At 44.8% G+C, this 64954-nt stretch overlaps 1 protein-coding gene across 2 annotated transcripts; it reads right to left on the bottom strand.

Moving 5' to 3' along the window:
* Positions 1-27097: 27097 nt before the first annotated feature.
* Positions 27098-59488, bottom strand: XKR9 (XK related 9). Of its 2 annotated transcripts, none has more exons than XM_088471577.1 (4): positions 59380-59488; positions 48546-49009; positions 46941-47044; positions 27098-28059 (listed from the first exon to the last, which is right to left on the bottom strand). In XM_088471577.1, exons 2-4 carry the CDS (start codon positions 48815-48817, stop codon positions 27425-27427), a joined length of 1011 nt encoding a protein of 336 aa, XP_088327703.1. In that variant the 5' UTR covers positions 48818-49009; positions 59380-59488; the 3' UTR covers positions 27098-27424. The 2 variants fall into 2 exon arrangements, with proteins under 2 accessions (XP_088327703.1, XP_088327702.1); XM_088471576.1 differs by having other exon boundaries at positions 46842-47044.
* Positions 59489-64954: the final 5466 nt, after the last annotated feature.

Raw genomic sequence — 64954 nt, forward strand, 5'->3', positions numbered from 1 at the left:
GTTCAGTTATGGTGCGTTGAACGTAGTTGGTCACCATTTCTGATCAGCAGCCATGGGATGAGGGGCAGAGGCACATGTGGGTACATGAGATAGAGGCATATATGGTGTAGGGAGAACAGATATGGAGAGGTGCTAAGCAGAACTGGCAACAGAAATCATGGTACACCCATTTTCTATGGGCCCCCGATCCAAGGGTCCATGGCAAGTACAGGCCAGGCACTTCAGAGTTTGCCTTACCTATATGTGGTCTCTCTGGGATGGGGAACCTCTGAAGAAATTGTTCCTCCCTGGGCAGATGGTGATGTCAGTTGGTATTCACTATTCGTTGTAGGAGACCACATGGTACAGAAGATGCCTGTTTGCATTGAAATATAACCAATGTCAACATCACCTAGCAGAGGTTGAAAAAATATGTGCTGTGCTAATTAAGGATTGAACTCGCAGTGAGTTCAATGTAAGTATCGAATGCATTCATCATGCCTCTATTACTTAATTATCACTTCCGAAAAGCTGCTCTTTCTGATGAGACAGCTTTTTAGAAGTATGAGATACTTTCCCTGCTTCTCCGGAGCTCTGTTAGAATGAGCCAGTGCTGAGTGTGGGGATTCTCCCCTGACCCAAGATAACATTGATCAACCCGGCGGTGGCTCTTGTCACAGTGTCCCCAATGTCCTCTCTCCTCCCCACATTCTCTCTCGATGTTTGCTTTCCCTCCCTGCATCCTTTCCCCCAATGTCTCTTCTCCATCTAGGCATCCTCCCCAGCGATGCCTGCTCTCCCTCCCTGAAACCTCTACCCCGGTGTGTACTCGTTATCCAGGCATCCTCTTTTCAGTGTCTGATCTCCCTCCCTGCATCCTCTTGCCTGGTGTCTGCTCTCTCTCCCCACATCCTCTCCATACTAAAGTATGGAAACTGTGGAAATTATTGTGGAAGAATTGTAACCAGGAGATATCATGCATTACATGAATGATTAATGGGTCTGTAACTTTATTTCTACAAAAGTAGGTTAAAATTTACATTTTCATCAACTTTTGTAGAAATGAAAGTATGATGAATAGACCCCATAGTAACAGAAGTTTTGGTACAGGGCAAAATTTTAACTTCCCTAATCAAACAGCCCTTACAGTATCCCTCCAGCCCTTACAGTGTCCCTTCAGCCCCCACAGTGTCTCCCTAGCCCCCACAGTGTGCCTCTAGCCCCCTTGTGTTTTTCCAGCCCCAGCCCACAGTGTTTCTCCAACTCCTAGTGTTTTCCCAGCCCTCACAGTGTCCCTCCAGCCCCCAGTGTCTCTCCAGCACCTACAGTGTCTCTTCAGTCCCCACAGTGTGTCTCCAGCACCCCTAGTGTCTCTCCAGACCCAGCCCATAGTGTCTCTCCAGCCCCCAGAGTGTGTCTCTTGCCCCTATAGTGTAGTTTCAGTCTCCACAGTCTCTCCAGCCCCAGCCCACAGTGTCTTTCCAGCCCTAGCCCACAGTGTCTCTCTAGTCCCAATCGTGTCTCTCCTGCCCACAGTGTCTCTCCAGCCCCCAAACTTACCTTATGTCTACTGGCTGCCCACCATGGCTCTTTTGCTCTGTCTTTCAGCGAGTCTGAGGCACAGATATGGGAAAGGACTGGTGTACAGATATGGGGAAGTGCAAGTTATAAATGGACAGTGGGACAGACTGCAACTGTTAAGTACTTCTGTGCACCACAGCTAGTACATAGCCTTGTTTTGTGTGGTGCACACTATCCTGGTGCCTGGCCAATAGATGCAGGAGGACCTAGGGATGCCGAGGAAAGAAAGCTGGTCCAGTGGGGGAGTGTGCCTGAGGGGGGACCTGCCTGGGAGAGGGAGGCCCAGGGTAGGTACCTACATCAAAATCTGTCCCTTATGCAGGTGCCGGCTGGCAACTGCTTCTGAGTCACTAGTTCAAAAGCAGTTTGTAATTAGGATCATTGAAGCCATTGGGCCCCTCCAGTATGCCTGGACTTCATACAGTTGTACCACCTGTACCCTACTGATGGCGACTCTGCTTGTACCATACAAGAACAAAACCTTCTCCCAAATAATTACAGGAATTGGTGTGGGAAGCTGACCTAAAATTGATTTTAGGAACAAAGGCCTCGAAATATTTTTTGCTGCAAAGAATCCACATGTTCCATAAGTATAGCAATCAAAGAAAATTCCTTTAAAGTACTCACTAGATGGTAGTATCTGACCACCTACACAGTATCTACCCTTCCAACACCAACCTACGTTGGAGACAATGTGGCCAAATCAGAAATTTTTCAGATCTCTTTCCAAACTTATTCAAAATGTCCAACATAATATTGTAAGCAAATTTCACAATGTATGTGAACCATGGTACTTCTACCATGCCTGTCTTCCACTGATCTGTTTCATTCCCTGACTGACCCGGCCTGCTCCAGCGTTAAGGAAGGATGCCATTTAAGGTAAGACAGCATTCATTTATTTTTCATTGCGTGAGATTGTCATATTGCTGTGCCAGCCTTGAGAAAAGGGTCCTGCGCGATCCTGAAACGTTGTCATTATCGGGCATGCGATAAAGACTAATATTCGACTTATTATTAAGTCCAGGAGTGCCGCTGTTCTTCTGCCAGTTCTATATATATATATATATATTAGGGGTGAGCGGGTTCGGATTTCTGAAATCCGAACCCCCCCGAGCCCCCCCGATCCGAGTCCGATCCGAGTCAGGCTCGACTTTTCCCGCCTGACTCGGATCTGACATCGAGGCAAAACGTCATCATCCCGCCTTCCGAGTCTCGCGGGTTTTGGATCCTATATAAGGTACCCGCGTCGGCGCCATTTTCTCACTCGGCTGTGGACAGTGAAGAGGGAGGGTGGGAGTTAGTGCTGTGTAGTGTAGTGTAGTGTAGTGCTGCTGTTGTCCACTACTTCAAAGTCCATAGGGGCTGGCTGTGTTGTGCTGTGCTGCTGTTGTTAATAGGGGCTGTGTCCACTACTTCAAAGTCCATAGGGGCTGGCTGGACTGTGTTGTGCAGTCAGTTCTCCATAGGGGCTGTGTCCACTCCAAAGTCCTGTGCAGTGTCCCAGTCCTAAAGGGGTGCTGTAGTGTTGTCCAGGGGGTGCTCTGTCCATCAGGGGTGCTCCCCCCAAGTGCTAAAAAAATAATATATTTTCTGTGTTTGTGAATTGTGTGCGCAGTAGCCGCACGTGCATCAACAAAGTAGTGCCAAGCGTGCGCCTGTGTCATAAGTAAAGGGCCGGCTGGCTTGACCGTTAAGGGTGCTGTAACCCCCGAAAGTACACTCCAGTCCAAACCAAAAAAAAAATTATTTTCTGTGTTTGTGAATTGTGTGCGCAGTAGCCGCACGTGCATCAACAAAGTAGTGCCAAGCGTGCGCCTGTGTCATAAGTAAAGGGCCGGCTGGCTTGACCGTTAAGGGTGCTGTAACCCCCGAAAGTACACTCCAGTCCAAACCAAAAAAAAAATTATTTTCTGTGTTTGTGAATTGTGTGCGCAGTAGCCGCACGTGCATCAACAAAGTAGTGCCAAGCGTGCGCCTGTGTCATAAGTAAAGGGCCGGCTGGCTTGACCGTTAAGGGTGCTGTAACCCCCGAAAGTACACTCCAGTCCAAACCTAAAAAAAAATTATTTTCTGTGTTTGTGAATTGTGTGCGCAGTAGCCGCACGTGCATCAACAAAGTAGTGTCAAGCGTGCGCCTGTGTCATAAGTAAAGGGCCGGCTGGCTTGACCGTTAAGGGTGCTGTAACCCCCGAAAGTACACTCCAGTCCAAACCAAAAAAAAAATTATTTTCTGTGTTTGTGAATTGTGTGCGCAGTAGCCGCACGTGCATCAACAAAGTAGTGCCAAGCGTGCGCCTGTGTCATAAGTAAAGGGCCGGCTGGCTTGACCGTTAAGGGTGCTGTAACCCCCGAAAGTACACTCCAGTCCAAACCAAAAAAAAAATTATTTTCTGTGTTTGTGAATTGTGTGCGCAGTAGCCGCACGTGCATCAACAAAGTAGTGCCAAGCGTGCGCCTGTGTCATAAGTAAAGGGCCGGCTGGCTTGACCGTTAAGGGTGCTGTAACCCCCGAAAGTACACTCCAGTCCAAACCAAAAAAAAATTATTTTCTGTGTTTGTGAATTGTGTGCGCAGTAGCCGCACGTGCATCAACAAAGTAGTGCCAAGCGTGCGCCTGTGTCATAAGTAAAGGGCCGGCTGGCTTGACCGTTAAAGGGTGCTGTAACCCCCGAAAGTACACTCCAGTCCAAACCTAAAAAAAAATTATTTTCTGTGTTTGTGAATTGTGTGCGCAGTAGCCGCACGTGCATCAACAAAGTAGTGCCAAGCGTGCGCCTGTGTCATAAGTAAAGGGCCGGCTGGCTTGACCGTTAAAGGGTGCTGTAACCCCCGAAAGTACACTCCAGTCCAAACCAAAAAAAAATTATTTTCTGTGTTTGTGAATTGTGTGCGCAGTAGCCGCACGTGCATCAACAAAGTAGTGCCAAGCGTGCGCCTGTGTCATAAGTAAAGGGCCGGCTGGCTTGACCGTTAAGGGTGCTGTAACCCCCGAAAGTACACTCCAGTCCAAACCTAAAAAAAAATTATTTTCTGTGTTTGTGAATTGTGTGCGCAGTAGCCGCACGTGCATCAACAAAGTAGTGCCAAGCGTGCGCCTGTGTCATAAGTAAAGGGCCGGCTGGCTTGACCGTTAAAGGGTGCTGTAACCCCTGAAAGTACACTCCAGTCCAAACCAAAAAAAAATTATTTTCTGTGTTTGTGAATTGTGTGCGCAGTAGCCGCACGTGCATCAACAAAGTAGTGTCAAGCGTGCGCCTGTGTCATAAGTAAAGGGCCGGCTGGCTTGACCGTTAAGGGTGCTGTAACCCCCGAAAGTACACTCCAGTCCAAACCAAAAAAAAAATTATTTTCTGTGTTTGTGAATTGTGTGCGCAGTAGCCGCACGTGCATCAACAAAGTAGTGCCAAGCGTGCGCCTGTGTCATAAGTAAAGGGCCGGCTGGCTTGACCGTTAAAGGGTGCTGTAACCCCCGAAAGTACACTCCAGTCCAAACCAAAAAAAAATGATTTTCTGTGTTTGTGAATTGTGTGCGCAGTAGCCGCACGTGCATCAACAAAGTAGTGCCAAGCGTGCGCCTGTGTCATAAGTAAAGGGCCGGCTGGCTTGACCGTTAAGGGTGCTGTAACCCCCGAAAGTACACTCCAGTCCAAACCAAAAAAAAATTATTTTCTGTGTTTGTGAATTGTGTGCGCAGTAGCCGCACGTGCATCAACAAAGTAGTGCCAAGCGTGCGCCTGTGTCATAAGTAAAGGGCCGGCTGGCTTGACCGTTAAAGGGTGCTGTAACCCCTGAAAGTACACTCCAGTCCAAACCAAAAAAAAATTATTTTCTGTGTTTGTGAATTGTGTGCGCAGTAGCCGCACGTGCATCAACAAAGTAGTGTCAAGCGTGCGCCTGTGTCATAAGTAAAGGGCCGGCAGGCTTGACCGTTAAGGGTGCTGTAACCCCCGAAAGTACACTCCAGTCCAAACCAAAAAAAAAATTATTTTCTGTGTTTGTGAATTGTGTGCGCAGTAGCCGCACGTGCATCAACAAAGTAGTGCCAAGCGTGCGCCTGTGTCATAAGTAAAGGGCCGGCTGGCTTGACCGTTAAGGGTGCTGTAACCCCCGAAAGTACACTCCAGTCCAAACCAAAAAAAAAATTATTTTCTGTGTTTGTGAATTGTGTGCGCAGTAGCCGCACGTGCATCAACAAAGTAGTGCCAAGCGTGCGCCTGTGTCATAAGTAAAGGGCCGGCTGGCTTGACCGTTAAGGGTGCTGTAACCCCCGAAAGTACACTCCAGTCCAAACCAAAAAAAAATTATTTTCTGTGTTTGTGAATTGTGTGCGCAGTAGCCGCACGTGCATCAACAAAGTAGTGCCAAGCGTGCGCCTGTGTCATAAGTAAAGGGCCGGCTGGCTTGACCGTTAAAGGGTGCTGTAACCCCCAAAGTACACTCCAGTCCAAACCAAAAAAAAATTATTTTCTGTGTTTGTGAATTGTGTGCGCAGTAGCCGCACGTGCATCAACAAAGTAGTGCCAAGAGTGCGCCTGTGTCATAAGTAAAGGGCCGGCTGGCTTGACCGTTAAAGGGTGCTGTAACCCACAAAGTACACTCCAGTCCGAACCAAAAAAAAATTTATTTTCTGTGTTTAGCCGCACGTATATATCAAATCGATATAACATAAATGGAGGACCAAACTTTCTCCGATAAAAATAAAATAGAGAAAGATCAAGAACCACTTCCTCCTAGTGCTGAAGCTGCTGCCACTAGTCATGACATAGACGATAACATGCCATCAACGTCGTCTGCCAAGGCCGATGCCCAATGTCATAGTAGAGGGCACATACAATCCCAAATGGCAAAGTTCAGGAAAATGACCTTGAAAAAGACATTTAAATCAGCTGAAGAGAAACGTAAACTTGCCAATATGCCATTTACGACACGGAGTGGCAAGGAACGGCTAAGGTCGATCCCTAGTATGTTCATGACTAGTGGTTCAGCTTCACATGACGATGGAAGCACTCCTCCCACTAAAAAAATCAAAAGAGTTAAGCTGGCAAAAGCACAGCGAAGAACTGTGCTTTCTAAGAAGATATCACAAATCCCCAAAGAGAGTCCAAGTGTGGTGGTGGTTGCGATGCCTGACCTTCCCAGCACTGGACGGGAAGAGGTGGCTCTTTCCACCATTTGCACGCCCCCTGCAAGTGCTGAAAGGAGCACCCACAGTCCACTTGCTGATATGCAAATTGAAGATGTCACTGTTGAAGTACAACAGGATGAGGATACTGGTGTAGCTGGCGCTGAGGAGGAAGTTGGCGAGGAGGATTCTGATGGTGATGTGGTTTGTTTAAATCAGGCTCCGGGGGAGACAGTTGTTGTCCGTGGGATGAAAAAGCCCATCACGGTCATGCCTGGGCAGAAGACCAAACATTCCACCTCTTTGGTCTGGCAATATTTCTATCCAAATCCGGACAACAACTGTCTTGCCATATGTACCATATGTAAAGGTGAAATAAGTAGGGGTAGGGACGTCAACCACCTAGGAACATCCTCCCTTATACGGCACCTGCAGCGCGTTCATAAAAAGTTACTGTCAAGTTCAGAAACTTTGGCTCAGACCGTAAGCAGTCCAGGGACACCTAAATCCCGTTGTCCTGTTGTATCCAAGCGCCTGCAAACCACACCGTCAACTCCCTCCTCGTCAATTTCCTCCTTAGTCAGGATCGGAAGTAGTCCTGCAGGCCATATCACTGGCATGACTGACTCTCCTATCCGGGATTCCTCCGGAGGATCCTGCATTGCTACGCCTACTGCTGCCGCTGCTGCTGTTGCTGCTGCTGCTGGGAGTCGTTCATCATCCCAGAGAGGAAGTAGGAACACCACTACTTTTACTAAACAATTGACCCTCCAACAGTCCTTAGCGAGGAGGATGAAGTACGACAGCAGTCATCCTGAAGCAAAACGTATAACTGAGGCCTTGACTGCTATGTTGGTGTTAGACGTGCGTCCGGTATCCGCCATTAGTGCAGTGGGATTTAGACAATTGATGGAGGTAGTGTGTCCCCGGTTCCAAATCCCGTCTAGATTCCACTTCACTAGGCAGGCGATACCGAGACTGTACAGAAACGTCAGAAAAAGTGTCCTCAGTGTCCTGAAAAATGCCGTTGTACACAATGTCCACTTAACCACGGACATGTGGACAAGTGGAACAGGGCAGACTAAGGACTATATGACTGTGACAGCCCACTGGGTAGATGTATCACCTTACGCAGCAACAGCAGCAGCGTCACCAGTAGCAGCATCTCAGAAACGCCAGCTCGTTACAAGGCAGGCTACGCTGTGTATCACCGGTTTCAGTAAGAGGCACACCGCCGACAACCTCTTAGAGAAACTGAGGGAAATCATCGCCCAGTGGCTTACCCCACTTAGACTCTCCTGGGGATTTGTGATATCTGACAACGCCACCAATATTGTGCGGGCATTACATCTGGGCAAATTCCAGCACGTCCCATGTTTTGCTCACACAATAAACTTGGTGGTGCAGAATTTTCTGAAAAGCGACAGGGGCGTGCAGGAGACGCTTTGGGTGGCCCGAAAAATTTCTGGCCACTTTCGCCATTCAGCGACTGCGTGCCGAAGACTGGAGCGCCAGCAAACACTCTTGAACCTGCCCCGCCATCACCTGAAGCAAGAGGTTGTGACGCGGTGGAACTCAACCCTCTATATGCTTCAGAGGATGGAGGAGCAGCAAAAGGCCATACAAGCCTATACATCCACCTATGACATAGGCAAAGGAGGGGGTATGCACCTGACTCAAGCGCAGTGGAGAATGATTTCCGTGTTGTGCAAGGTTCTTCAGCCCTTCGAACTTGCCACACGTGAAGTCAGTTCAGACACTGCCAGCTTGAGTCAGGTCATTCCCCTCATCAGGCTTTTGCAGAAGCAGCTGGAGAAAGTGAAGGAGGAGCTAAGACGGAGCGATTCCGCTCGGCATGTGGGACTTGTGGATGAAGCCCTTCATTCGCTTTGCCAGGATTCCAGGGTGGTCAATCTGTTGAAATCAGACCACTACATTTTGGCCACCGTGCTCGATCCTAGGTTTAAAGCCTATGTGGTGTCTCTCTTTCCGGCCGACACAAGCCTGCAGAGGTGCAAAGACCTGCTGGTGAACACACTGTCAGCTGAAGCGGAACGTGACACGTCAACGGCTCCTTCTTCATTTTCTCCCGCAACTGGGGCTGCCAGGAAAAAACTTAGGTATCCTAAGCAACCCGCTGGCGGTGATGCAGGGCAGGCAGGACCAAGTTTGGACATCTGGTCCGGACTGAAGGACCTGGCAACAATTTCTGACATGTCTACTGTCACTGCATATGATACTGTCACCATTGACAGAATGGTGGAGGATTACATCGGTGACAGCATCCAAGTAGGCATGTCAGACAGTCCATACCTGTACTGGCAGGAAAAAGAGGCAATTTGGAGGCCCCTGTACAAACTGGCTCTATTTTACCTGAGTTGCCCCCCCTCCAGTGTGTACTCCGAAAGAGTGTTTAGTGCAGCCGGGAACCTTGTCAGCGAAAGGCGTAGGAGGTTGCTTCCACAGAATGTGGAGAAGATGATGTTCATCAAAATGAATTATCAGCTCTTCCAGGGAGACCAGCCTCCAGAAGGTACAGAGGGACCTGTGGTGGTGGATTCAAGTGGGGACGAGTTAATACTTTGTGAGGATGAGGATGTACACACTGAAGAGGGTGAGGAATCGGTGGATGAGGAGGATGAGGATGACATCTTGCCTCCGTAGAGCCAGTTTGTGCAGGGACACATTAATTGCCAGCTTGTTTTGTGGGGGCCCAAACGAACCAATCATTTCAGCCACAGTTGTGTGGCAGACCCTGGCGCTGAAATGATTGATTTGTTAAAGTGTGCATGTCCTGTTTATACAACATAAGGGTGGGTGGGAGGGCCCAAGGACAATTCCATCTTGCACCTCTTTTTTTCTTTGCATTATGTACAGTTTGGGGCCTAGTTTTTCTAACTGCCATCCTGCCTGCCACTGCAGTGTCACTCCTAGATGGGTCACGTGTTTGTGCCGCCCACTCGTGTCGCTTAGCATAGTCATCCAGCTACCTCGGTGCAACCTTTTGGACATAAAAACACTATTGTGAGGTGTGAGGTGTTCAGAATAGACTGGAAATGAGTGGAAATTAAGGTTATTGAGGTTAATAATAGCATAGGAGCAGAAAAACCTACAAATTCTGTGATTTTAGCTGTTTTTATGCTTTTTTTCAAAAAAATACAGATCCAAAACACAAAACCCAGAACCCAAAACACGGAAGGGTGGTTTTGGCAAAACCAATCCAGATCCAAAACACGAAGAAAGATCCAGATCCAAAACCAAAACACAAAACACGAAAAGTGGCTGGTGAATGGAATTAGTAGTTTTCTTAAAACGCAACCGCAATGCAAATAAAAGATGCAAAAAGGTATGTAAATGCATTGAAATCACATGAAAAATTAATTAGTCTAGTGTCAGTAGATGTGTACCCTAACTCCCATTTTTCTTTCCAAATTATATTTACATTTATTCTATTATAACGTTATGGCTACAATCCATTAACACATAAAATTTAATATTGGGCATTTCAAAGTTTTGTGTTATTTGCAACCATATTTTATTTTAAGATTGACTCCTAATAAATAATAAGAAGAATAAGAAGAATACAAATATAATTATACATTAATGCACTAATAAAAATATTTAACTCTTTATCCATTGGAAAAATGTTGTATTAATTCATTTACAAGGATTAAATGATTTTCTTACACATTATGAAATCAGGATCTGAGTATGCTATGACATGAAATTACAAATTATAAACAAATTAAATAATTGTAAAAAATGAAAGTAAAATTACATCACTTTTAAATAATAAAGTTAGTTTGAAGGGATAAAACCATTTTTGCAGAATAACTCATCTAAACTATTGAATAATGAAAAAAAAAATAATGTGCATAAACTAATATCATTAACAAATTGTAAACTATTTAGGAAAACATTCCTAGCTCGCAATTTATTTATAGATTGAATAAACACTTGCTATGGGCAGTCAGTTATATATTCCAACAGTGACATGTACAGGTTTCTTTGTTGCTTTAAAAAAAAGAAGAAATTATTTTAGAATAAAGCAAATACATGTAATGAAAATGTTTCTAATAACTTAAATTGTGAATCGTAATCTTTAATTTTATACAGCATACTAAACAAAATAAATTGAATTTAACCTTGAATTTTCTTAAGGCCAGTATGTGCAAATCATTAATCAATTAAGTTGCATAAATTCTATAGTGTGCATTCTAATTTTAATGAATTAATGTAAAAGGGACATATTTCTCCAAACCTTTCAAATGACCTTGTGTTTATTTTGGCTAGTAATGTATATTACTGTACCGTCTAAAGGCAGTTTGAGAGACAGCAAATAGACAACCTCCAGCAACTGGATTCCACCGTGCCAAGATATATAGTATATCAAAGGTGTCACATTCCACATTGGTATAACTGTACTTCACTTTTTTGACGACAATAATAATAATAATTATTATTATTATTATTAATAATAATAATAATATGATGATGATGATATTATAGCAATTATAACAATAGGGTTAAAGCTCAAATTTCAATAGAAAATTAAGGGTTTGCTATTTATATTTATTCCCAGTCCTATATTACCAACTTCATCATTGTGCTTTCAGTCATTACTAAATCATTTGACTCGATTAATTCCTGCATCAAGGTACCAAATCACAGCACAATCCTGATTTCAGTTCTAAATTCAGTAAAAGAGACACATTTCCAGAAAATCCAGAAAAGTTCAGGCAGTGAACTGAATTCACATAAATTTCACAGCCGGCAACAAGAACATCTTATTAAATTCACAAATGAAAATACAGCACCTTTAACGGTAGCATAAAGCACATTCTTTGGTGAAATGTCCAAAAATTAAAATATACCAGCATGGAGCATTCTTGTAGCAGTGCCTGACCTTTAAGACACTGTGCTACTTGTACATAAAATGCTGATTTTGAAAACTGTCAGATAAGATATAGAGATGACATAATAGCTGAGAGATATTAAGTAGGCTCCTAGCAAGCTAACATGATCAGATTTCAGTAAAATGGCATGTGAATTCACCAAGGTCTAGTTCTGCTTTTTGTATGCTTCCTTTGTTTCATGATAGATCTATGCAGGCACACTGCCCCCTGCTGTCACACTTTCTTTGCTTTCATTTATTTTGTTCACAGAGTAAAACCATGGTAGTATTATTATATCACATTGGGATTTAGAGCAAACTGATTAACAGTTTGGCCAAAGTTCAAGTGAAATTAAAAGATCGTTGCATCAGTGGACAGATCCTATATGGGTGAGAAAAAAAATCACCATCCAGCTTAATAGGCTTTATATGCTTTAGTTGCAGTGAAAATCAATGAGATGTTCTGTCTACAGTTACATTCCCTTTTGTGCAAAATAGTGTGTATGTCAATTACAGTGTCCTTTGTGATATTATATAGCCACAAATTCTGTATTCATTTCAGTGATTTGCAGGGTCATTTACGATAATGTAAAACAGCGTGCCATAAGCGCAAATGAGGTTTAGTGAAATTGTGTCTATTTTGTTGTGACTGTGACCAATTCTGTATATATTGCTAAAGTTAATGGATTAATTATCATAGGTAATGTCTGTGGGATTGTAACATTTTGCATGTTCTAGTGCAGAGGTTCTCAAACTCAGTCCTCAGGACCCCACACAAGTCATGTTTTCAGGTCACCCAGCAGGTACACAGGTGTAGTCATTACTCACTGACACATTTTAAAAGTTCCACTGGTGGAGCTAATTACTTCATTTGTAATTCTTTGAGGAGACCTGGAAAACATGCACTGTTTGGGGTCCTGAGGACCGAGTTTGAGAACCTGTGTTCTAGTGGGACGACCTGGGCAGATTCAGGTCATTCATAACTATATTTGGGCCAGGCAAACAGGTATGCGTTAGTATAAGTTGACAATGCAAAAACATGGTTTTATTTTGCAAAACTCATGTGTAAGTGTCTCGCGATAGGCAGAGGCCCCTGGTACTGGGCACCTCACTACGTGGGGTGTTTACAAGTAAAGTGCTTATTGAATATGGGACGAAATCTCATATAAGGACAAGGAGATAGAAGCAGCAAGTAATTGTAAGAATTGTACTAAAAAAATAAATATTTATTCAGGAATGAGCTACCTACATTAACCCTTTCAAAACTAAGCAAAATGGAGGGGAAACATTTGACTCTCTATGATCAGCTGATTCAGGGTTTTTTAAATGGCAGAAATAGTGATCTCCAACAAGAGGGTTTCTCCATTGCTACAGAATGACATTTAGGGTCAGATTCAGTTACCCGCGAGCAGTCGCCGGAAAAGCATCTGGCACATTCACGATATGTGGCCTGCTAACTGATTGCTGCTCGCAGCCTATGGAGGTGTAAACAGAAATCAGGCTAGCATGATGGCAACCTGGGGAAAGCATGGTTCCATCTAATAGCTCAGCTTTCGAAACTGTCTATTGAAACTGTAATTTCTACAGTACAGTCTGGAGGAACCACCCAGGAATGAGCATAGCTTATAAATCATGTGCTGTATTAAATGCTCTCTTCTGGGTGAACAGGGTCTCAGAGTAAGCCTGTGTTATTACAAGGTACTACATAGTAAAGCAATATAATTGCAAAATTGATCACTGTGACAAGTTCTCCTTAAAGGGCATAATCATTAATATGCCCCATCTGCGACCCCAATACTTTTGCATCCAACTTCCCGTGAGTTCTATCATCAGATACAATATTACTGGAGCAATTCCAGCTCTGAAAAGCAGTTGTCCCCGGCATCCCTAACACTGGCAGGTAGGTAGTGACGTAACTTTACACTGTCAGGGTCTGACCCAGCAGTGGTAGGACACATGTATGACCTAAATTCACACACTTGCATGGAGAGTGCCAGTACAAGCGGAGGGATCCCATTGGGTCCCTCTTTGCAACTCGGACTTCCTTCCCATAGCAAAGAGTGGGTCTCTGGGAAACAACGTCATGTGGACATGGCGCAGATTCCCTCAGTCAAACTCTGAAAACTTTACGTTTTTAGAGTTTGATGAAAGAAGGTTCCACTCCCCATACAAGACTGCGGACAGTATCGGGGCTGCCAGGTAAACAGGAGATATCAGTGATATCTACTACATTACCTGTGTAATGAATAGCCCCAATACTTGGATTTTACAGATGTAAGTGAAAATGTGTATTTTCATTTACATTAAGTGATGATGAATGAGCCCTTAAGTAATGTTTTTATGTCACTGTCTGGATATGAAACTGTAGTTATACAGTTGAGCATTCTATGCCCTGTAATTCTAATAGTAGCCCTCTAACACCTTGTAGTGCTGTAGATATTATTATGTGGGATAATGCACCCCATACTGTGAAGGGAATGGGATTGAAATGCTAGAGACTGTTTAGCCGCCGGTTCAAATCCCAACAGCATCAGGCTGAGAGGATGAAATCCCAACAGCGTCGGGTAAGTTACCTAACCCTCCCCTCTCCCCCCCTAACCCTCTCTTAGGGGTGCCTCCTGGGGGGTGCCTAACTCTAAGCCCACCCCCGGGGGTGCCTAAACCTAACCCTCCCCCCTAGGGGTGCCTAACCAAATCTCCCCCCCAAACCTAATGATAATCCGGTAGAGCCCTTAATCTTAACCCTCCCCCACCCTGCAGCTAACGCTAAGGGGGCCCCGGACTTACCTTCATTTGGGCTGGCATCCTCCGCGTTCAGGTGTCGGGATTAACATAGACGTCGGTATTTCAACGCCTATGTTAAATTCCTTTCCGGGATTCCGCTGTTGGGATTGCATGGGCGTCGGTCTCATAACTACATCCTCTATGAAGTAGAATAGAAGTCACAGAGGAACTAAAAGCCCATGTCCACAGATCGAGTGCCTTTATAGAGTACGCAGAGCTCTAAGGTGACGTCTAATATCAGGATATCTTAAAGTGCGTGAGTTGCAGTTTTTGAAAAAGAAATTAAACATTTTTGTATTTTTATTGCTATTTTATTAAGTGAGCAGAACTGGGCATAGGATCGGTGCTGGGCCTGTAGGATTAAACTGTAGTTGTAGTTCCATATTAGCTTGGTCACATGGGTTAGGTATGTACTAAAATGGACATCATAGCGAAATAAATTGTTATATGTGATAACTAGTGAAGTCATACAGTATTCACAATGTATCATTATTCAATTAAAACTGATTAAGAAATGCTCCATAAAATATTTCCAGTCTCCTTGGTGTCTCCAGAATTTGTACCACTTGTCTAAGTACGGAATTATGCAGGTCTGTTTAAATTAGATTTTTCGGGCATTCATCACAGGTCAGCCGTGTAACTGTAAGAGGCAGAACTACATTTGATAAACTAATTTCACATAAACAGACCACAAGGGATCTACCCTTAGGCATATAATCTATTGTAAAATGATTAGATTTTTTTATGTGAAAGCTTTGAAGAACAATCTATAGCATATGTATGTAAAATTGCCTTTGGTACATTTGTTAATGTGATTTTGTCTAAATGTGTTTACGAATATTCTCCACTGATGTCTTGTAACTGGAAAAAAGCCTAGGTAGAAACAGGTATGTTTGAAAAGAAACCAAACTGTGCATACCTTAGCTAAACTGAAACTATCATATTTAGCGGCCAATTCATCACTGGGGGCCGGGTGGACCCCGATGATTAAGTATCCAACTCGCCAGGAGTTGCGGTGGTGGATACCTAATTACCGGAGCAATTCATTATTGCTCCGGAGCGGGGACAGCTGATCCGAACAGCAGCTATCTTTGCGATCAGTAGCAGTGATACTTACATTTGCTCATCCGGTCCACTGCGCATGTGTGATCCCTCTTTGCAACCCCAGGCCTACTCCCATAGGAAGGAACTGGGCTCCGGGGATATCAACACCATCTGAAGATGGTACTGATTCCTGCAAACAAAGTTTGCTGAATACTAATTGGCCCAATCGTGCCCCTAATAATGAATGGGCCTGTTACAAACAACATGCAGAAACTAACGAGCCCATAAGTGATGATGAATAGGCCCATTTGGGACAAGCGAGTTTGCTGTGGATCTCTTCATTGGACAATTTGTGACATTTGGTCAAGGGGCATATATAATATTCAGTGCTTTGTCCCCCCAAAATTAAGATTCCATATCGCTGCATATTACAGCAATAAGGAATCTTATTTTGGTGAAATGTATTAAGGTAAAGCACCGATAAGAAATAAAGAAAAGAGTCAAACAACCTCACTTGCGCTCCAATCGTTTTCAACTTCAATTGTGAATAGCAGTATCTCTCCAATAATGGAAGCACTCTCACGTGTAAACAAAACACAAAAACAAAATTCCACAGTAGTGTAATATTGTCAATGATATGATAGTTCAATTCCCATAATGGTGTTTTAGATGGAAATAGGTGCATGAAAGGTCCTCTCCATAGATGAAATTAATTTCTAAGAAGCTCCAGATAAGATCCTCAGATACCGATCAGAACACCAAACTTGTGAATAGTATAGAGTATTGTGGATTCTCACATGAATGCTTACTTCAAATAAGCCGGTGCAAAACATATAGCGGTTTCTTTGATCCCCATGTATCAATACGTGGTGGGGACAGACGGTTTCCAGATAATCTCCAATAAACCAGAAAAGATACAATTGTAGTGTATATTGTAAGAGAATTTATTGGAAAATGAATGATGAATAAAAACAGAGGTTTGCCAATAGCCGTACCATATAGATGGAATAACACTGAAGATGGTACCCGGGTATTCTCAGTATGGTATATGTGTACTGGCTGTTTACCAAACCACTGTGTGACACTCTGTTCTACGCGTTTCAACGCTCTGCGGCGTCTTTTTCAAGTAGATTGTCAATGTGAATGAACTAAAAAATTAATAGAGACTATCAATGTAAGAATCACCATGATGTATAGGAATCGGTATGAAATACAGCCGGCCCTCTGACCAGCAGTTCGAATCCCAGCAGCAGCAGGCCGACGGAAGCAAAGATCCTGGCAGCGGAAGCCCGATAGTGCTGGAAATCCCGAATGTCCGTAGATAAGTAAAAACTAACCTAACCCCCTAACTCTAACCTTCCTTAGGGGTGCCTAACCCTAACCTCCCCCCCAAGTGCCTAAACCTAATCCCGCCTCTAAGTGCCTAACCCTAACCCCCCCCTTCCCTGCTGCCTAAACCTAAGTCCCAACCGGGGGTGCCTAACCCTACGCCTCTCCCTAGCCTAACCCTAACCCTCCCCGGGGGGGTGCCTAACCCTAAGTCCCCCCCGGGTGCCCTAAACTTAACCCTCCCCCCCGAGGCTGTCTGCTCGCGGTGCCCGGGATCCCTCCGATCTGGATGCCGGGCGCCGCTCTCCCGGCATCGGAAAATGACAGGCGTCTAGATATAGATGCCTGTCATTTAACCCACGCCGGGATAAAGCAGTCGGGAAGCCGGCTGTCGGGATTAAGACAGCCGGTTTCCCGATTGCATCCCTGATGTATATATCATCATATGACATAAAATAAAACAGGCTCATATTGGATAAATGCCAGAGTAACTTACCACTCATTATATTAATGTTACTGGATCACTCTATTGAAATTCCAGCACGGCCGCTAGGCTAATGGAAAAACAGCCTGCAATGTTCAAAGTATAGCTAAATAGGCTGTGGTTGCTTAGCAACCTTACCTAGTGGGCCAATGAGGAGCGGCATTCAAAACACATGTAGTGCTGGCACTAAGATCTGGAAGACGCTAGCTCCACGTGCATCTTGGATGATGCCCCCAACATATTACCTCTCAGCTCCAATGTCACGCCCAGCTACGGGCTCTCCTCGAGGCGTCTGCTAGAGCATCACCGCATCATCTCCTAAGGTCTCGGAGGCATCATCACGTGTCAAGCCCGAGTCACATAATCGGGCAATACACTGAACTGTATATATTGTGGAACGCAATTATGCGTTCCACCATCTAGGACTATTATATATAATATACTAGTTTATAAAATAGGTTTAATACCCGATAATCATCTTGTCAAAAATACCATTAAACACCCAATGCATAAAATTAAAACAATAAAATAAATGTAGATGGAAGTAACAATGCATAGAAATACACAATACTTATATGGAACAAAAGGAGATTTAAAGAAACTATCTGACTTCAAAATTATGGTTGAGACCTTTAGGTTTTAAGGTGTTGAGGTCATAGATATACCTCATCTCCGTTGTGGCCAATATAATATCTCTATCCCTGGTTCTCCAATTGATTTTAACTCAAGCAACTCCAGAAAAACTTTTTAACCCCTTCACTGATATATCATGTTTTTCTTTAAAGTGTAATGAGAAGGGTGGTTTTCATTAGCTTTAATAATATTTAGAATATGTACTGCCCATCTGATTTTAACTTGTCTTTTCGTCTTGCCAATATATACAAGATCACATGTATATATGAGGGCATAGATCACATAATCTGTGTTACATGTGATAAAGTCCCTAATCTGGACAATCTGATCTTTTGTGATAAATTCTGTGATTTTAGAATTGGGACTATAACATGACCTACACATTTTGTATTCCCTGCATCTAAAAAAAACTTTATTTCTGGGTAAAAAACGTTTGCCATCCATATGAAGAACACTAGAAACTATTTTATCTTTGATCGTCGGGGCCTTCCTATAAATACATTTTGGCCTAGGGGGTAAAATATTCTTTAAAATATCATCCTTAAGTAAAGTATTCCAGTTTTTCGTAACAATCCCTTCAATTTTCTTATATCTCTGGTTGAATTGAGAGCTGAAACATATTTGAAAATTTGCGTTATCTTTAGTTACACCAGTATTTAATTCTAATAATTCTTTTCTATCTCTTCTATTCCATGAAAAACAATTTTATAAACAAAGTATATAAATCGGTACATTTACAGACAATTATGGATGATGTAGAGAAAAAAGATAGAAGAGAATTATTAGAATTCTGCGTTATGTGACCTGCTGCTGACTCACCACATACTGCCTGAACCTATTTATTTTTCCTATATAAATACATGACATTTCATACATATAGCAGGGTGATTATTCAGTCTTGAACACCATTTTTCAATCACCCCATTCAGCTATACTGGGCAGGGCCGGATTTACGATTAGGCAACCTAGGCAAACTCCTAGGGCCCTAGGGCCCAGTGGCCGGGGCCCCGGAATCCGGCCCTGGAGAGAACCTGCATTGTGAGCTGCTGCAGCATGTCCAGAGCCCCACCATACCAGGTGGGAGGAGGAGGGTGCAGAGTTGGAGGCCAGCGCGGTCTCTACCTTTAGGCAGGACATGTGGCTGGCTGAGTACACCTAATTCAGGAGCACAGCTCCGTGAGAGCGACGTGACGTCTTCAAAGGCACGTCGCAATAATATTTACTAGGAGGCGGAGCCACTCGACTCGAGGATCCAGGCAGGACAAGTAAGTGTGCTGGAGCTAGCGGGGAGGGGAGAAATCTGCTGTGCGGTTCTGTGACAGGTGACGGAAGGGGAGAGAGGTCTGTGCCATAAAGGGAGACAGGGCCGGATTATAGGCAGGGCGGTCGTCCAGGGACCCCCACGCATTGGGGGCCCCCCCACACTGCCGCAAACATTGGCCACTCTGGTCACTCCCTGGCCGGCCCCTGGCAGCATCATACTTTCATCGATCATGGGCCCTACCATGACTGACACTGTAAGCTCCGCCCCCTCATTGCCGCGATTCTTGGGTGTATCGGTAGGGGGCGTGGCCTAATGCAGAGAAGTGCCTGCCCCGTCAGGAAGATGCTGCTGCTGCTACAACAGGTGTGTGCGCACTCTCAATCCCTTAATCTCACTATCTTTCTCTCTCCCTCCTGCTCCCCCCCTCCACCCTCTCTATCTTCCCCCTCCCTATCCATCCCTCTATCTCTCTCTAACTGTCCCTCCCTCTCACTCCCATCCCACTCTTTCCCTCTCTCCACAATGTTGTCTCTTCCCACACTCAGGCTCTCTCCATGTCTGTCTTTGCCTCTCTCTCTCTCTATATATACAGCATTCTCTTCCCGGGTCAGGCATGTGAAGAAAGAGGGTCTCTGTGCTGTGAGTGGAGGGGAGGGGGGTCTGTGCTGAGGGGAGAGGGGTCAGTAATGTGAGGAAAGAGGGGGTCTGTGCTGTGAGGGGAGGGGTGGGTCTGTGCTGATGGGAGAGGGGTCAGTGATGTAAAGAAAGAGGGGGTCTGTGCTGTGAGGGGAGGGGGTCAGTGATGTAAAGAAAGAGGGGGTCTGTGCTGTGAGGGGAGGGGGGTCTGTGATGTGAAGAAAGAGGGGGTCTGTGCTATGAGGGGAGGGGGGTCTGTGCTGAGGGGAGAAGGGTCAGTGATGTGAGGAAAGAGGGGGTCTGTGCTGTGAGGGGAGGGGTGGGTCTGTGCTGATGGGAGAGGGGTCAGTGATGTGAAGAAAGAGGGGGTCTGTGCTGTGAGGGGAGGGGGGTCTGTGCTGAGGGGAGAGGGGTCAGTGATGTGAAGAAAGAGGGGGTCTGCGCTGTGAGGGGAGAGGGGTCTGTGCTGAGGGGAAAGGGGTCAGTGAGGTGAGGAAAGAGGGGGTCTGTGCTGTGAGGGGAGGGGGGGTCTGTGCTGAGGGGAGAGGGGTCAGTGATGTGAGGAAAGAGGGGGTCTGTGCTGTGAGGGGAGGGGGGTCTGTGCTGAGGGGAGAGGGGTCAGTGATGTGAAGAAAGAGGGGGTCTGTGCTGTGAGGGGAGGGGGTCTGTGCTGAGGGGAGAGGGGTCAGTGATGTGAGGAAAGAGGGGGTCTGTGCTGTGAGGGGAGGTGGGGTCTGTGCTGAGGGGAGAGGGGTCAGTGATGTGAAAAAATGGGGTCTGTGCTATGAGGGGAGGGGGGTCAGTGATGTGAGGAAAGAGGGGGTCTGTGCTGTGAGGGGAGGGGGGGTCTGTGCTGAGGGGAGAGGGATCAGTGATGTGAAAAAAGGGGGTCTGTGCTATGAGGGGAGGGGGGTCTGTGCTGAGGGGAGAGGGGTCAGTGATGTGAGGAAAGAGGGGTCTGTGCTGTGAGGGGAGGGGGGTCTGTGCTGTGGGGAGAGGGGTCAGTGATGTGAAAAAAGAGGGGGTCTGTGCTGTGAGGGGAGTCTGTGCTGAGGGGAGGGGGGTCAGTGATGTAAAGAAAGAGGGGGTCTGTGCTGTGAGGGGAGGGGGGTCTGTGATGTGAAGAAAGAGGGGGTCTGTGCTATGAGGGGAGGGGGGTCTGTGCTGAGGGGAGAAGGGTCAATGATGTGAGGAAAGAGGGGGTCTGTGCTGTGAGGGGAGGGGTGGGTCTGTGCTGATGGGAGAGGGGTCAGTGATGTGAAGAAAGAGGGGGTCTGTGCTGTGAGGGGAGGGGGGTCTGTGCTGAGGGGAGAGGGGTCAGTGATGTGAAGAAAGAGGGGGTCTGCGCTGTGAGGGGAGAGGGGTCTGTGCTGAGGGGAGAGGGGTCAGTGAGGTGAGGAAAGAGGGGGTCTGTGCTGTGAGGGGAGGGGGGGTCTGTGCTGAGGGGAGAGGGGTCAGTGATGTGAAAAAAGGGGGTCTGTGCTATGAGGGGAGGGGGGTCTGTGCTGAGGGGAGAGGGGTCAGTGATGTGAGGAAAGAGGGGGTCTGTGCTGTGAGGGGAGGGGGGGTCTGTGCTGAGGGGAGAGGGGTCAGTGATGTGAAGAAAGAGGGGGTCTGTGCTGTGAGGGGAGGGGAGTCTGTGCTGAGGGGAGAGGGGTCAGTGATGTGAAGAAAGAGGGGGTCTGTGCTGTGTGGGGAGGGGGGTCTGTGCTGAGGGGAGAGGGGTCAGTGATGTGAGGAAAGAGGGGGTCTGCGCTGTGAGGGGATTAGGGTTAGGCTGCTGGAGGGAGGGTTAGGTTTAGGGGTAGAGTTAGGGTACTTACCGGCAGGTATCTGTATCCTAACCTTTTCGGGATGCCAGCGTCTGGATTCTGAGTGCCAGCATCCCGTACCCAACCCATACACACTCACACACACATACATACATATATACATATAGACGCATACATATATACATACACACATACATACGTATATACACACACACATATACATACATACACATTCATACATACATAGCCGACGTTTTAAGGCTTCAGCGCATCTTTTCTTCAGGGTGCTGTATAGGGACATGAATCAGAAATTAAAATATAGGATCTCATTCAGAGTCGGTCGTTGCGGCCGCACGGTCGTAAGGTAAAAGGGGCCGGATATGCAAATGAAGCGCTCGCAAGTTGCGTCGTTAAGATGGGATCGTTAGCTGGACGAGTGAGGGGAGGATGTCGCCGTAAGACTAAAAATACGCCCCCTTCTCGTTCGCATTACATGTCATCTCCGGGCATATAAGGATTAATCGAGACCATCGGGAACAATCGGAGCTGCTCATAGAGCTTAAGGTTGACCATACCCTCTCTCAGGGTCGGACTGGCCATCGGGCACTTCTGGCAAATGCCAGAAGGGCCGATGGTCACAAGGGCCGGTTTGACGGAGCATGGGTTACTCGGGAGAACAATCTCCCGGGCGACGCCATGCTCTGCAATGCGGTCGGGTCATTGCGTAATGACGCAAGGATGCAGTCGTGTCATGACGTGGCCGGCGCCAAGCCCCTCCTAGGCAGCGTCCACCCAGGTACGTGGATGGTAGTGAGACAGCTCCTGCGAGCTGTCAACACACAGGACTGTCAGCCCGGCAGCCCTGCTTCCCCTGTTGCTATGTTGCGCTCCGACCACGTCAGGGCCGGATTATAGGCACGCCCCCTGGCTGGCTCCTGCCTCCCGGCAGCAGGGACCATGTGATGATCGCAGCTGATTTAGAAAGCCCCGCCCCCTTTGATGAAATAATGCCCGCGATTCGCGGGTGATTATGAGGCGGGGCCTTGTGCCGCGAAATGCCCGCCTCCTTTTGAAAAGATGGTACCTGAGGTAACGACTGAGCGTGCACACACTGCTTTCCTCCCTCTCAACCTATCTTCCTCACTCCCTCCACTTCTCTCTCTGGGCCTGATTCAGACCCGGTCACAAGCGCTGAGCGCTCGCAACCGGGTCGATGGTGGCCCAAAGCACATGCACACGAGTCCTGGCTAGCGACGGACATTCCGTCACTCCGGGTCTCGCACCAAAGGGGGCGAGCTGTCGATGTTGAGTGACAGCTCGCCCCTTTTGGTTGGCGGGCCGGGGGGGTGGCTGCCCAAACGGAGGCATTCCCGAGGGAATGCTTGCCGTTTGGGGGCGCCCCCACTGACATCACGAGTGATGTCAGTGGAGAGCTTCCGGCTCTGTTAGAGCCGAAAGCTCTCTGGGGCTTGCGATGAACGAGACCCTACCACAAGGGTCTCGTCGCAAGCCCGATTGTCGCGATGGTCAAGACCATCGCGACCATCATCATGACCGCTCGCTATAGCTGTGGGTGCCCCCAGTAGTAAGCCCCTGTAATGTCCCCTGTAGTACCCCCAGTATTAAGCCCCCTGTAGTAAGCCCCCTGTAGTTAGGCACCCCCCTGGGAGGGTTAGGGTTAGGCTAGGGGGAGGGAGGGTTAGGGTTAGGGTCCCCCGGGGGGGACAGGGTTAGGCACCCCCCCGGGGGGACTTAGGTTTAAGCAGCGGGGAAGGGGGTGGTTAGGGTTAGGCACTTAGAGGGGAGATTAGGGTTAGGCACTTGGGGGGGAAGTTAGGGTTAGGCACCCCTAAGGAGGGTTAGGGTTAGGGGGGTTAGGTTAAGTTAGTCTATACTTACCTATCCACGATCGGCATTTCCAGCGCTGTCGGGCTTCCGCTGCGTCGCACTCTGCTCCTGTCGGGCTGCCGCTGACGGGAATCGAACCGCCGGCCATGTGGCCGGCGGTATATCATACCCATTCCCTATAAACACCTTATATCCTGCCTAAACCAGACAAGATCCCTAGTTTATTCATAACAGAAACTATTTGTTGCCTTGATCCTGGTGTGTCACACAGAAATGACCTAATGCAACAATCATTTATTTTTATTTTTTTGTATTTGGGAACGTGGTGAATAACAGGTTTCTGGATAAGGGATATTTCCATCCTGTACCTGCACTTGCTTTCATTCTTGTGCTCAGAACAGCTCTAACATTAAACAAGATGGTTTATGACAGATGACCACAAAAATCCCAAATATGTAACATGTTCGTTCTTTTGTTCCACTCTAGCTGCAAAACAAAGAAATGGAAAAACAAACACAACAATAAAAAATACACAGATCACAGTCAATAGAGCATTGCTACTTAAAGCAATTACTATGAACATATGAGTGATTTGACTCTACATGGCTGATGCAAAATGAAACAGACGCCTGTTTGTGGAGTGTATATTATGTGTATTTTGCACTGCACATGCTCCGAAACCGAGAGCCTGATTCAGATTTGTGTGCAAACTCCAATGGCTGCCGATCGGCGCATGCGCAGGATCGTACTGCGCATGTGCCAATCAGTGCTGCAACGATAGTCGCAGTGTCCCTGAATCTGCAGCATGATTTTGGGGACTTGGGAATGTGCAGCGACAGGGAGCGTGCAGAGATCAGTATTCCAACGCAGATTCACAGGCCCCAGCAGTGTGAATTTCACAGCCATCCTGAGTAACCTGAGGGTTACTCAGATTGCCGATGTCCACACAAGTGATCGGATGGCTCCGTTCTCACAGAAGCCGTTAGGAAGCCTCTATTTACACAAGACACCTCTTCTAGCATCAGCATATTATTACGCAGTCGCTGTGTACAAAGTTGCAGCGGACGTGCAATAGCGTGCAACTCTGTAACAGGCCCCAAGTGCATGTTTCCACTTGCATCTGGTGAGAAGTAGCTGGACAGTAACGGGGAGTTCTTACATAGGCAATGTGTAGTGAGGGCATGTCAATGGATTTGCCGGTTATGCAGAGTCATAAGTGCACATACGCCTCTTTTCAGATGTATCTTTTGCACCAAGGATAGACCTCGTACAAGACCGCACAGATGATGATGGCGGGTATCAAGCCAAGCATATAGATAGAGGGCATCTACCTGCGCACAACTCTACCTACTTAGTTCCATGCACGCAAACTGGGAACAATTATGACGACTTGTGTTGAACTCTGCATTAGCCATAAATGTGTAGTTTATAACCTGTGATATCTTATGTGACAAATTTACAATACTCAGTGCCGTAACTAGCCAGCATTTCGCCCATGCCCCCTTACCGGATGACATCCCTCAGAAGGCGGGGCCACCATTGCCGGGAATTACACCACTGCCCGGAGGTCCTGTGGTCGACCTGGGAGGCTGTACTGGTTGCAGTGTGCATGTCTGGAGCGTCCAAAGGCACCCTGCTAGACAAAAGTAAGGTGCGTGGGGTAGCCCCTGTGCTTACACTCACCTGAACTAGCCTTCATTTTGTTCGCTTTCAGAAACCACTCAAGACTATATACTAAGGCGACTTAGCGCTCTGTGCCATGCTTATCCCTGAACATGTGACATCACACTGAGGAAGTACAACACTGCCCAGAGCATCCTTAAGATGCTCTAAGCAGCTGTACAGGCTGCAGGGTGCATGTCTGGTGCATCCATTGTATGCTCTGGGTAGCTCTGCATCAGCCCTGGAGGGTTCCATTGCAGACACCCTTCAAGTCTAATGCAGGTGCCATGGGCAGCAATGGCGCCACCCACAGTGCGCTATGCCATGGGGGTGCGCACTGTGCGCACTGATGGTATCGTTTGCATTCCCCTAGCTATGGCCCTGGGATCTACCCATTCCACAGACAACATGCCCATCCCCTCTCTCATTCCACCCATTACCCCTTTTAAATGTTACACTGTAGTCCTCACTCTACATCCTAATTATTGGTAGAAAGAAAGTAGAGTCTTCTGCATAGTCTTCCGTTATAGCTTTTGGACATATTAGTGATGCACCAGACATGTAATGGACACAAACACATTTGTTTTGCTCAGTGTTTATTGAATTGTGTATCTTTACTCAATTGCTCTTGATGTGTTAAATAAATAGTTTATTGTAAAAAAAGTCTTTGTCCAGCACACTAGAGAAAATGAATGTAGACATTTAATGACCGCCTCTGAGAGTTGATGACATCATCAGGTCCTATGATAAAATACTTTTATTTCCCCCCCAAAGAGAGAAGTTTTGTTGTTTTTAAATACATTATTGACACATTTGGAAGCATCCACTCAGTCTCCCATGATGTGCAGCCAATAAAAAATACCAAACAGCATTTTGGATCAACAACAGCAATAAATATTCTTTCCATAATCCACATACTTTTGAAAAACAAGGTGGAAACAGTGCGTGGCATGAAGCCTAGTTTATGTGTATCTTACCATTTCTATGTATGATACAAAGAGAAAAAATAGCCAGGGGCATATTTATCAGTTGAAGCCTCGACCCAGCAAGACGAATGAGTTTTATTGAAACATATGGAGGTCAGTCTCTGTAGATGTGAGCTTGCGTTAGATGGCTTAAGAAACGTAAAAAAAAAAAAATGCTGAAGTCACAAAACACCTGCAAAGCCGCAGGTTGTCCAGGCCTTCATTAATGTTTTCATATATTTTTTCTATTTTTTTTAAGTCAGCTGACGCACGGTCTGTTACCAGGACAATACTTGTTAAATAGGCTTCCCCAAGCATAAGACATGAGGAAGCCCAAGCCATTCTTGCCAACTCTACTAGAATGTTAGGTAGAGTCCTGAATTTTAGTGGGCTCTATTTTACTCCCATTAGAGTGGACCAGCCTCCCACATTCACCTACATCTCAGATTGAAGTGAGTGGTCTGGGGGATTGATGGCAAGGTTTACATTGAATCATGTCACTGGGGCCCCGCCTCTGCTCTACAATGCTGCAAATCTTGGGTTTGAAAAAGCGAGGGTCTGGGCCACAATGACGTGATTGCAGCAGCACATCCTGCCACTCCTCTGACATGGGTGTTCCCTCCAGGACTCTCCCAGAGGGGGCTTTTAAAAAAGTTATGGCCTGAGCCGGTAAAAGCTGAGCAGCATTATAGCCACAATTACCACTTTAATGAATTAGGAGGAAAAATACAAAAGTAAGCACTATAACTATAACGAGTTATAATGTTAATTATCGGGGTCCAAACGGAACCCGATAATTAGCATCATGACTGGCCCTTAAATCATTTGAAGTTTTCTGAAGACCACAACTGAATTTGATTTACTACATTACATGCCCTATTGTAGCTTTTATTAAATACATTCATTTCTCTTTCTGGCTGCCTTGTTCGATTTTCCACCAAAGCCGTTAGTATGAACAAGGCATTCTTCACTAGACCATTACCCTTGAATACAACACAGCTCAGCTCCGTGCCTAGGAGACAACTGTATTCAGAGAGACATTTTTCTAACAAGTCTAAATGTACACAAAGCAAACAACTCTACCTACATGACATAAAGACAATGATGAAAAACACAGAAGGAAGCCTGTAAGATAAAATAAAGTGTTTGGGGATAGGTGAAGGACATGAACAAACAATTTATTGCAAGGGAAATTCTTTTTGAAAATGTTTCAAGAGTTAGGATAACTTCAATAAGTTTTTATTAGGTAAGAAATGTGAAAATGTTTAACCATTCCAGGGTCTGGGAAGTGGCAAAATATTCCATCCTGTCCAGTAGTCGTTGGAGGGAGCATATTATTTTCAGTGTGAAGCAAATAAGAATCTCGTAGAAGATTTGTGATGTTTTCAAAATTCATAGTATATATAATTAAGCTTTGTAGCAAAGCTCTAAGGCTTCATGAAATTTGTTACTCTACTCTTACCCTTACTGGTGGGACCATCCACTGTATCTTCCAAAGTCTGATCTATAAAACGGAGGCTTGGATGGAAAAAAGCATAATAGATAATCAGGAAAAAAATTCCAAATCCCAAAGCTAACACAGCAGCAATACTGAGTACTGCAAATATGAGAGTGAATATAAAGGCAGGTTTGAGGTAGAAGCACAAAGTAAGAATCCCTGTAGTGGTTAGAACCCGAACAAAATAATAAACAGAAATGGGGATTCTTGTTTTAGATCCTTTCACATTGAAAAATGTAAAAATTAGAATAATTCCGACTACAACCCTATACAATATTTCCATCCTTTTGGTTTGGCAGAAATCCGTGTGTTGCATCGAAGTCCAACAAAATCCAGCGATACCGAGCACAATCACAAGGGTAGTAAAAATATGAACATTGCAGGTTAGGAGGAAGACAATACTGAGAATCCATGAGGTCAAGGTGAAAAGTTTGTACAACACGTAAGAGACCATAGGTAATCCCACACTGATCCCTTTCGTTCCCGGAAGAGATTTTCGTAATGACATCTGGTAGTCAACAGTAGACCATGAGATACTGGACACAGATATGAAGATGGATGCATCTGAAATAAAAAATATATATATATACAGTATATATATAATACCAATAAGATGATTTGGCACTGAGGTTCAATTAAACAAATTTAGTTTGAGTTTCGGAAAAGTTATAATTAACAACTCTTTAAGAACAATATAATGTCTACACAACCACCCACTTCCTCCAACTAGTAGAACTGTAATCGGGCAGCTCATGAAAACTTATTGTCCTGGAGTAACCAACCTGTACAGGGGGTAGTTCAAACTGCTTTGTGTCTGTGTCTAACACTAGGGGGTAAATTTACTAAAGGTCGATTTTATTCCATTAAAAACTGATCTAAATCTATCAGTATTGATTTTGTGTTTCAAGGGCTAATCTGAACATTTACTAACACTTAAAAATCAGTATTAAAAAAATGTGTGATTCAGCCACTGAAACACAACATCAATCTGTAGTAAATGTACCTCTTGCTGTCTGGAAACAGTCATTGCTCTGTCCTGCCATTGTCTATGTTATAATATAACTTGTCAAACCAGGGACAACAATCTTGGCAGCGCTGGCAATGGTGAGTTGTGCTGGCAATGGTGAGTTCTCCTGACTGGTGGCGAGTTCTCCAACACATGGAACATCAACATTTCTGCTAATGTTGGTTGACTATTGAATTTTAGTTTCGTATTTATTCTGCTGATAAGCTCAAACTCATTAATGGAACTATTGCTATTGCAGGAGCATGGCAGTTATGGGCCCCTGAGGTGAGCTTTACCCAGCAATACAGGTCCATCAGGTTCTAAGGTCACCAATCTACCCTTCAGAGCATGCATGGGTCCAGAGCATGGGCAGTGAAGCCATATTTGGATTTTCAGTTTGGGTAGCCCCCAAATGGGCTTTTCAGCGCAAGCTCCAGCCTTATATATATGCTTAGAATAGCAGGACAGAGACCAAGAGCGCAGGCGGACCAACATCGCCAGCCCTCAAAATCTAGGCCCAGATAGTATGGCCCTGCTGGGGATGTAGTTACCGTCCCGGCGGTCGGGATGCCAGCGTTCAAAATACCGGCGCCGGAATCCCGACAGCAGTCGGAATCCCGGTCCAGAATCCCGACCTCTGACATCTCGATGATAAGTATTAGAGTTAGGGGGAGAGTTAGGTTTAGGGTTAGGCACTAGAGTGAGGGTTAACACTAAGCTGCTGGAGGAGAGTGAAGGTTAGGCTTAGGCTGCGCGGGGAGGGTTAGGATTAGGCTGTGGGGGAAAGGTTATGTTAGGCTGTGGGAAAGGTAGGTTAGTGTTAGGGGGAGGTTTAGGGTTTGGATTAGTATAGTTACCATCAGGCAACTGACTGTCAGGATGCCACTGTTGGCATTCTGACTGCCAGCAACCTGACCGCCGGGATCCCGTACCCAACCCCCGTGCTCAAGTACCAGTTGACATGCTATACATTGTATTTCATCTACTTTAGAATCTGTTTTTTGATCCACAAATTGCTTAATTTGGCCATATCCTTGACACTGATGGTTATGGTGCCAATTATCATTCATACAATGTAGCCAATGTCATCTACACAAACTATAAGTTGTTCGTATGTAACAGTCAGGTTACTGCCAAAGTGGCTGTCTTTAGGAATAAAAAATAAAAGTGGGTGGAGGTTTTGTAACAACTATTAAATGATGTAGGGGCCCATTTATTAATGATCACATTTTGCAATGCGATCAAGGCATCCAGTACCGCCCATGATCGCATTGCAAAATGCTATCATAGCGGCTGAATGTATGTACCGGCACATGCAGGGAGACGGGCTCCGAAAGGAGCCCGTCCCTGCGATGTGGCCAGAGTGTATGCGGGGCTGCTGCGCATGTGCAGTCCCGCGGACTGCACAGGAGCGGCGCCCATTGCCGGCGGAGGGATCTGGAAGATCCCTCCGCCGGCTGACTTGCGATAAGTCCCCATAGACTACAGCGGCTAATGCTATCTTCAGATGGCGTTAGCTGCTGGGGCCAATATCGGGAATGCGAAGAATATTGATACATTTGGCAGCATCGCATCCCCCATAGAAACCTATGGGGGAGGCGGCTGCCGGCGGCAATGGAGGGATCGCAGCAGGTATCTCCGATACCTGCTGCGGTCCCTCCTTTATACATCCGGGGGATACTTAGTATTTGAGGTAAACCCCCGAAAGCACCTGTTTACCTCAAATTAACTATGATAAATGGGCCCCATAGGTTTTGCTGCTGAAATGTGCATGAAACACTCACATGTTTTGGAGTTTTTTTTGTTTTTGCTTGGAAACTCTTCCATATCTGCTATTCTACAAAGTAATTTTCATGTTTTTTTTGTGGCTCAGTTCAATACAACTATACCTATACATAATATTGATAATGAAGATTCATTACAGATACATTATTGCATTTATATGTGCGTGTATTTCACATTGCAAGGCCACATGGTGGCGCCATATATTAGGACACAGCAGTTATTTTGCTCTCTGAGTGCAATCTTACTCTAGAGCACCAATTCCAATAGGCAACCACCACTAAGCATTGATCTGCGTAAACAGACTTGTACTGTTAACGTGTTCTGAGTTGCACTTGTGGTCCCTTGTGTTTTATGAAGCAGATCGAGGTTGTTCACTTGAAACTACAGTACAAAAAGGCCATGCAGACTCAAGTCTACCATACTCCTTTGAGATGTGTTATATTTGGCCTTACACATATCTTTAGATACATCTGTTGGGAAGCCTATTTTTCCAAGTTCACAAGTTGATGTGGATGCTCTGGATGTCTCTATGCGTACTATCATAGGTTTCACATACCTTTAGATGGAACACACACGTTTTATCAACAATCACTATGTCGGCAATTAATAGGCCGAAAGCAGAATGCTGGCAGCATTATGCCTACTCGGTTGAATCGCTATTTAAAGCTGCATACACACTTCCCCTGTTGCCTAATCTGTCACACGATAATGCAGTGTTTTCCAACTCCAGTCCTCAGGGACCCTTAAGCTGGCCACAAATCTAAAGATTATCTGTCCAACCAGCCAACTAGTTGATTGGTTGGAATGAAAATCTGGTAAGGTATGTAAGCAAATGACAATCAGCAATTTGCTCCCAAACGCCGGAAAATGGACAAAAACTGTTGTTTGAACAAATTGTTTAGATCAAACATTTAACGACCATTTTCATCTGTTTTCTGGCATTTAGGAGCAAATTGCTGATCATCAGTTACTCCCATACGTTACCAGATTTTCATTCCAACCAATCAACTAGTTGGATGGTTGGACAGAAAATCTTTACATGTGTATGCAGCTTAAAACATTTTAACCGTGTCAGCATTATAACTTTAAACATGATAAACATGACTTTAAACTAGGGGTGTGCACCGGCCACTTTTCGTGTTTTGTGTTTTGGTTTTGGATCTGGATCTTTCTTCGTGTTTTGGATCTGGATTGGTTTTGCCAAAACCACCCTTCCGTGTTTTGGGTTCTGGGTTTTGTGTTTTGGATCTGTATTTTTTTGAAAAAAAGCATAAAAACAGCTAAAATCACAGAATTTGTAGGTTTTTCTGCTCCTATGCTATTATTAACCTCAATAACCTTAATTTCCACTCATTTCCAGTCTATTCTGAACACCTCACACCTCACAATAGTGTTTTTATGTCCAAAAGGTTGCACCGAGGTAGCTGGATGACTATGCTAAGCGACACGAGTGGGCGGCACAAACACGTGACCCATCTAGGAGTGACACTGCAGTGGCAGGCAGGATGGCAGTTAGAAAAACTAGGCCCCAAACTGTACATAATGCAAAGAAAAAAAGAGGTGCAAGATGGAATTGTCCTTGGGCCCTCCCACCCACCCTTATGTTGTATAAACAGGACATGCACACTTTAACAAATCAATCATTTCAGCGCCAGGGTCTGCCACACAACTGTGGCTGAAATGATTGGTTCGTTTGGGCCCCCACAAAACAAGCTGGCAATTAATGTGTCCCTGCACAAACTGGCTCTACGGAGGCAAGATGTCATCCTCATCCTCCTCATCCACCGATTCCTCACCCTCTTCAGTGTGTACATCCTCATCCTCACAAAGTATTAACTCGTCCCCACTTGAATCCACCACCACAGGTCCCTCTGTACCTTCTGGAGGCTGGTCTCCCTGGAAGAGCTGATAATTCATTTTGATGAACATCATCTTCTCCACATTCTGTGGAAGCAACCTCCTACGCCTTTCGCTGACAAGGTTCCCGGCTGCACTAAACACTCTTTCGGAGTACACACTGGAGGGGGGGCAACTCAGGTAAAATAGAGCCAGTTTGTACAGGGGCCTCCAAATTGCCTCTTTTTCCTGCCAGTACAGGTATGGACTGTCTGACATGCCTACTTGGATGCTGTCACCGATGTAATCCTCCACCATTCTGTCAATGGTGACAGTATCATATGCAGTGACAGTAGACATGTCAGAAATTGTTGCCAGGTCCTTCAGTCCGGACCAGATGTCCAAACTTGGTCCTGCCTGCCCTGCATCACCGCCAGCGGGTTGCTTAGGATACCTAAGTTTTTTCCTGGCAGCCCCAGTTGCGGGAGAAAATGAAGAAGGAGCCGTTGACGTGTCACGTTCCGCTTCAGCTGACAGTGTGTTCACCAGCAGGTCTTTGCACCTCTGCAGGCTTGTGTCGGCCGGAAAGAGAGACACCACATAGGCTTTAAACCTAGGATCGAGCACGGTGGCCAAAATGTAGTGGTCTGATTTCAACAGATTGACCACCCTGGAATCCTGGCAAAGCGAATGAAGGGCTTCATCCACAAGTCCCACATGCCGAGCGGAATCGCTCCGTCTTAGCTCCTCCTTCACTTTCTCCAGCTGCTTCTGCAAAAGCCTGATGAGGGGAATGACCTGACTCAAGCTGGCAGTGTCTGAACTGACTTCACGTGTGGCAAGTTCGAAGGGCTGAAGAACCTTGCACAACACGGAAATCATTCTCCACTGCGCTTGAGTCAGGTGCATACCCCCTCCTTTGCCTATGTCATAGGTGGATGTATAGGCTTGTATGGCCTTTTGCTGCTCCTCCATCCTCTGAAGCATATAGAGGGTTGAGTTCCACCGCGTCACAACCTCTTGCTTCAGGTGATGGCGGGGCAGGTTCAAGAGTGTTTGCTGGCGCTCCAGTCTTCGGCACGCAGTCGCTGAATGGCGAAAGTGGCCAGAAATTTTTCGGGCCACCCAAAGCGTCTCCTGCACGCCCCTGTCGCTTTTCAGAAAATTCTGCACCACCAAGTTTATTGTGTGAGCAAAACATGGGACGTGCTGGAATTTGCCCAGATGTAATGCCCGCACAATATTGGTGGCGTTGTCAGATATCACAAATCCCCAGGAGAGTCTAAGTGGGGTAAGCCACTGGGCGATGATTTCCCTCAGTTTCTCTAAGAGGTTGTCGGCGGTGTGCCTCTTACTGAAACCGGTGATACACAGCGTAGCCTGCCTTGTAACGAGCTGGCGTTTCTGAGATGCTGCTACTGGTGACGTAAGGTGCTACTGTTGCTGCGTAAGGTGATACATCTACCCAGTGGGCTGTCACAGTCATATAGTCCTTAGTCTGCCCTGTTCCACTTGTCCACATGTCCGTGGTTAAGTGGACATTGTGTACAACGGCATTTTTCAGGACACTGAGGACACTTTTTCTGACGTTTCTGTACAGTCTCGGTATCGCCTGCCTAGTGAAGTGGAATCTAGACGGGATTTGGAACCGGGGACACACTACCTCCATCAATTGTCTAAATCCCACTGCACTAATGGCGGATACCGGACGCACGTCTAACACCAACATAGCAGTCAAGGCCTCAGTTATACGTTTTGCTTCAGGATGACTGCTGTCGTACTTCATCCTCCTCGCTAAGGACTGTTGGAGGGTCAATTGTTTAGTAAAAGTAGTGGTGTTCCTACTTCCTCTCTGGGATGATGAACGACTCCCAGCAGCAGCAACAGCAGCAGCGGCAGCAGTAGGCGTAGCAATGCAGGATCCTCCGGAGGAATCCCGGATAGGAGAGTCAGTCATGCCAGTGATATGGCCTGCAGGACTACTTCCGATCCTGACTAAGGAGGAAATTGACGAGGAGGGAGTTGACGGTGTGGTTTGCAGGCGCTTGGATACAACAGGACAACGGGATTTAGGTGTCCCTGGACTGCTTACGGTCTGAGCCAAAGTTTCTGAACTTGACAGTAACTTTTTATGAACGCGCTGCAGGTGCCGTATAAGGGAGGATGTTCCTAGGTGGTTGACGTCCCTACCCCTACTTATTTCACCTTTACATATGGTACATATGGCAAGACAGTTGTTGTCCGGATTTGGATAGAAATATTGCCAGACCAAAGAGGTGGAATGTTTGGTCTTCTGCCCAGGCATGACCGTGATGGGCTTTTTCATCCCACGGACAACAACTGTCTCCCCCGGAGCCTGATTTAAACAAACCACATCACCATCAGAATCCTCCTCGCCAACTTCCTCCTCAGCGCCAGCTACACCAGTATCCTCATCCTGTTGTACTTCAACAGTGACATCTTCAATTTGCATATCAGCAAGTGGACTGTGGGTGCTCCTTTCAGCACTTGCAGGGGGCGTGCAAATGGTGGAAAGAGCCACCTCTTCCCGTCCAGTGCTGGGAAGGTCAGGCATCGCAACCACCACCACACTTGGACTCTCTTTGGGGATTTGTGATATCTTCTTAGAAAGCACAGTTCTTCGCTGTGCTTTTGCCAGCTTAACTCTTTTGATTTTTTTAGTGGGAGGAGGGCTTCCATCGTCATGTGAAGCTGAACCACTAGTCATGAACATACTAGGGATCGACCTTAGCCGTTCCTTGCCACTCCGTGTCGTAAATGGCATATTGGCAAGTTTACGTTTCTCTTCAGCTGATTTAAATGTCTTTTTCAAGGTCATTTTCCTGAACTTTGCCATTTGGGATTGTATGTGCCCTCTACTATGACATTGGGCATCGGCCTTGGCAGACGACGTTGATGGCATGTTATCGTCTATGTCATGACTAGTGGCAGCAGCTTCAGCACTAGGAGGAAGTGGTTCTTGATCTTTCTCTATTTTATTTTTATCGGAGAAAGTTTGGTCCTCCATTTATGTTATATCGATTTGATATATACGTGCGGCTAAACACAGAAAATAAATTTTTTTTTGGTTCGGACTGGAGTGTACTTTGTGGGTTACAGCACCCTTTAACGGTCAAGCCAGCCGGCCCTTTACTTATGACACAGGCGCACTCTTGGCACTACTTTGTTGATGCACGTGCGGCTACTGCGCACACAATTCACAAACACAGAAAATAATTTTTTTTTGGTTTGGCTTTGGACTGGAGTGTACTTTCGGGGGTTACAGCACCCTTTAACGGTCAAGCCAGCCGGCCCTTTACTTATGACACAGGCGCACTCTTGGCACTACTTTGTTGATGCACGTGCGGCTACTGCGCACACAATTCACAAACACAGAAAATAATTTTTTTTTAGGTTTGGACTGGAGTGTACTTTCGGGGGTTACAGCACCCTTAACGGTCAAGCCAGCCGGCCCTTTACTTATGACACAGGCGCACGCTTGGCACTACTTTGTTGATGCACGTGCGGCTACTGCGCACACAATTCACAAACACAGAAAATAATTTTTTTTTGGTTTGGACTGGAGTGTACTTTCGGGGGTTACAGCACCCTTTAACGGTCAAGCCAGCCGGCCCTTTACTTATGACACAGGCGCACGCTTGGCACTACTTTGTTGATGCACGTGCGGCTACTGCGCACACAATTCACAAACACAGAAAATAATTTTTTTTTAGGTTTGGACTGGAGTGTACTTTCGGGGGTTACAGCACCCTTAACGGTCAAGCCAGCCGGCCCTTTACTTATGACACAGGCGCACGCTTGGCACTACTTTGTTGATGCACGTGCGGCTACTGCGCACACAATTCACAAACACAGAAAATAATTTTTTTTTTGGTTTGGACTGGAGTGTACTTTCGGGGGTTACAGCACCCTTAACGGTCAAGCCAGCCGGCCCTTTACTTATGACACAGGCGCACGCTTGGCACTACTTTGTTGATGCACGTGCGGCTACTGCGCACACAATTCACAAACACAGAAAATAATTTTTTTTTTGGTTTGGACTGGAGTGTACTTTCGGGGGTTACAGCACCCTTAACGGTCAAGCCAGCCGGCCCTTTACTTATGACACAGGCGCACGCTTGGCACTACTTTGTTGATGCACGTGCGGCTACTGCGCACACAATTCACAAACACAGAAAATAATTTTTTTTTTGGTTTGGACTGGAGTGTACTTTCGGGGGTTACAGCACCCTTAACGGTCAAGCCAGCCGGCCCTTTACTTATGACACAGGCGCACTCTTGGCACTACTTTGTTGATGCACGTGCGGCTACTGCGCACACAATTCACAAACACAGAAAATAATTTTTTTTTGGTTAGGACTGGAGTGTACTTTCGGGGGTTACAGCACCCTTTAACGGTCAAGCCAGCCGGCCCTTTACTTATGACACAGGCGCACGCTTGGCACTACTTTGTTGATGCACGTGCGGCTACTGCGCACACAATTCACAAACACAGAAAATAATTTTTTTTTTGGTTTGGACTGGAGTGTACTTTCGGGGGTTACAGCACCCTTAACGGTCAAGCCAGCCGGCCCTTTACTTATGACACAGGCGCACGCTTGGCACTACTTTGTTGATGCACGTGCGGCTACTGCGCACACAATTCACAAACACAGAAAATAATTTTTTTTTTGGTTTGGACTGGAGTGTACTTTCGGGGGTTACAGCACCCTTAACGGTCAAGCCAGCCGGCCCTTTACTTATGACACAGGCGCACGCTTGGCACTACTTTGTTGATGCACGTGCGGCTACTGCGCACACAATTCACAAACACAGAAAATAATTTTTTTTTGGTTTGGACTGGAGTGTACTTTCGGGGGTTACAGCACCCTTAACGGTCAAGCCAGCCGGCCCTTTACTTATGACACAGGCGCACGCTTGGCACTACTTTGTTGATGCACGTGCGGCTACTGCGCACACAATTCACAAACACAGAAAATATATTATTTTTTTAGCACTTGGGGGGAGCACCCCTGATGGACAGAGCACCCCCTGGACAACACTACAGCACTCCTTTAGGACTGGGACACTGCACAGGACTTTGGAGTGGACACAGCCCCTATGGAGAACTGACTGCACAACACAGTCCAGCCAGCCCCTATGGACTTTGAAGTAGTGGACACAGCCCCTATTAACAACAGCAGCACAGCACAACACAGCCAGCCCCTATGGACTTTGAAGTAGTGGACAACAGCAGCACTACACTACACTACACTACACAGCCCTAACTCCCACCCTCCCTCTTCACTGTCCACAGCCGAGTGAGAAAATGGCGCCGACGTGTGTACCTTATATAGGATCCAAAACCCGCGAGACTCGGAAGGCGGGAAGATGACGTTTTGCCTCGATTTCAGATCCGAGTCAGGCGGGAAAAGTCGAGCCTGACTCGGATCGGACTCGGATCGGGGGGGCTCGGGGGGGTTCGGATTTCAGAAATCCGAACCCGCTCACCCCTACTTTAAACATGATAGCAAAGTGAAGATAACCCATCATGTTTGAGATACTTAGCTGATTAGGTAGTGCCTAATGCAAAAGACAAAAGACTTTAGACCAGAAACCGCAAATTTGCTTATAGCAAGTTATGTTTTGCTATTCTCCGAACACAGAATAAAAAGCTTATAATAATAACTCAGATTTGTTTCCTTTACACCAACATAATTCTCTGTGAACTATCTAAACAAGTAAGCATCTCAGATGACCTGCTATCTTCCTAACTAGTGTATTACTGTAAAATACTTTTGTGAGTCACACAGCAAGAGACTTTTTTTTTACATGTAATGTTTATTTAAACTATTTTATTTAATCACTTATTTATTATCTAATATTTTCAGATTCTTTTGTATTAATTTTATTTTATTTTAGCATTATCTTTTTATTTCAAGTTTATTTGTATTTACACTGTATTATATTTTTGTAGATTATTTATAGATTATTCCTATTTTAATTATCCTCAATTATTTACATTTCTATATTTTGGGGTAACAAAATGGGCTTTACTTTTTAATCTTTTATAATTGCTAAATATGAAACTCATCTCCTCACTATCCATTCACTGTTAAAACTATTAAGTTTTACTTATTTATTTGACTAATATGTATTAAATCATTTAAACAGTATTATGAATTATGTTATTTTGTGGTTATGTGAATTTTTGGCACCTACATAATTCTCTGTGAACTATCTAAACAAGTAAGCATCTGAGATGACCTACTATCTTCCTAGCTAGCTGTCAGGTTGCGGCCTAGGATCAGCTATTACTCACCCCAGCGCCGGCTTCCCTGGATTCCTCGTGTGGACAGACGTCAGGTGCGGCGGCGAGTGACGTGCTGAGGATTATGCCTAGGGACCATGTTGATGTCCAGGTGCTGCGCCGAGACTTGTTGGCTGCGGTTGCCTTCGTGGACGCGGCCATGCCAGTCTTCATCACCTGACTACCCTTTACCCAATGGTAGCATGGTGGTGGTCAGCTGACGCTGTCCTCCAATGATCTGCTACCTCAGGGTATATAACTAGGCTCCAGACAGCAGGAAGTTGCCTGTGCAATGTTGTTTCTACTTGCCGTCACTTTGTTCCAGGTTCCCTTGTTGTAATACCCTCGAGCAACTACAAGTGCCATCTCCTTGTGCAGCAGTGTGTCAGTAACACCTTGCCTGTGTATTCTGTACTTCCACTGGGTACCACTACTGAGTCATTCCTCCGCGTTTGTGGAGCATCTATTCCTTTGACTGTATACTCAGTGTTATTCTCCTGTGCAGATACATTACAAGTGCTTCTTTCTGAAGTATATTACTTGGGCCTATTAGTGTTTGTCTCCATTCCCACAGGTATCGGATACCTGACCAAAGGGCCACGACCTGCCTGCTGGGTGCAGCTTAAACCCATATCCTGCTTGGAGGGGTCACTGGTGAACACCTCCCAGCAGGTTAGACTTTGGTCAGATCTCGTCAACATCCGATACTTGTGGATGAGGAGATCATACATCCAGGTCCCTCGTCTCCAATTCCTTCCTCAACCTCGGACCTCAGCTTTCAACTCCTTAACAGGAGATCCTCCAGAGGCAGGCTTGACACTAGTGTATTACTGTAAAATACTTTTGTGAGTCACACAGCAAGAGACTTTTTTTTATATGTAATGTTTATTTAAACTATTTTATTTAATCACTTATTTATTATCTAATATTTTCTGATTCTTTTGTATTAATTTTATTTTATTTTAGAATTATCTTTTTTATTTCAGCTTTATTTGTATTTGCACTGTATTATATTTTTGTAGATTATTTATAGATTATTCCAATTTTAATTATCCTCAATTATTTACATTTCTATATTTTGGGATAACAAAATGGGCTCTACTTTTTAATATTTTATAATGGCTAAATATGAAACTCATCTCCTCACTATCCATTCACTGTTAAAACTTCTATTAAGTTTTACTTATTTATTTCACTAATATGTATTAAATTATTTAAACAGTGTTATGAATTAATGTTATTTTGTGGTTATGTGAATTTTTGGCTTATTCATTTTGTGTTTATCTCCTGCACTGTGTTTTTAAGTTGTGGATAGGATTGTTTTATTTTGAGGATTTTTTTTTTTAAATACCATACCTGCTATTTCTAATTCCATACTATTAATTTAGATCTTTTGGGAACTACAGAATTTTTTTTTATAGATAATTATACATAATGGTTAAAATTTACATAATTGACATATACTAGTAAACGAAGCCCAAAAACCGCACTCTGGCCCTGATTCAGACCCGGTCGCTCTGACAGAGCGCTCGCTCTGAATCAGGGCCGGGCTTTTTTTTGGTTTTTTAGAACGGCCTCCTGGCCGCTTGCATAGCTGTGGGTGACCACCCACAGCTATTGCGAGCGGCCATGATGATGTTCGCGATGGTCAAGACCATTGCGACCATCAGGCTTGCGACGAGACCCTCATGGCCGCAAGCCCCAGAGAGATTTTGGCTCTAACAGAGCCGGAATCTCTCCACTGACATCACTTGTGATGTCAGTGGGGCCAACCCCAAATGGCAGGCGTTCTCATGGGAACGCCTCCGTTTGGGCAGCCACCCCCCCGGACCGCCCACCAAAGGGGGCGAGCTGTCACTCAACATCGACAGCTTGCCCCCTTTGTTGCGAGACCCAGAGCGATGGAGTGCCCGTCGCTATCCGGGTCTCGCGCATGCTGGGCCACCATTGACCCGGTTGCGAGCGCTCAGCACTTGCGACCGGGTCTGAATCAGGCCCTCTGTCCGCTACTCCACCCCATCCTGCCCCCACTCTGTCCCACCCCTCTGTCCACTGCTCCACCCCCTACTCTTTCCCACCACACCATCCTTTCTGCTGCTCTTTCTCACCCTGCCCACTCTGCTGCTTTTTCCCACCCCTCCCTTCCACAGCTGTATACATGCAGATTCTCCTCCTCTCCATCTAGGCTAAGGTCTGTCCCATCCCTCTAGCAGTGGGAGCCTTTGGAGTGGCTCATGCATCCACTTTGCATGCACGTTGGAGACTGGACAGACTTTAGCAGATTATTACGTAGGTTAATTATGTTCAGTGGCGTCACAAGGGGGGTGTGGTTGGCAACCGGGTGTCACCAGCCGAGGGGTGACACCAAGCTGCAGACTCCCCCTCACTGACAGGAGTCAGGTGCTGCACTGTAGCATTAAGTTCAGCACTCGGCTCCTGTCACTGTGGGAGACGGCCGGCACTCCACACAGGCACCTCCTGCACCCCCCCTTCCCCCCCAAGCAATAGGCACGGGGATTAGAGCCACTGATTATGTTACTAATCATGTGATTACTTCTTTATTATTAAATATTTTATTGTTAGTATTCTATATGAATTAATGTACTAAAATGTTGTTAGACATTCTCTATATAATACCTCAACATCCCCTTAGGTTCCTAATTTACTGCTGAGGAAGCCATTAGGTACAGTGGTGGTTGAAAGTTTGTAAACCCTTCAGAATTTTCCATATTTCTGCTGAAATTTGGCCTAAAACTACCTCAGTATTTCACACAAGTCCTAAAAGTAGATAAAGAGAACCAAATCAAACAAATTAAACAAAAAATTAGACATGATCTTTTTTTTTAGGAAAATTATCCAATATCACATATCTGTGAGTGTCAAAAGTATGTCAACCTTTGCTTTCAGTATCTGGTATGACCCCCTTGTGCAGCAATAACTGCTTCTAAATGTTTCCGGTAATTGTTGATTAGTCCTGAACAGCGGCTTGGAGGAAATTACCCCATTTGTCCGTACAAAACAGCTTCAACTCTGTTATGTTGGTGAGTTTACTCCCATGAACTGCTCAGTTCAGGTCCTTCCACAACATTTCGATTGGATTGGGGTCAGGACTTTGACTTGGCCATTCCAAAACGTTAAATTTATTTTTCTTTAACCATTCTTTGGTCGAATTACTTGTGTACGTTGGGTCGTTCTATTGCTGCATGACCCACGTTCTCTTGAGATGCAGTTTATGGACAGATGTTCTGACATTTTCATTTAGAATATTCTGGTATAATTCAGAATTAATTGTCCCATCAATGACGACAAGTCGTCGTGGTACAGATGCAGCAAAACAGGCCCAAACCATGATATCACCACCACCGTGATTCACAGATGGTATGAGTTGTTATGCTGGAATGCAGTGTTCTCCTTTCTCCAAACATAACACTTCTCATTTAAACTAAAAAGCTCTATTTTGTACTCATCTGTCCACAAAACATTGTTCCAATAGTTTTCTGGCTTGTCCAGGTGATCTTTAGCAAACTAAACACGGGCAGCAATGTTCTTTTTGGAGAGCAGCTGCTTTCTCCTTGCAATCCGGCCATGCACACCATTGTTGTTCAGTATCCTCCTGATGGTGGAACTAAGGCCCTCATTCAGAGCCGTACGCTCTGAGCAGAGCGCACGCTCTGAATGAGGGCCGCCCTCCATGAAAATGGAGCGTCCTTCCGGACGCTCGTATAGCTGTGGGTCACCACCCACAGGCTATACGAGCGTGCATTTTGATGGCCGCGATGGTCGAGACCATCGCGACCATCGAAATTGCGAGCCGGAGCCTGTGGTTGAGGTTTTCAACCGCAAGCTCCGGAGTGATTTTGGCTCTATCAGAGCCAAAATCACTCCCACTGACATCACTAGTGATGTCAGTGGGCCGGCTTCTGACGGGAGGCGTTCCCGTGGGAACGCCCCCGTCAGGGAGGCACGCCTACCAAAGGGGGCGTGCTGTCAATCAACATCGACAGCACGCCCCCTTTGATCAGACACAACGAGCGAAGGACTTTCCTTAGCTCGTCGCGCCTGGCGCATGCGCATGACGGAGCTCCCTCCGTCGTGCGCATGCTCAGTCCAGAACATCGACCCACTTGCGAGCGGACAGCCGCTCGCAAGTGGGTCTGAATCAGGCCCTAAGTAGCTAATTTGAGAAAGGCCTTCAGTTGCTTAGAGGTTACCTTGGGTTCCTTTGTGACCTTGGGGCAGATGTATGAAGCTCTGGAAAGTGATAAAGTGCAAAGTGATAAATGACCAACCAATCAGCTCCCAACTGCCATTTTTCAAACACAGACTGTAACATGACAGTTTGGAGCAGAGTGGCTGGTCGTTTATCACTCTGCACTTTATCACTTACCAGAGCTTCATACATCTGCTCCCTTGTAAACTATTAGTAGCCTTGCTCTTGGCATGATCTTTGTTGGTCGACCACTCCTAGGGAGAGTAATAATGGTCTGGAATTCCCTCCATTTGTACACAATCTGTCTGACTGTTGACTGGTGGAGTCCAAACTCTTTAGAGATGGTTTTGTAACCTTTTCCAGCCTGATGAGCATCAACAACTCTTCTTCTGAGGTCCTCAGAAATCTCCTTTGTTCGTGGCATGATACACTTCCACAAACAAGTGTTGTGAATATCAGACTTTGATAGATCCCTATTCTTTTAAAAACACAGATTGTCCACTCACACCTGATAGTCATCTCATAGATTGAAAATACCTGGCTCTAATTTCACCTTCAAAATATCTGCTAAGCCTAAGGGTTAACATACTTTTGCCACTCAAATATATGTGATATTGGATCATTTTCCTCAACAATTAAATGAGCATGTCTAATTTTTTTGTCTCATTTGTTTTTTTTGGCTTTATCTACTTTTAGGACTTGTGTGAAAATCTGAGGTAGTTTTTGGGTAAATTTCAGCAGAAATATAAAAAATTCTGAAGTGTTCACAAACTTTCAAGTAACTGTACATAGCAAAATTGTAGGGTTCTGCAATGTACAGATTAGGGAGACTGGCAATGGATGTGCATCATGGGACACACATCTGCTGGTGGTTATACTGACAGGATGTTGCTCATTCTAGCCATAGTATTTAATTGCTCTGTGAGTCTTTTCATTCAGTTCACTGATTGCCATTTTGTTTCTACACTATAGGCTGCTTCTGTTTTTCATAGAAAAATACATTTTAAATCTCAGCGTGGTAGATCTGTGGGAGAAACTGACACAACTCTCACTGCTAATATAGAAGCCTATGTCCTATTTCATTGTAATGTATAATTTTGTTAGAGTGAGACATGAAGGAAGAAAATATTAAATATCTCCTTCACCTGCTTCATCTATTTTAGGCGAGTGTATATCAGAGGTGTAATTGGGCTTTATGCCGCCCCCGCCCCTAAACATCTGATGTCATGACATCACGCATAGGAAGTGGGACCGTTAGCTCTGCTGCTGGTTCTGCTAAGTAGAGCATTGGCCAGAGCGTTCTAAGGATGGCAGCTTCACAGGCTGTAGAGTGCCTGCCCAGAGTGTAGTAGTGCTAGTGGCTGCAGGGTGCCTCACTCGCACACCCCTAGTTATGTCCCTGGTGTATATTTACATATTAATTTCCTCAAACTAAAAGGTTTACATACAGAAAACACTATGGGGCATATTCTAATATGGGAACAATTTTGAAAACCTGCAGCTGCAAAGTTTTTCCTATTCAACTGCCGGGCAGAAATTCAAGATGCTGCTTTTTTCTCGCAGCTGGTGCAAAGTCAGGGAAAATCCCCCTTTTAACTTAAAAATGTAGGGAATCTCTTCAGAACCCCTTGGACACCCCACCCCCAATTATCCTAATTAGTCCAATAATTATGTCATTAATGCTTGTTAAAAAACAATGGCCTCAAATTACCCCAAAATTTACTTTTTTTTGTTAATTTATGCACTCAATTTAATTACCCTGTTTATTTAAACAAAAAAATAATTACTTTATATCATTTAAAAAAAATGTTTTTCTTAAATTGGCCTAAAATTACCCCAAAATCACTTTTTTTTCTTTTCATTTTCTGTTTGTAATTGAATAAAAATATATATTTTTTTTGGAATTTTTTTTCTTATCTTTTTTTTAAAAATGCACAAATCAGCAATTCGTAGCATTTTTAAAAATCAAATATTTTTCTTTTGGACAGTAATAAACATTATTACTGTTACCCAATATTTTTTTATCACAAAATATTTTTTAAAAAGGATACTGTGGGTATCAGGAGCGCGTCTACCTGCAGTAATGAAAAAATGGTCACGATACTTGTGTTAATTTTAGCAGCCAATGGAATATGCCCCAATATATAATTTTTCAATTTTTTTGAGGGACTTCCTGTTTGTGCCAGATGAGACTTTGTAAAATAACTATCTGAAATGTACAAAGAGAAAGGTCTATTTGCGCTAATAAGACACCATTGATTATTAAATAAAAATAGAATAATCAGGGGGTCTGATGTTCACTAAAAAATATACATAAATGTATTAGTATATTTTATATGCAATGTATATATATTCAGACTAGAATACAACTAGCCAAAATGTAAACATTAATATTTAGACATGTAACACATACATAAAAACCGTATATAAAAATAAAAATACGTACAACCAATAAAACAACTATAATGATCACAATAACTCTATGGAGATATCCAAGTCTAATATGTGAAGAACACTGTACTTTTAAAAGGACAGTCCATATATTCATATCGCTCCTGGTTTTAAGCCACAGATGAAAATACAAATGGAAATATGAAAACTTGTATAATCACCACTCTCCACTAATGTTAGTAGTCAGCACTCAATATGCTGTGCGGGAATAGCTCCCTCTATACAAGAGCGAAACTGGTTAGAGGATCCAAAGCCCTATGCGAATGCACGACTGGACAATTGTTATCTTAGTGCATTTGCTCCTTTGCCATCGCTGGGACTGGTTGCCATATACTTATATTGTTGTTGCTGTCCACTTGGGGAATCCTCCATACGATCTGGAATATAGAGGCTACTGGCATCCACTTCCAGCGTCAGCATCTGTGGTCCAGGCAGACTACCGCAGGTGGATACATGGGCGGCGTGCATTTGCACCCGCTGTACCTCTTTACAGCACGAGGGGTGTTCAGGACTGCCTATTCCCACACAGCATATTGAGTGCTGACTACTATCAATAGTGGAGAGTGGTGATTATACAAGTTTTCATATTTCCATTTGTATTTTTATCTGTGGCTTCAAACCAGGAGTAATATCTTATGAATATACAGACTGAGTCGTTTCAAAAGCACAGTGTTATTCACATATTAGACTTGGAGATCTCCGTAGAGTTATTGTGATTATTATAGTTGTTTTATTGGTTGTACGTAATTTTTTTTTTTTTTATATATATATATATGCGGTATTTTTGTATGTTTTATAAATACTAATGTTTATATTATGGCTAGTCATATTCTAGTCTGAATAAATATACATTGCATATAAAATATACTAATAAATTTATATATATATTTTTAGTGAACATCAGACCCCCTGATTATTCTATTTTTATTTAATAATAAATGGTGTCTTATTAGCGCAAGTAGGCCTTTCTCTTTGAATGTCTTTGTTACACCATAGTATGTGATGGTGCAGGTGCGTATGCACAAGCACATATGTCATTTTGCTGCTATTAATTAAAAATATTTTGGTAATTTGACTGCAAAAAAAATATAAATATATATATATATATACTGTATACATACATATTTCTTTTTTATTAGCGCCTAATCTCTTGTTTTTGTAAACTGTCTGAAATGTGACAGGTTCCTTATAACCTCTATTATATTTCTCCTGCTTTAGGGCTTGATTCAGAATTGTATGCTATGCCGATGTTTTCGTAGTTGAGCGATTTTTCTTGCTAATGCACATGCGCAAAACGCTGAGGAGAATCACTGCGCATGCACAAGCCGTAGTTTGAAATGGTATTTGCAATGTCTCCATGATTACAAGATCCAGAGTAGACCTCTGCAATCCATAGGCATTCCAGGGTGGAGTTAAGGAGGGGTCCGGCTGCATTTGCAATTGTCTGAATCAGGCCCCTAGATGGCTCATAGATAACCAGCAAATGAGCTTTCTGTCTGCCATCAACTGTGACATCATGACTCTCTGATAACCAAAAGGAAGTTACTGCTACATTGGCGAGTTGCTGATGAGGCCATTTGGAAGGCTTATTGCCAAATGTATTACATTGTCAAATTCAACACAGTCTGAAAACTTGTGTATTGACTCACAGTTAAATACAATTTTCCAAAAGTCCCTTCTCTTTTAGAGAATATTTAAACAACATTTAAGTTAACATTGCAGTGTAAATGATACATATTTCTACATACATTGAATTACAGTTATCTGGCCGTGCTCCATCAGGATGTAAAGTTGAAGAATGAGCTGGGGGGCACTTTCCAAATAAGTTTTAAAGCACCTCAACATACTCAAGTCTGTCATGGCTTCCACTGCTTTCTTCTTGGTATCCACATGTTTCTCGCTTCTAGGGTCATATGTGGCCTGGTATCCAAATTTCACAGCATACCAATATCTACATGACATGTGAATATACAAAATCATTTAAGTGTATGAAATTATAAACAACAAGTACTACTGAGTCAAGTTCAATGAATGTGCTTTAATTTAGGGAGTAAAGGACAATGGCCAGAAGACAATGGGCTTATGATATGGGAGTGAAAATACAGTTGTTTACACACAAGGAATTTAGATTGTCAATAATGCAAACTGGGAGTATCAATGTTTTAGCCTTAGATATTTAGGTTTCAGGGAGGTCCGCAAAGAGGGAATAGCTTAGAGGCCATGGTGTTTGAGTGCAGGAAAAAGTTAATGGGTTAAATATTTTCACAATGTCACCTCCCTTTTTAATTAATTTAAGATGATGCCAACCATAACACAATATAACATTTGTAAAAGCACTAAACAACCTATACAGTAAAGACATCCAACTTCTGGGAATTATATTTTTTCAAATCTGCCCCCTTCTCTATCTGAACTTGTTTCCAATGTAATATTGCACACACTCGTGTCTACCATTGGACTCCTGCCCCTGCTGTTACACCTCTAGATGGAGATACAGAGTTGGGTGTCATCAGCATGCATTGTGAGTATGTTTTCAGAGTTAAAGGACAAATATTGAACAGTTATTACCAGGAAATCCCCAATTTGTGAAAGAAGCTGAGAGCAGGCAGAACGTATCCGGGAGAAACTTAAAGCCGCACTACTATGTACAGAAAATTGTTTGACTGACATGCCCCTCCCTCTGGTCATACTGTATATCCCAGGGCTCCTTTGTTCCTTTCACAGCTCCTGCCAAAAACCTGGTGTGGAAGTTTGCAAGCAGAAAGGACCATTTACCAGCCACAATCAAGAGATTGCTCATACACCTCTTTGCCTCCATTTTAATACCAAACCCAGCAGAGACAGCTAGTAAAATTTTACAGTAGGTTATTGTTCAACTTTAAAGCAGTTAGAAAGGTCTTTCCTTATGCAGTTACAGTATACGTCATACAAATAGAAACCAGGAATGTTATTCTAAATTCATACAGGATGTGAGTCATAAATAAACATAAATAATGTGAAATATAGACCAATGCTGAAAACATTTTTCACTTGTCAACTAATACCATATCTCAAAATAAAATGCGTGTAATTTTTTATTCATTATATCCTTCAACTGATACAATATCGATAAATCATTGTTATCCATTGTTCTCTTCTCTTAAAACACATGATCAAAAAAGATCTAATATGTAATTGAATTATCTCTATCCTACAAAGCACCTGTGCAGGAAAACCAATAATTAGCTGTAATCTCTTGACTGTGACTCTTGATTGGTCTTCCCTCTCACACAACCCTCGGCTACCATTTAAAGCTGGTGTAGAAAATTGATTTTCCAGTTCCTGTACCATGCAACTGGATAAGTTAATGCATGCAGAAGCTTCTGGGGTTTCGGCTACGGGAAAGAGCACCTTAGTAAAATGTTTTATCTATCTAAACAGGCAGCTAATCACTCCATAGGTCACTAACTTACCTTAGCAAGGTACCAGCCTGAAATAGATGAACAACGAGAATCCATTTCAGTATCCCATAGTTGTTCTTATCACAATCATCTTTAAACCAAGTGTAACTAAAAGCTTGAACTATTAGTGTGGATACAAGAACAAAAAATATGGTTAACAACCCAAAAAGGTGAAGTTCCCGCTGAAAGTATTTCATGGAGATCCACAAATCTGCTCCGATGTCAAACAAGAAGGCAAAAATCCCAGAGATGGTCATAAGAAAATTCCATTTTGTAAAGCTCATCCTCCTGAGCCCGGAGGTGATTGGGGTCTATGCCATTTTATTGAATAACTTGCATATCTGTTTGCAAAAATAATTGGCGTTCATGTTTCCTTTATAGGTCTAATGATGTAAGTAAAACGTTTTCAGTATTATCAACTGAGAATCCACCATGCTGAGTTGGTCACATATTTAGTTGTTCACGAGTTGATAAACCTGAAATTGAAAAGCGAAAATTTTATTTTGGTAGTGTTTATCTTGGTAGGTTCTGATTTTTAAACAATATTTTCTATTATATATTCTGAAAACCTTGTATTCCTGAAATAAACAGCGGCACGTCATGTTGCTGGTGTGCATCAGCTCCAATAAAATTCTCTTTAAGTTCCTCCATTTTTCTTAATTAATTGTAAGCAATCAGGGCCACGATGATACAATTTGCAACATCATCACTTCACCAGGGATTCGGGAGGTTGGCCTGATACTTCAGGAGTCTGAGAGAAGTCCCAAGAATATGAGAGTCTCCCTGACATTACAGGAGTACAGGCAAGTATGTTACAGCTGAAGATTATTGAGCATTTCTAGCAAATTTCAAATTTGCACATTTTCACAGGTTCACTAACCATGAATATGTTTAGGGTGAAATTTGCCATTTTTTTATATTCTTAAGTCTTTTTTCTGCCTATTTTTTGCTATTTTTTTATTTATTATTTTATTACATTGGGACGTACTGCTCCCGAAAAGATACAAAGCAGATACAAGCAGAAAAATTCATCAGTGTATAGGACAATGGATAGTGGAGACAAGTGCATACAAAGGGCGAACATTGTTGGCACATTGTGTTATTTTTGTTGTTTTCTGAACCTCAAAGTAGCCCAATAGACATGACATACCATTTGTGACATCTTTGATATAATAGTTCTGCCACACACACACAACTGACACCTATTAACTCATCTATAGGACAGATTATTCCAATTTTAATCTTATGAGAAGTTATTCCACCTTAATATGATTAACTCATTCTTGTCTGTAGTTGCAGACTTTTAACTCTGAAATTTGTAATATGTGCTGTAGCTTATATAGGGTATTTAAATGTAAACTGTTTAAGGTAAGTTAAATTTGTTCCCAATGAGGAATTGGATGATTATTGCCATAATTTATGCGCAAAAGAGCTGCACATAATAAAAAAAGAGTGCTATGCAACATGGTGATGAATACACATAGTAGAATGTGGTGAGGGTTGGCTCCAGTATTATATTTCTTGGTTTATGTCTGAAATCATGCACAGTACCAATTTAAATGTTTTATGCTACACAAATTCAAGCCAGCATCAGCTCATTGTGTGTAGATGGTGTCAGTGCCAGAATACGGTCCACCTGAGCCTGGAGCTGAAATGTATGAAAAGCCTATTGTGTGCCGCTGCAGTGGATGTGACCAGCGATGTGGGATGTGTGGCCAGTGCTGTGGGGGGCGTGGTCTGTACAAGGGGTGTGGCTAGCACCATGGCAGTCATAGCTAGCACCTATCTTAAACCACCTCAATCTCCCTCACCTCTTCACAAATATTTATGCCCACACACACACATTTTGGTAGCCTGATAGTAGTCAGTGGGGCACATATCGCACCGATTTTGTACAGGCACAGGTATAAGTCTTGCTGCCTGTACTAGACTACCTCACACCACCCACCGAAATAATTATTGCCCCATTATCAATGCTGTATACAAAACCTCTTACCCACAATTACTCACTCCCTGACCCAATATCACAGTCACTCACTACCACTCCCTGATCCATTGAAATACCCCTCACTCACCATCACTCACAGACCCCATATTTCACCCTCTGTAATAACTACCACCTCTCACTCACCATCACTCCCAGACCCCATATTTCACCCTCTGTAATAACTACTATGTTGTGTGAGTAACTGCATTAAAGTATTACATTTAAATGCAATGGGCCAGTATTTATAAGCTGTGTGCAAGAGAGGAGGAGGACTTACCATTTTATGCTAGTTAACACAACATCTACCTGTGTATTGCGAAGGAGACAGAATTTAATAAATGGTTTATAATTGATAAATACTACAACTTAAGTCATGTGATGGGATGGAAGGGCATTACCACTAGTGTGGCATGGGATGTAGTTAATAGACCGGCAGACTTAATGGCCCTAGTTTATATCCCGACTGCTAAAGCCCGACGGGGGACTTAAGGTAGGCGTCGAAATACCAACAACTATCTTAAGTCGACGCCAGAAGCCAGCCGGACAGAGCGAGGTAAGTCCAGGCGTCTTAGCACTTAGCCGTGGGGGGAGAGTTTAGGGACTCCTGAGGGGACTTAGGGTTAGGCACCCCCTAGGGAGGGTTAGGGATAGGCTAGGGGAAGGGGGTTTAGGCGCCACTGGGGGGAGGTTAGGCACCCCCACCCCCGGGAGGGTTAGGTTTAGGGTGCAGGAAGGAGGAAGTTAGGTTTAGGCACCACTAAAGGAGGTGTAGGGATAGGGAGGAGAGAGGGGAGGGTTAGGGTACTTACCAGCATTAGTCGGCATCTTGTCTTGTCGGGTTTCTCCTGTCAGGATTTGAACCGGTGGCTAAACAGCCTCCGGTATTTCATACCCATTCCTGTGGCATAATGTTAACTAGAGCACTACTGTGTAGCATAATGTGAACCAAGGCACTACATTATGGCATAATGTGAACACAGGGCACTACAGTGTGGCATAATGTGAACCAGGGCACTATAGTGTGGCATAATGTGAACCAGGGCACTACAGTGTGGCATATTGTGAACCAGGGCACTACAGTGTAGCATAATGTGAACTCAGGGCACTTCAGTGTGGCATAATGTGAACCAAGGCACTACAGTGTGGCATAATGTGAACCAGGGAACTACAGTGTGGCATAATGTGAACCAAGGGGACACTACAGTGTGGCATAAAGTGAAACAGTGGCTCCACAGTGTGAACTGAGGGCATTACAGTGTGGCATAATGGTAAATGGGGGAACTACAGTGTTGCAAAATATGATGTGGGGGTGCATTGCTTACTATATAGCTTATGTTTGTCAATTTTGTTGTGCACCTGATGACTTTTATGTTCATTTGTATTAAAATTGCTGTTCTTCTGGCAATAAACTATTTTAAAAAAAAATTCAGAAAGGATGAGCTGAGAATAGAAACAAGAAAATGTGACCACCTACCAAATGGTCCCAGGAGAAAGTGGCAAACTTTTAAGGTAGCAAAACACTGGAACTGGGAACACCCATTACCAAATGTCCACTTACAGTCAGGTGCATAAATATTGGGACATTGACCGAATTTTCATATTTTGGCCTCTATTCACCACCACAGTGGCTTTGAAATGAAACAAACAAGATGTGCTTGAACTGCAGACTTTCAGATTTAATTTGAGGGTAATTACATCCAAATCAGGTGAACAGTGTAGGAATTACAACGGTTTCTATATGCGCCTCACACTTTTTAAGGGGACAAAAGTAATGGGACTATCAACTCAAAAGCTATTTCATGGACAGGTGTGGGCTATTCCCTCATTATTTCATTATCAATTAAGCAGGTAAAAGGTCTGGAGTAGATTCTAGGTGTGACATTTGCATTTGGAATCAGTTGCTGTCGACTCTTAATATGAGATCCAAAGAGCTGTCACTATCAGTGAAGCAAGCCATCATTAGGCTGAATAATCAAAACAAACCCATCAGAGAGATAGCAAAAAGATTAGGTGTGGCCAAATCAACTGTGTGGAACATTCTTAAAAAGAAAGAACACACCGGAGAGCTCAGCAACACCAAAAGACCCGGAAGACCACGGAAAACAACTGTGGTGGATGGCAGAAGAATTATTTCCCTGGTGAAGAAAAACCCCTTCACAACAGTTGGCCAAATCAAGAACACTCTCCAGGAGGTAGGTGTATATGTGTCAAAGTCAACAATCAAGAGAAGTCTTCACAAGAGTGAATATAGAGGGTTCACCACAAGATGTAAACCATTGGTGACCTAAAAAACAAAAAGACCAGATTAGAGTTTGCCAAACAACATCTAAAAAAGCCAGTACAGTTCTGGAACAACATCCTATTGACAGATGAGACAAAGATCAACTTGTACCAGAGTGATGGGAAGAGAAGAGTATGGAGAATGAAAGGAACTGCTCATGATCCAAAACATACCACCTCATCAGTGAAGCATGGTGGTGGTAGTGTCATGGCGTGGGCATGTATGGCTGCCAATGGAACTGGTTCCCTTGTATTTATTGATGATGTGACTGCTGACAAAAGCAGCAGAGTGAATTCTGAAGTGTTTCAGGCAATATTATATGCTCATATTCAGTCAAATGCTTCAGAACTCATTGGACGGCGTTTCACAGTGCAGATGGACAATGACCCGAAGCATACTGCAAATGCAACCGAAGAGTTTTTTAAGGCTAAAAAGTGGAATGTTATGCAATGGCCAAGTCAATCCCCTGACCTGAATCCGATTGAGCATGCATTTCACTTGATGAAGACAAAACTGAAGGGAAAATGCCCCAAGAACAAGCAGGAACCGAAGACATTTGCAGTAGAGGCCTGGCAGAGCATCACCAGGGATGAAACCCAGCGTCTGGTGATGTCTATGCATTCCAGACTTTAGGCTGTAATTGCCTGCAAAGGATTTGGCTATTAAAAAGTGAAAGTTAGATTTAGGATTGTTTAGTTTGTCCCATTACTTTTGGCCCCTTAAAAAGTGGGAGGCACATATAGAAACCGTTGTAATTCCTACACCGTTCACCTGATTTGGATGTAATTACCCTCAAATTAAATTTGAAAGTCTGCAGTTAAAGCACATCTTGTTTGTTTCATTTCAAAGCCATTGTGGTGGTGAATAGAGGCCAAAATATGAAAATTCTGTCAATGTCCCAATATTTATGCACCTGACTGTATGTTAGAATATTGTCAGATCTCCATATGCAGAACCCTTGTGCTCACCCAGTGTCAGACTGTCCCACTGGAGGACCAGGAGAGTTCCTGATGGCCACACCCATTTACTTATGTTACATAACTTTCACTCATTTTCTCATTACAAACATTTGCATAACTTGTTTATAAAGTTTATACAATAAGCTGAGTATACTCTTCACTACAGTAAACAGGTTTTGTTAATAGGAGGGAAGGCAATTTGGAATGGATTAATGACAAATAACAGTACTGATAAATGGGGACATGTTTTCTCTTTTCTGTGGCATCTTAAAGGTGATAATCCAAAAACCAGAACAGCTATTTATTATTATTATTTATATGGCGCCACAAGTGTTACGCAGCGCCTTACAAAGTACATAAACAAATTGTAGACAAGCAACTTACAGAACAATACAATACACGACCAGGACATGGATAATATATATTGCTACATTAGTGACCATAACACCCAGATAAGCAACAGAGCATAAGCAACCAAGTGTTAGGTGCCCTAGTGGTGAGTAAGAAGTAGATGAAACTAAAGTTGGGAGAAGCACAAGAGGGTAGAGGGCCCTGCTCGTAAGAGCTTACAAGGGAGGGAAAGACAAACAGGTTCAACACAGATGGGGTAGATGGGGAGGAAGGAGCATGTAGCAGTGAGTTGGAATGATAGCTGGAAGGCTTTGATGAAGTAGTGGGTCTTGAGAGCCCATCTGAAGGATTGCAAAGAGGTGGAGAGTCTGATGGGGAGTGGGAGAGAGTTCCAGAGGTGGGGAGCAGTGTGAGCAAAATCTTGGAGGCGGGAGTGGGAGGAAGTAATCAGCTGGCATGAAAGGCGGCGTGCATTCATTGAATGAAGAGAGCGGAGAGGAGAGTGAAGGGAGATGAGATCAGAGATGTATATGGGAGAAGATTGGGTGAGGGCTTTGTAAGCGAGCGTGAGAACCTTAAATTGGGTTCTGAAAGGGAAGGGGAGCCAGTGGAGGACTTGTAGGAGAGGGGAGGCAGATGTAGAGCATTTGGAGAGGAAGATAAGCCATGCAGCAGCATTAAGGATAGACTGGAAAGGAGAGAGATGGGATTGGGGAGGCCAGATAGGAGGAGGTTACAGTAGTCCAATCTGGAGATGACCAGTGAGTGTATGAGGGTTTTAGTAGCATCCTGGGAGAGATAGGGTCTGATCTTAGAAATATTTTTGAGATGGAAACGACAGGACTGTGAAAGATTCTGGATATGTGGTTTGAAGGAGAGGGATGAGTCCAGAATAACACCAAGACAGCACACCTTGGGACTAGATGAGATAGTTATTCCATCAATTGATAAAGAAATGGTGGGAAGTGAGGTTAATTGGGAGGGTGGAAAGACGATCAGCTCTGTCTTAAACATATTAATTTTAAGAAATTCCTGGGACATCAAGGAAGAGATAGTTGAAGATACGAGTGAGAAGAGAGGGGGAGAGATCAGAGGAGGAAAGGTAGATTTGAGTATCATCAGCATAGAGATGATAATGGAGGTCAAAAGAGCTGATGAGTTCACCTAGAGAGGAAGTATAGAGGGAGAATAGGTGAAGTCCAAGAACAGAACCTTGGGGAACTACTGTAAGAGGCTGTGGGGGGGGAAGAGGAGTCATGAGAGGAAACTGAGAAAGATCGGTCAGAGAGGTAGGAGGACAGCCAGGAGAGGGCAGTGTCACGTAGACCAAGGGAGTGAAGGATATGCAGCAGGAGAGGGTGGTCCACAGTGTCAAAAGCAGCAGAGAGATCAAGGAGAATGAGAAGAGAGTAGTTGATTTTGGATTTGGCAGCAAGGAGGTCGTTGCTGACTCTCGTGAGGGCAGTTTCAGTAGAATGGAGAGAATGGAAGCCAGACTGAAAAGGGTCAAGGAGGGAGTGAGAGGAGAGAAAAGTGGTAAGGGGGTTGTAGACAATCCGCTCAAGGAGTTTGGAGGCAAAAGGGAGGAGAGAGATGGGTCGGTAGTAAGAAAGAAGGTTAGGATCAAGGGTAGATTTTTTTAAGAATGGGGGAGACAAGGGCATGCTGTCATGCAGAAGCAACAGTACCTGATGAGAGGGAGAGGTTAATGAGGTGGGCAAGATGGGAGCAGGCAGAAAGAGGAAACGGGGGAGGCGGGAGGGGATAGGATAAAGGGGGGAGGTGGAAGGGGGGGAGGACCGGATGAGGGCCATGACTTCCTCTCCAGATACAGGGGAGAAGGATGTTAGAGTTGGTTGATGGGGAGGGGTGATCTGGGAAAGGAGGAGGTGGAGAGCTGGGGGACTGGTTGGATATGATGTCCTGACGTATGGAATCAATTTTAAATATAAAGTAGGCAGCAAAGTCAAGGGCAGAGAGCAAGGAGCTATGCTACCCATATTTAGAGATCATATATTACTCCAATGAATAGTAGTGTTATGAGAACATCATTTGAAAAGTGGCATGTTATTAAGTGGACTCTTACAGAGCAGTTACAGCAGAGGACATTTATCCCTTTAACATTCCCTGGTGTGATGCCATGCAGGCAGAATCCCCAGCACAGTCATGATTACAAAGTCTGTGTCACAAACTCACAAACGGATTGTGGATGCTTCCCATATTCAGGGAATTTGCTAGACCTATTCCTGAGGCGCGGAGTCTAATGTGCCGGCGGTTTTCACCAGGGACCCTCGCAAGAAGGTTTGGACTTGGCAGGTTGTGGCCCTCAGGTTAGGTTTCCCTATACAGGTGCTGGTGAACTTGGTTGGAATGCAGAAGACTTTAGCATAGTCGACGAGCCAAGTCAGAGTCAAACGGACGAGACGGTACCAGGGAGCAGGCGTAAACGGGTCGCAGGGAGAAGCCGAGGTCAGAACCAGATATCGACACGGAACCAGGGGTTGAGCAGAATCAGAGTCACAATCAAAGCCAAGGTCAGAACCGATAATCAGGATATACACAGGAACGCTGGAGTATGGTAATGGAGCCTATACTCTGGCACTGGAGTGCTCCCAGGAACTTCCTTATATAGGTCAGAGTTCACGCAGTCTCCAATCAACAGGTCCCTAACTGAGTGCTTGTCTCTTTAAACCACTAGCAGAGCGGCACGCGTGCTCCTAAGGAAGCCGCGGCCGCCTGCACACAGCAGCCGGGTAAGAAGGAACACAGCTGACAGCGAGCGCTGGGGATCTCCCGCCTGCTGTCCCACACCAGTCCGGACCCCAGTGCCGCCGAACCAGGTAAGAGGGACCTGGATTCGACAGCGTTGTGACAGTCTGCACCATACTTGCCTACTTTTGAAAAAGCATTTCAGGGAGATTGTGAAAGCAGCACCTATGAGAGCAGTGGTAAAGTGAGCGTGTACTGCTACATCTGAGAGGCGTGCCATGAAATTTACTTACATCCAAATGTAAATGAGCCCCAAAGCAGTAAGTTCTATATATTGATGAAAACACTGATACTTTTCAGAAAATGGATGCAGCCATAGGGATCATTGTGCCTTATAACCAATGCAGGGAAATGATACTAATGATCCCATTTGAATGTATATCTGTTTTTTTAAATTTGTAACAGCTACATAATGGGGGTAAGGTGCAATCAGGGAGATTACTAGACTTTTCAGTGAGTCAGGGAGATGGCTACTATTTCAGGGAGTCTCCCTGATAATCAGGGAGGGCTGGCAAGTATGGTCTGACTCTGCACTAATATTATATAGTAGTACTGGGGCTGGACAGTGGCTATTGGCAGGGGCTTATCTATAATGGGTGCAGGGTGTGCGGGGCACATGGCCCTCTGGGTCCAGGGGGGCCCCACACCACACACCCTGCACCCATAGTATTACTTACCTCTTCGGAGTCCCACGTCGGAGAGGGGTCCGGTGCTGTAAAAATGATTGGAAAATAGCCGCCGCGGCCATTTTCCCATCATTTGCGCATGCACAGTACAGGTAAAATGGCCGCCGCGACCATTTTCCCGGTGACCTGCGCATACTCTATAGACTCTGGGCGCACTCTAGTGCCCAGAGTCTATAACTCCGGCGCTGGCTGCGGAAAGCTCAGTGCGCTGCCGGCCGCCAGACAGAGAGGAGGGGGCCCATGCCGGAGACTGCACACGGGCCCCTTCCTCTCTTGAAACACCCCTGGCTATTGGATAAAATCAAAATATTTTAACCTTTGAAGATGGTGACAAACTATTAAATACGGATATTTTTTATTTTTAAGTGGCCTAACATTTGAGTCCTAACTGGCAGGCATGTTAAAATAGCAACTAAAATTTATTTTACACTATAAAAATCCATAAAGCTTCTAGGAGCCTAGGCAGCCCCCAATCCTCCTGCCGTTTATTTCTACTTTACCACTTTGAACACTGTTTATGTTAATCACATTTATTTATCCAACATCCTATTTATGTGTGACGTGTAATTGTAGGAAAGAGTTAGGTGATGGTGTGCTGCAGAGATGGTGTGCAGCAGAGATGGTGTGCTGCAGTGATGGTGTGCTGCAGAGATGGTGTGCTGCAGAGATGGTGTGCTGTAGAGATGGTGTGCTGCAGTGATGGTGTGCAGCAGAGATGGTGTGCTGCAGTGATGGTGTGCTGCAGAGATGGTGTGCTGCAGTGATGGTGTGCTGCAGAGATGGTGTGCTGCAGTGATGGTGTTCTGCAGAGATGGTGTGCTGCAGTGATGGTGTGCTGCAGAGATGGTGTGCTGCAGTGATGGTGTGCTGCAGTGATGGTGTGCTGCAGTGATGGTGTTCTGCAGAGATGGTGTGCTGCAGAGATGGTGTGCTGCAGTGATGGTGTTCTGCAGAGATGGTGTGCTGCAGAGATGGTGTGCTGCAGAGATGGTGTTCTGCAGAGATGGTGTGCTGCAGAGATGGTGTGCTGCAGTGATGGTGTTCTGCAGAGATTGTGTGCTGCAGAGATGGAGTGCTGCAGAGATGGTGTGCTGCAGAGAACAGCAACAGCACCAGCTGAGAGTTTGTTAGGAAAGGGAGATTGCAGGAAGTCAATAGTTTCAAGTACAGTAGTATTCCATGTTGTTGTACTGATGTTTTATCTTGTTCTCACATTTCACTGATTTGTGTTTCTAGTGTGTTTATCCGAGGACAAATATAAGAATAGTCAGGATTTTTTATAACCCTTTTCAAGGGGTGCCATTTTTTTTACAACTTGCCCTGGGCACCATCAGTCCTTTCTATGTTTCTGCACATATGAAATGCAGATGCTTATACCTCCCAACATTGTTCTGGTGCATATAACTGGGGGTGTGCCCACATAACCTGTTGGTGTGCTACATTCACAGGGGCGTGCCTCACACCTCTCCCTCATCTCTCCGAAATAGACCCTAGAGTGTGGGGAATATGGCCCAATATTCCTGGCGGTGAAGTCGTCTAAATCGGGACTGTTAACATATAAATACATGGTGCACAGTACCTACAATCTACAGACATACAAACATCAATGTAATGCCAACATGACTATATTTATATGACTGACACCAACTCCATATCTCTCAATTGGAGAGACATCCAAGGTTACTGACCCTTTTTATTGATAAATAATATAGATACAGTACTGTAAATATACAGAATACATAAAATCAATAATAATGTAGAAAGACTTATAGATTATTTAAAACAAAATCTCGTATGTCAAAAAAGTCCTTACCTTGCAGGTTATTTATTGCAGGAGAACGGTAAATGGGAATACACTGAATTCTTGCAGTGAAATAAAATGTACATTCTATCGTGCCCGAGAAGGAAGCCGAGTAGTAGGTATACACACACCATGACAATGAAGGAAGTGCTCTGTGAATGGGCAGGTCTGGCTGGCTGGTTTCATTTTACACTCAGTTTCTCTAGAAACAAGTCAGGTGAGAGGTCACACGTCTAAGATTTAACTATTAATAATGTGACTGGGACAACCAGAGAACATAGATACTGTACCTGAACATTTCTGATATATAAAATGAATCTGATTTCTTTAAACATTTACAATAGTAATACACTGAGGTTCACATACAATGAGGCTGAGAATCCCATACAATGAGGGAATAATTATCCAAGATGCAGCATCTCCAATAAACACTGTTGTCAATTCAATGACCAGAATTAACGTTCACACTTGGTTCTTGGTCTCACCTTGGAAGAAGTTTTTACAATTCCAGAGGAGGATAATGAGCTCCTTGAGACGTGTGTACAAGACGTGGGACCCGATATCTTAATTCTATAATGCAGCAGGCACCTGATATTTGCGTGCTCTAACACCGAGCACTGTGTTAGAGCCACGCACGCTGTGCATCGAGCAATCCGTCCCCTGCTGCACTTCTCTTCTGAGGCATGCCTCAGCAGAAAACTTCACTCCAAGTTCTAGCGGTAAAGTTTCGCCTCTGGTGGGACACCTAGCATTCTGCTAGGTAGAATTCTACTAGATTTTGGACAAGATTGAAAATACCCATGGTACTGAGCAGTTTTTTATGAGGCCCCAGCCTCCACTATCCCCCTATATTTAACAAGGATTACAGAGGTACAATTACCTCCACAATCTTCCTTTTGCTATCGCCATCTCAAAATGGCCTAACAGAGGATATATACGTTGAAAATTTGTTAATTTATTTATTTTTTCAATACAGAAAAACAGTCATTCATCATAGCATTTACAGGTACAGTATAGAGGAGCGTCTATGCAATGGATTTAGTGTGTGGGTTTATAGGATCTAGGTAAAACATGGGTCTTTTGACAAAACATGCCATTTTTCATTCTGATTTTTATATTGGATTTACCTATAAACAGCTGTAATTCCACATAATGTCAAGTGACAAGTGTATAGTGGTGTACATGTATGGGGTAACGTGTAAATATAAGATTCTGGGAGAAACATGTTTTTTTATGAAACACATGCAGCATTTCATTCAGTTTTTCTGCATTGGCATCCCCAAAAACCCAGCTGTCATGGTTGGATACAGTGATGGTTGGATCTCATATGCTAAGGTTTAGTGTGTTGGTTTAGAGCAGGGATGGGGAACCTCAGGCCCGGGGACCGTATAATGCCCCCGGAATCATTTGGTCTGGCCCTCAGAGCTTTTTTCTGCTAGCCTCATCTGGCTAGCAGAGTGCCTAAAACAGCACCCTCCAGTCAAAATCTATGCAGCAGTGCAGCCAGGAGTGTCCCTAGGACGCTTCAGACGGTCACACCGCTGCCCTTACAGCTCCCCGGATCATCCTCAGGATGCTCTAGGCATTGCTGTAATCACCGGTAATTGTGGCCCCGCCCCTGTGTGACATTACACAGAGGGGGCGTGGCCTGCACCAGGCCCACGAATAATGTTATATTTATCAAAATGGCCCTCGGCAGAAAAAAGGTTCCCCACCCCTGGTTTAGAGAATCTTGGTGAAATGTGAGTATGTTCATTAAATATTTTAAGCTTTTAATTTTACACTAGCATTAACTAAAAAAAACAGCTATCATTTGTTATCAAAGAGCTGTAATTTCATGTCTTATCACTTGTGTAGTCGGTTACAGTATGAGGCATGTATATGGTTTAGTATGTTGGTTTAAGGGGCTGGGAGAAACAAGAGTTTTATTATTAAGGGGCTGGGAGAAACTAGTCTTTTTATTATTATTATTATTATTATTAATAAAAATATTCTTATTAATATATATAATTATTAATAATAACAGTTACTCATATATCGACTGCATCTTTTTATTAACATGTTTTCATTGGCATACCTTATATAATGCCTGACATTCAGTAGCAAACAGCTGTCATTCCATGTGTAAAAGATGGCAAAGGGTCATATTTATTCATTATTGTGGTCTTCCCTTTTTAAACTAACATTCCTTATAGCCCCAAATCGCAGCAATAAGGAAACTTTTTTACTGGAATATATGAAAGGACAGTAACTAGGACAGGGCTCCAATAAGAACCCGTCACTGCGATCAGCAAGAAGTGATCGCTTATGTGTAAAGTAGCCCATACACTGTAATGGCTAACGTGCTAGAGTTAGCTATTGGGACCAAGGGCCTCATTCAGACCCACTCGCAAGCGGCTGTCCACTCGCAAGTGGGTCGATGGTGTGCACTGCGAATGCGAACGACGGAGGGAGCTCCGTCGTGCGCATGCGCCAGACGCGACGAGCTATGGACTTTCCTTCGCTCGTTGTGTCTGATCAAAGGGGGCGTGCTGTCGATGTTGATTGACAGCACGCCCCCTTTGGTGGGCGTGCCGGGGGCGTGCCTGCCAGACGGAGGCGTTCCCAAGGGAACGCCTACCGTCAGAAGCCGGCCCCACTGACATCACTAGTGATGTCAGTGGGAGTGATTTTGGCTCTGATAGAGCCAAAATCACTCCAGGGCTTGTGGTCGAAAACCCCGACCACAGGCTTCTGGTTGCACTGGCGATGGTCGCGATGGTCAAGACCATCGCGACCATCATCCTGCACGCTCGTATGTGCTGTGGGTGGTGACCCACAGCTATACGAGCGTCCAGGAGGACGCGCCATTTTTATGGAGGACGGCCCTCATTCAGAGCGAGCGCTCTGCTCAAAGCGTCCGGCTCTGAATGAGGGCCCAAGTTCCATAAAGTTACATTTTCTGGAGCGTTGTACATTTCACAATTTTGCATCCCCAATAGAAACCAATATCTGCTGCAGTCAGCCCTTCTTTCATCCAGGAGATATTTAGTTTTTCAGGTAAAGGCAATTTTTGCGGATTTTCCGCAAAATTCTTTTGAGAAATATGCAACAGAGTATTTTAGCAAACAGTTGATGGAAAATATAAGGGGTGGTTCTGAGGTGGGAGCAAAGTAACTTTGCACCTTGATAAAATCATGTTGCACTGCAGGTGGGGCAGATTTAAAATGTGCAGTTTTAAGTCCGTCTTTTCTCAGAGCAGTGCAATCGGGATGCGTTCGCCACCGGTCAGAATCCCAGCACCAGCATCCTGACATCCAGGATGCCGAAGGTAAGTATCGGGGTGGGGGGGAGAGTTAGACACTAGGGGGAGGGTTAGGGTTAGGCACTAAGGGGGGAGGGGGAGGTTTGGTTCAGGCACTAGGGGGGGAGCTTAGGGTTAGGCACCAAAGAAGGAGGGCTAGGGTAGGGAGAGGGGGAGGGTTAGCATACCGACCAACAAGTGTTGGTATGTTAACCCTGTCGGGATTCTGGCGTCGGGATTTCATACCGATCCCGTTCAATCGATATGTTGCAGGTTTGTTTGGTAATGGAACAAACCGAAAAATAATAGAGCAAGCCTTGCTAAGTCAGCTGTTAATGGAGGACTAGGTTTCCCTATAAATGAAAACTATTATTATGCTACCCAATCAAGCCACTTTCTTTCCAGACATCTTTCACCTGGTTGTAAGAAGTGGATGAACATAGAAACAGCTTTAACTAAGGACATGGCAGTGCAATTCCTGCCTTAGTTACCGGGACGTCTAGGTCAGCCTCAGCCCTCTCTATCCTAACTGTATGATTCACTTTGGCCTTCTGGATCAGCTCCATATCCATTCCCCCTGACCTCTCTTTGGCACCATCCACACTTTCCATTAGAGTGTAGCAACACTTATGCGAGTCCATGGATTTTGTTGGGCATAGATCAGTTCCTACATTTGGCTGGGGATTTTGTTCCAAAGTCCTCTGCGGACGTCCACTGCCCAAAAAACCCAGGTTATTGCCAGGTCAGGCTGCAGTTTAAACGGCTCCCAATAAAATAACCCGGGTCAAATTACCCAGCAGTTCTACCCAGGTCTCGACCAGGGTTCAACACGGGTAGGACCTGGGTTACATGCCAGTGGAAACGGAACCCTACCCGAGTTAGGCGACCCGGGTAACATTTCTAGACAGTGATTGGAGCTCATAAGGTACTTTGTGACCACATCTTTGTGTGCTTCAAAAATAGCAATTTTTTATTACATGTATAGGGTTTGACCCGGGTTCAGTGGAAACAAGGCCGACCCTGGAATAACCCGAGTTGAAATGCAGTGAAAACAGTGTCTGAAGCCGTGTCCGACCCAGGTTGTTCAAAATCCCGGGTTCGACCTGAGATTTTGGTGGAAAAGGGGTATAAATGCCTACCCTACAACATGACCCCTTCCACCAGGTTCTCCTGGACTTCCTACCTAATTTATGATTGCAGCCACCTAGGTAATTGATGAGAAGGGCGTTTCACCACAGGTGGCTGCACTCGTAAATTAGGTGGGAAGTCCAGGAGTATTTTGTACCTGGTGGAACGAGTCATGTTGGAGGGTCTGTAAATGTCAGGGCCGTAGCTAGGGTAGTGCGGCTGGTGCCATCGTATAGGGCACCACAGGTCAGACTGCGCTGTTTGGGACTGTCAAATTTCTGTTTATTATCATTCTTGCTTGTAGCTTTCTCTTATTTCATCCCCAGCATCTTCTGGCCTCCCCATCTCTTCCCTGGCCCTTCCCCATGAAGCCATGGTCCTTTTTTGGGTGCATTATGTCCCTTTGAAAAATGAGGGGGGCGCCAATGCTCTTTCTGGCACGGGGCACCAAAAAGTATAGTTACGGCTCTGGTAAATGTATACATAATCTTGGGGGTAAAAGTTCCATCTCCCTTCTCTATGCTACAGTTGTGTCCCCACCGCGCACCCCCTACCTCTGTGGAATATTTTCAGTTGGCTTGGGAGCAGGATTTGGGGGTGTCAGTGGGCATCGCCGGCACTAGGCTTTGCTGTGCCCAGCGCCGCCCTGTGTCGTCCCTTTCCTCCTCCGTTCCCTCCCCCTGAACTTACATAATCAGACTAGTGCCAGGAGGGATGGTGGGCATTTCCTGCCCCCATGGGATACAATGGCGCTCCGGGCGACAGACCGGCTTGCCCGTGACTGGAGCCGCCACTGTCAGTGAGCCAGGAGGGAAGGTCACTCAATTGTCAAACTAGAGCAAAGGCTTCTATTAACACAGTCGCGTAACTAGGGCAGGGCAAGCGGGGCATGTGCACGTGCAGTGTCGCGCCGACCGCAGTGAGTGCGGTCAGCACTACAAATTTACACAGGACTGGCGCTAGGCTTCCCAGCGCCGGTCCTGTGCTGCACAGCTGAGCCCCTTCCCTCCCCCTGAGCGCTTGCCCAATAGCACCAGGAGGAGGGTGGCAGGCGGGCAGGCTCAGGCTGTGCTGACACACACATCACCGCCAGCGCTGGCGGCGATGTGTGTGTTAACCAGCAGCCAATGAGAGTCAGACGACTCTCATTGGCTGCTGCTGCTACTGCACACATAT

This window comes from Taudactylus pleione, unplaced genomic scaffold (assembly GCF_031769625.1).
Source record: "Taudactylus pleione unplaced genomic scaffold, aTauple2 ptg000114l, whole genome shotgun sequence".
In the NCBI taxonomy this organism is placed as follows: domain Eukaryota; kingdom Metazoa; phylum Chordata; class Amphibia; order Anura; family Myobatrachidae; genus Taudactylus; species Taudactylus pleione.

Coding starts and splice junctions, on each gene's coding strand:
- XKR9 (XM_088471576.1), bottom strand. CDS start 48,817: ATGAGCTTTACAAAATGGAATTTTCTTATGACCATCTCTGGGATTTTT. Junction 47,045..48,545: donor CAGGCTGGTACCTTGCTAAG/GTAAGTTAGTGA, acceptor CATGTCATGTAG/ATATTGGTATGCTGTGAAAT. Junction 28,060..46,841: donor CCAGATAACTGTAATTCAAT/GTATGTAGAAAT, acceptor TTTTTATTTCAG/ATGCATCCATCTTCATATCT.